Source organism: Pyrus communis, chromosome 2, assembly GCF_963583255.1.
Source record: "Pyrus communis chromosome 2, drPyrComm1.1, whole genome shotgun sequence".
Lineage (NCBI taxonomy): Eukaryota > Viridiplantae > Streptophyta > Magnoliopsida > Rosales > Rosaceae > Pyrus > Pyrus communis.
In genome coordinates, this window is record NC_084804.1 from 29,550,189 (window position 1) to 29,617,193 (window position 67,005).

Here is a 67,005-nt window from a genome sequence, read left to right on the forward strand (position 1 = left end):
TTTTAAGTTGTTTTAGAGTGTTTTAGTATGTTTTGTTTTTATAACTCCGAAAAGCACATAAAAATTTGAAAAACTGTTTTGAAAAGCCTAAAAAGAGTGTTTTGAGTCGTTTTTGTGAGTTTGTGTCTTAGGGTACCTTCCAACACAATGATAAGGATTTGGTTTGTAATTGCATGACTGTTAAAAAGAGTTATAAACATAGAGAAAAGTTTGATTTACTCTTGGTTTATGCTTAGTTATGGTTATAATGTATGACTTCACATGCAATCATAAAAGAAAAATTCGTTTTTGTAACATGCTTGAAGGAAGGAACTCAAACAAACGCTACAACCCTGTGAGACTCGAGCCATTACCTTCTTTGGAGAGTTATTTTCTGTGATTCTTTGTTTTCTAAAAGTTGTTGCATGATCTCATTATTCCTTGCTTGGCTGCTACTTAGAATGCAATTGTATCATGATAGAACTAAATGCTAGAACTTATATCCATTTCATTCAAAGCATGACATTGAATTGCATAACATATATCAAGATGAAGTTGTGTAGTTGCCACCATAGCCAAATAGCGTTACTTCCCATATTTCGTATATGTTGTAAGTTTTACCCCCGTTGAGCCTTGTTTAGCCTTTATTCTTTGTTTACCCACATTATCCTCACCTAGCCTAGTGTAGGACAGTCCACACCCTTGTTCTTAATTGATAGTGAGCATGACTAAAATGAATTCCTTTTGAGTACATTATGCAAGAAAATGAGTGTGGGGGAGTAAAAGTTTGTTCTTACGTTTATATGTATGTTTTGAGATTCAAAAGAAAAAGAAGAAAAAAAAAAAAAAAAAAAAAAAAAAAAAAAAAAAAAAAAAAAAAGAGTGAAAATAAGTAAGAATGAACTCACGAGCGTTGATGGTTGAAGAAAGGGTCCAAAAAAGTTGAATATGGCCCTAAGTTTTGTGTGACTTTCCCTTGGGTGTTCAAAGTTGACTTCTGCGTTCTTAAGGGAATTCTAAGTGCCTAATTCAATACTTTGCTCACTATTGCTTTAAGAATGTTTGTTTATCCTTCACCTTTCATTGTTAGCCAACACCTTTAGCCCCGTTACACCCCTTTGACTTCTATCTTGATCGTTATGTGTTCAATAATGTGGAGTTTGAAATTGATATGAGCTTATGGAATCACTGGTTCTCATTCTAAGTAGTAGCATTCCATTCATGAGATCATATTCATGTCATTATCGTAAATCCAGAAAATGCTTTCCTTGTTATAACATATGTGAGTGTTCGTCTACATGTTTACATCAATCTTCTCACATATAACTAGTGTAGGGTGTGTAGTCAGAAAATCTGTGTGAAAAACGAGTGCATATCTTGTAAGGATTTGAGCAATTTCTCTAAGGCATGTTACTGCATTCGAAATGTGTTTTAAATGTTTAATTGTGAACTAGTATGTGGTGACTATGATTAAGAATGTACTTAAGTGTAATGACGGCTAAAATCTGTGGGAATAATGATTTTTAACTTGTCATGTGCTTTGGAAATCCCTGAGACGTTTGTTGGAAGGTTTAGGTTGTGTTTTACTTGTTCGTTTTGTTTTGTTTCTGGTTTCTTTTGTTTTGTTTTGCTCGAGGACTAGCAAAAGATAAGTGTGGGGGTATTTGATAGGAGCATATTCATGCGACTTAAATGGCTTGTTCTCGTGCATTTACGTTATGTTTCTTTAGTTATTTTAGTATTTTAAGCTATTTTCGTGTGTTTGTAGGCCAAAATGGCTAAAGGAGCAAAAAGATGCATTTTGGAGACGTTTGGAGCACTTTTGGGCTAAGGATGGAAAGCTTATGCTTGGAGCCAAAGTGTTGGACGAAATTGAAAACCTAATTGAAGACCAAAGTGTTGGAACCTTGTTCCCTTTAGTTTTAGGATATTTAAACCTTTCCTATATCCTTAGTCGTGCATAACATTCAAACATTCCACTCCTTCATTCACCACTTATCATATCATACACTTATCTTATCATCACCACATATCATTCATTTATTACTTATCATATCATTCATTCATCTACATATCAATAACCACTTATCATTCATTTATTACTTATCATATCATTCATTCATCTACATATCAATAACCACTTATCATTCATTTATTACTTATCATATCATTCATTCATCTACATATCAATAACCACTTATCTTATCACTCAACATATCATTCATTTATCACTCAACATATCATTCACTTATCACTTATCTTATCATTCACTTACCACTCAACATATCACTCAACATATCATACACTTATCACTCATCACACTTCATCATTATACCACCATTCATTCTTTAAAACACATGCACATTCACACACACTTCACACAAACAACATTCACATGCAAACACAAGCTTTAACCAACAAACAAAACATACACACACATGCACTTACTCCTTCATCATTACACCACCTTCTCCATCTTTATTCCATATGCATTCATCATAATTCACCCTAGCTACCACCATTCACACACACATGCACTTATTCTTTCATCATTGCACCACCATTCACCATTCACACACACATGCACTTACTCTTTCATCATTGCACCACCATTCACACACACATGCACTTACTCTTTCATCATTGCACCACCAATTCAACACATGCATTCACACACCAACAACCTAGCTCTTTTTCCATCATTATTTCATCCACATGCACTCTCAATCATAACAACCACATTCACTCTTAAACAATCACCCACATATTCTCCCATTCCCCCTATAAAAACCCATGCATTCATACACAAAAATCACATCTCATTTCATACACAACACACCACAAACACTTCCATTCCTTCTCTTTGCCGTGAGTCCCCTTAGAATCCAAAACCATCTTTCCATTTCCATCACTCCTCACTCCATTCCACATTTCCATAATCCCCCAAACCTCACCTTAGACCTTGTGCTACAACAACGAGGAAGAGAAGAGGACCTAAACGTTCATACAATTCAAGTTTGAGTTGTTGGAATGTTTAGGTGATTCTTTGATTTCAATGTTTCATTTTAATTCTCTTTGTTTTGTACGTATAAGGAATGGAAGAGAAGAGTGCCTAAACGTTCATACAATTCAAGTTTGAGTTGTTGGAATGTTTAGGTGTTTCTTTGATTTCAACGTAATGAGGAACTAAAACCCCCTTTAGCTAGGGGGTGATTCGAAATAAATGTTTATGCTTGCATTTTGATTTGATTACTTCTAATTGCGTTTCATAAGTTGTGGTTCAATTTGTTTAACCGTTTGATTGATAACTTATTTATGTATGTTTATTGAGAGTGTACACTTAATTTTCATGCATGAATATGACGCTAGAATATAAGTGAGTTTCACCTAATAGTTACGAACTTATATTCACAAGTAGTGGAGGTTGCTTATAAACAATCGCGTTAAATGAATTCTTGGCATAAGTTTCATGCGTATTCCATAGTAACGAATGCCTCGTCAACACTTAAAGTTTTCATGATGCTTAATGATTTTTGATTGTATCTTTATTGTGCTTTTCACGTAAAGGACTTTTGGAGAATGTTGTGAATTGCGTTGCGCTAACCCATCCAATTCATTAACTTAAGGAAAACTTGACGGTTAATTTAAGCGGACCTAATTGACCCGGGGCGTTGAGAATTAATGATTTGTTGAAATGCAATTGGAAATCTTTTTATTATGCAAGTGTAACATGTATGGAGATGAACCCCTTAGCTATTCTATCATCCATTCATTCCATTTCATCAATTCCATATTTACATTCTGTTTTAATTTGTTCATTTAATTTAATTTCGTATAAACTTAAATCCCCCTTTACTTTAATGTCAATTTAGTTAGAAATCATTTTAGTTTGTGTTTTTTTTAAAGCATTTTGAGTTTTTGGTTTGTCTTAGTGTTTTAAACTTTAATTTTGCATTCTTTGAGTCTAGTTTAGTGTTTTAAACTTTATTTTACGTTTTTGAGTCAGTTTCCAAGAGATTTGCATTCCCTCCTAATCCCCGGTCCAGAACGATCCCTACTTATACATATACTACAATTGATAAAAAGAGGGTTTAATTTGTGTGCGTATAAATCTCGCATCACACATGCATCAATGATCTCAAGGCTATAGTATCCACACATATGTTTATGAAACCTTCAATCAAGCAACAACATTTTCATGTACTTAATGAAACCTTCTCTATACATGGCTAAGTCATAAAAAAACAGCCTGGACAAAGCCAACTTGGCTTTTCGTGATGGCAATGGTCAACCCGACGATCTGCAAGATGGCTATTTTACCCAGTAAGCACAACCTACTGAAGAATTGAGAAGGTCTCTATCTCAAAAGACTATCCAAATCGCATGGTGAAGATTGTCACCACCCCTTCAGTTGGCATTGATCTCTTTCTTGCAAGAGAACACATAAGTTTTCACTTGGTTAGAAGAAGACATGCCAGGCATCTCTCCCAATATCATCTATCATCACTTAAGTATCGACCCCAAAACCAAGCTGGTGAGACAAAAGTGAAGATCTTATGATGCTGAATGATACGAGGCAATGAAAGCAGAAGTTGAAAAACTCAAAGACATTGGCTTTATCCGTGAAGTCAACTATCCAACATGGGTAGCAAATGTTGTCCTTATTAAGAAAAATCTGACCAAGGAAAGTCTTATTCTTTAAAGGTTTTGTGGAGGATGTGTGTCGGCTACACTAACCTCGACCAAGGGTGGCCGAATGATAGTTTTCCCCTCTCTTTCATTGATAAACTTATTGACTCAACTGCAGAATGTGAACTTTTGAGTTTTATGAATGCTTACTCAGGGTACAACCAAATCCTCATGTACCTTCCAGACCAAGAGCACACAACCTTCATTAATGGTAAGGGGCTATATTACTATAAAGTCATGCCCTTCAACCTCAACAATACAAGCACGACTTATCAAATATTAGTCAATTCAATGTTCACTAAACAGATTGGCAAGAGCATGGAAGTTTATATTGATGATATGTTAGCTAAGAGCAAGCATGCTGACTAACACGTCACTAACCTGTCTGAAACCTTCACCATCATGAGAAGGTACTAAATGTGGTTGAAACTAAACAAATGTGCCTTCGGCATGGGCTTTGGCAAATTCTTAGGCTTCATGATTAGCTAACGAGGCATTGAAGCTAAAACCGAAAAGATCAAAGCAATCATTGACATGAAAGAGCCAATAACTTCAAAAGACGTCCAAAGCCTTACTAGTAAGGTGATAGCCTTGACCAGGTTCATCTTTATGGCCACAAACAGATGTGTTCTTTTTTTTCAAAGCACTTAAGGGAAGTAAAAAGTGTATTACATGGATTGATGAATATGCCGAGGCATTTAAAAACCTTAAGGAGTACATAAATAGAGCCCTCATATTCTCCAAACCTGAAATTGGTGACATTCTCATTATCTATTTATCTATTTCGGCTTCAGCAGTCAGTTTTTTTCTCATTTGAAGGGACGGTAATGTTGAACGACCCGTCTACTATGCTAGCAAGGCCTTATAAGATACAGAGACACGGTACTCTGACATTGAGAAATTAGCTCTAGTGTTAATCATGTCTACTTGAAAACTTTGCCTTCACTTCCATGCACACTCCATCATCGTGCTTACCAATCACCACCTTCGATAGATACTCTAGAATCCTGACACTTCAGGATGAATGATTAAGTGGGTAGTAGCATTAGGTGAGTTTGACATCTCTTACCTACCAAAGCCAACTGAGAATGATTAAGCAGCTGCAGATTTCATCGCTGAATTCACATATCATATTGACATTTCTCTTACACCTGTGGCATTGACTTCATTACCCTCGGAGCCTCGAAAACCAGAACCAACCATACCAATATGGACTTTGTATGTTGATGGCCCGTCCAACCAACAGGGTGTGGAGCATGATTGGTCTTTATTATGCCCGACAAAGTTGCAATAGAGTATGCTATTTGCTTTAAGTTCAAGGCGTCAAACAATAAGGCCAAGTATAAAGCCCTCCTAGTAGGCTTATGTTTGGCCAAACACCTTGAAGTTAGACAACTTGATATCTTTAGCGACTTTTAGTTGATGGTTAACCAAGTCACAAGCAATTTTGATGCTAAGGATAACTCCATGGCAGCATATCTTGTCTAAGCATAACTTTTGCTCAAGCATTTCCACTACTAGATTACTCAAGTCCCTTGAGCAGCAAACAGTCATGTAGACGCCTTAGCTTGCCTCACCTCGCCTTAGTATTGGAAGATGAAATTGGAAGGAACATTCATGTTAAGTTGTTGGCAGCACCAAGGACTATGGCCATAGAAGTGTGCAACTTACAACAGGGCGATAGCTGGATCACCCCAATTTATAAATTCCTTGCTCATAGCATCTTTCCAGATGATAAAGTCCAAGCTAAGAAAATTCGATACAAGTCTACTCGTTACCGGATCATCAATGACCAACTCTATAAACAAGGTCTTACCCTTCCATACTTGAGGTGTCTTACACCACTGAGGGGGAAATAATCATTCGAGAGATACATTAAGGAGTCTGCGAAGATCATGTTGGATCTAGGTCCCTAGCACACAAGGATTTTCACCAAGGATATTATTGGCCAACACTTCACCTAGATGCCATCAAAATATCTCACTCATGTGACAAGTGTCAATGTTATGCAACTATTCCTCACTCCTTTCTTGAACCTCTCACTCATATGATCAATTCGCTTAGTGGAAACTTGATTTAATTGGCCTAATGCTTGCGGGGAAGGGTAAACTCCGCTATATGATCGTTGCAATTGACTACTTCACAAAGTGAGCCGAAGTAGAACACTTGGCAACCATTTCTGAGGCAAAGATAGAAGATTTCGTATGGAAGAACATCATTTGCAGATTCAACATTCCCAGTGCAATTGTCACTGACAATGGGCGACAGTTTGACAACAAGAAGTTTAGGATTTTCTGCTCTAAGTTCAACATCAACTTATGTTTCACCTCTCTCCCCAGCTCTTCCTCAAGCTAACGGACAAGTTGAGGTCATCAACAAGATAATTAAGCACCTTGAAAACCAGCTTAGACAAGGCTAAAGGTTGTTGGCTGGAACTTGTACCCCAAGTTCTTTGGTCATACCAAACTTTGTATCGGACTTCAGCATGAGAAACTCCATTCTCACTTGTCTTCGATACAGAGGCAGTTGTCCTAGTTGAGCTTGAGCAAGCAACATACCGAGTTAAGAACTACATGCAAAGTGAAAATGACAAACAACTCACCCTTAACTTAGATCTAGTTAAGAAACATAAAGACCAGGCTCACTTAAGGAACATCGTTTACAAACAGCACGTCTCCAACTACTATGACTTTAGGGTTAAACCTCGCTCTTTGAAAGCGGGGGACTAGGTATTGAAGAAAATAATACTATGTGCCAGGGTCCCAAGCGATGGCACACTTAGTCCAAGCTTGGATAGACCATTTGAAGTTGTTAGCATCAGTTGCCTTGGCTTCTACAAACTCAAAAGTTTCAAGACCTTTGGCTATTTATGGAACGTTGATCACCTAAAGTACTATTACAAATAGACTCATGTTCTACAAGTGTTGAACTATAGCCGTTTAACATCTTTTGTAATGAAGGCCATTTGGCATAAACTTAATAAAATGTGATTCAGACAACTTCATCTAACTTTTTTATATTCCTAGCATTGAAACATTTGGTCTCACCCCGACCTAATAAAATCCTAACTTAGAGCCTCAACTTAAATGACACCGCATACTCGAGTTCGAAGCTTCAACATGAATGCTTTCAACAATTAATAAAGTCTAAGTATCTTGTCAACAAGACTAAGCAAATAAACAAACATCTTCAAGTGTATTCATTCAACTATACCTAAGTCATGGGTTATATCCAAACAAAGGATCCATTCAAACATAGCCAAACATTCGTAAATGATAGTGCAAACACTTAACACTTAACATCAAAATAAACGATGCAATGTCTAAACATTCATAAACAAAAAGCCTTCTGGTGCCTAACTTAACACACAACATATATATAACAAACTAGCACTATGAATCATCCTCAATTGAGGCTGAACTCTTAATACCATCATGCTGCGTCTCACCTCCATCACCATCATCGCCATCTTAGGCATCTCCGGACTATCCTCACCCTGCTGAGTCTGCCCATCGGCATTGGCACCATCCTCAGACTCCTCATCACTGCTGGGATCGAGTTCGAGGACGAAGGGTTCACCATTTCGTTGATGTTCCTCTATCTCCTCATGGTACTTGTCGATGATGCATCTGCCATGGTATCCCTCGAGAATGGCCATCCATTTTCTTTTCTTAAGCCTAATCTCTTAGGCACAATGAGGCTTGATGACCTGGCGGAAAGCCTGGGTGCCCAAGTACTTCTGCATGGCAACTTTCCTTTCAGCTCGAAGACTCTTCTTCAGCTCAGAAACCTCAACCAGGGCATTATCCCACTCTCCTCAGACCTTGGAATTCTTGAGGATAGTCACCTTCAACTGCTGTTTGAGCCATAAGTTCTCATCATTTCGCCTCTTTAACCTCTCTAATGTTTGGTCCTTGAGCTGGACGGCCTTAATCCAAGCTTTGCGCCCTTTCCTGATGTCATCCATAACCTGCTTTTTCTCTTCAAACTTCACCTTGTATCGCTCGACCTCTTGTAGTCTATTGTTGTACTAGGTCATGACCTACATGACAAGATGATCGTCAGTGTCAAAGGAAAATGAAGACAAAGGAAAATGAAGACAAAGGAAAAATAGGAGAAAGTAAGAAAATGACAAAGTAACACTTATATAAGTAGATAGCCTCATCATCCTGTCACGATATCGAACTCGTTAATAGGGACTCGGCGCCCTGCAAGGAAATTGTTGACGTACTTAAAGCTATTTGGCTGCATGGCAACCTTCAAGTCCTTCCAATGGATGCTATCAACCTCTTCTTTATACTTCCTCTTGCAACTAGAGCTAGGGCCACTTTCCTGGACAACATGCTCCATGACTGGAAGAAAGATATGATTGATGTTAGGAGGAAGATGCAGCAGTCGCCTCTTCTCCTTCGCAACTATGGCAGCAACACATCCGATGGCCTCAGCTTCAGCCTTCTTTGAGGCAGAAATCTTGAGGACCTCCTTTTCAGACTTAGGCCTAGGGATTGGCTTCACCCTGTGCTTGGAAGCCCTCTTGTGAAATAAAACGTCGTCTAAGGGAACTAACATGGTTACTTTCCCTTTCTTGGTGTTAGTCTCCCCTTTCTTACTCACCTTCTCAACTGAACAAGGAAAATCAAAGTAAGGAATACAACTTCGTTTAAAGAAATACAATTCCATCCCAAAAAAAAAAAAGGTAAACATAGGATATGACTTACTCACTTTTCTCTGCCACTAGAACAATAAGGGCTGGAAACCGTACTTATGAAACAAGGGTTGTAGCTTGCTCAAGTGTCTATCCTTTTTTGGCACCCTCAACACTTTCTCTACATCAGCAAGCTTTTGTCCAAACAATTTGATATCTTTCTTCGACATTACATAAGGCAAAGTGTTAGAAGCATGTAAAGAACACAACAAATAACAAAGTATGCAAACAATGGATACATTACGACCTGCGGTCTGGAACTAGGTAAAAATGCGTAGTTCGGCGTGCTACTTTTGTCATGCTCCCAACCCTTCTAAAGGAAGCACCGACAACTTTTCCAAGTAGAATACAATTTTTATCTTACCAAAGACTATAAGCTCTTTCTCACTTGAACATGCACACTCAATAAAGCCCTTGGACGACTTCACCGGATGCATCGTATAACAATGCCACCATTGAGGGAAGGAAGGTTCACCTAGACCATATTTCATCCAGATGATGTATGTCCCAATCAAAGTCTCTCATAAACCAGGATTAAGTTACCCAGACAAGTACCCTATGAAGGCAATCATCTTTTGCATACATGAACGCAACGACAACTTTACCCTCACGTGTTTAATATTTGGGTATAGAATATGACATGACCCTTAGGCGGATCAGTAGGAAATTCTTCATTATGCACCAAGCACATCCCTACGTTGTTGGGTGTACAATAAGACTCCCTTAAGGCCTCAAGCTGACGTCTACTATCTAGCAAGTTTTTATCTAAGTGCTCTGCCGTAAACTTGGAGTGAAATATGGGTACAACATCGAGGACACCTTCCTCAACTACCGACATGTGAGAAGTAAATGCAACAATATCTAAGGCTCTATCCCTAGACCTATACTCCTCACCCGCCTCTTCATCAGATGGAAGACACATTTGGTGATCATAAGAGTCACCCGACACTTCCTCTTCATAAGACTCTAAGGAAGACTTTGACGACTCAGACATCACAAACTCGAACCTAGAGCCAGAGCTAGGGGACCTCTTATCACTATAACCTTCAGACCCTGACATCTACAACAAACAGAAACACACCTCTATTACTACGTGAAGGATTGAAGTCTAAAATGCTTCTAAGTCATGATGGAAATTCAACTAGTTCATCATGTTCTTAGCCAAATGCATAGAAACTTAAACAGTTCAACAAGAATGGATACATATGATTTATAGAAAAAGGGCTACTAACTCGATAATGGTGTCAAGCACTGTCAAAACCCCTCTCAACCAGAGAGCATTCTTATCTTCAAAAATCACTACACAAGGAGCAAAATGAAAGCAAGGTAAGAAGTGGAAACTTATCCTTCTTCTATAGTCCAACATGGGCAAAGAAATTCAAACTTAACCTATGAGAAAACCTCACATGTAAAGCTTTGGGACTTCCACACAAGCTAGGAAAATTAGAAATTCAAAATTAAAAATAAATAAATAAAATAACAATAAAATGGCAAGTTAAAAGTGGTTACCCTTCATCAAAATCACACCATCTGCTTGGATTCCGTGAAACTGGTTAGACGTTAAGTGGTGCCACTTCTCTTTTTCTTTGTAGCTGCACCACTACATAACTAGCTCCTCAAGCTCACGGATTTAAAATCCAACCCACGGTTCACATCCTATAACCTTCAACCCAAAATCACAGTAAGTTTCAAACTTGTTGTAGCTGGAAGATGGGAACAGCAACGGCAGATTCATAAGTCACACGCCAGTCATGACCTCAGCCCACTCCAGAAGCTTCAGGCTCTATGAATTCATTGATAAACTTTATCAAATCTCAGGTTTGTGGATATAGTCAAGCAAAGATATGAACGTTTGGGGAAGGCACTGCAGAGGCGACCATAACACCTCTCTCTCTCTCATCGGTGTCTGTTTACTTACCCAGCTGCAAAATTGAAGTCCCGCAGGTTACTCTTTGCCTTAGTCTCAAAGTTGAAAACCACCATTACTTGAAGAACTTTTCAAATCCCATGGTGCTTGAAGAAATAAAACCTCAAATTCTAATTACAATTTCAAGGGTAATGATCCTACTAGAGCAGCAAGCTTTAATTCCACTTACCAATCATCAAATACGAAACCTCAGTCACCCATGGTGACTCCCTCTGCAACCTTTAACCCAAAATCACAGCAAGCCTTAAACTTGCTGCATCTTGACCTTCCCGGCTATTTTTGCAACAGCTTTCCCTACCCCTTTTAGGCTAGTATTCTTTGAACCTCAACACACTAGCTCTCTCCCCTTTTCCCCCCCAGCCCAAGCACCTCGTCCCGACCCTTTACTTTCTCTTTCTAAAACCCCTAAATGCGGAAAGGTTCTCTCTCTTTCTTTATTTGGATTGTTTAACGAAATGAGAGAAAATACGGTATATTTTTGTGGTGTGCGGATGCAATCGAACAACAGGGACAGAATGATGAAGCTAGGGTTAGAATTTTCAAAAACAAGTATAATAATGAAAGAAAGAGAAAGTGGTAATGGGAAAGAAGGGTCTGACAATTATGGAGAACACAGGCTAAGGAAAGAAGGGAGTCATGGGCCAAGGAAAAGAACGATGGAATGATAAACAAACAAACAAAAAACAAAACAAAAGATGAAAAAAAGGTGGCGTGAAAGCTAGGCCCAAGAAACAAATATGAAATGAGTGACTAAACTTTGCCCACATTCAATGGACTTGGGCCCAAGTGTTAGGCTACTTATTTTCAACCAACAACAAATGCATGTTGGCCTAATAACAAAGCTATTTGGGCTACAATGTACAAGAGGAGGAGAAAAGAATTTGCGAAATATTTTATTCAACAACTTGGGAAGATTGAGGCACCTCTTTCGGCAACTCTCCTCGGCCGGAAACTTGGGAAACTCTCACTATATGTTACTACACGTACTTAGAAATTTCGTGTTTACTTAGTGACTTGGATTTTGCAAATCCCCAGCCGAGAAGCTTTCCTCACTTGGGAACTTAGGGGAGCACTGTTTGTACCATACTTGACCAATCCCGAACTTACCAAGCACCAGTCAATTTCATAGGTACAAGGACCATTGATGGGTTCATGTTGAGGCACCCCAGCCAAAGCACAAGAGTTTCCTTTCAACCAGGAAGCCAATCACAGCACGACACATGTCAACGTCAAAATAAAGCTCATAGAGTCCCACATCGATTGCAGACAAAGGATAGAAACTCTCCTCAACTGTAAAAGAAGATCATTCTCCTACAATTAATCCTTAATGTCATTATTGTACTTAAGCTAGTCATTAGAACCTACTAATGATGATTATGCTTAAACATATGTATTTGTGTAAACCCTTCACTATTAATGAGAACTCCTCTATTATGTGGACGTAGCCAAACTTAGGGTGAACTATGTACATCTTGTGTTTGCTTCCCTATCTCTATCTCTTTATATATTATCATCACTGGGTTGCGGAAGCAATTGAGTGAAGGTCACAAACTTGACACTTTACATTGTTCCAAACTCTCATCGATTTTGACACTTTACATTGTTTATTATATTTAACACAATGTATTAGACCAGATATGGTTTTTTCAGTCAACTTATTAGCAAGATATAGCTATGCTCTAACAATTCAACATTGGAACGAAATCCAAGATGTTTTACGAAATCTTCGTAGGACATAGGCCTACTCCACTTCGAAAAATTCATACATAACCAGACTTTTGTTGGATTGCAGATCTTGGTTTTCTCTCTAATCCGCATAAACCCGGCTCACAAACTAGTTTTGTTCACTTATGAGAATACTGCAATCTCATGGCCCTGGTGCATTCCAGAAGCTGGTGCACTGAATCAGATTATGCCAACTTAGCAATCAATCAAATTTAATATTGTAGAAATCAGTGGGAGATACTCATCAAAATGAGCATCCATGACACATGCGTGTTTTTGTTTTTTCCATCGACTAGGATTTTTCCCATTGGATTTTTATTAGCAAGATTTTAATGAGACAACAAAAGTGCACTCAATACTATATCAATGATCCAAGCAAAGTTGTACCCTTTTTTCTTTGCTTCGATTTTCTCACTGGGTTTTTTTGTAACAAGGTTTTGAAGAGACAACCAATATTGATATGTGGGCATCTATGGAGGAGTGGTGAAATTTGATGTGAATGCCACATATAGAAATGCATGAAGAAGCAAAGAAGCATACAACCACAATTGACTTTGGCAGCATCAATTAAAGACTTTAGCTAGGATAGTTTTAGGAAGATGAAATAGTAAATTGGATGACAATTGTAACGCATACCATTTACTCCCTACAGGTGTAAGGCATCCCTATATAAAGGGACCTTTGCAAATGTGAAGACTCCCATTTTCTCTACCATCTCAGTAAACAATTTGTATTGAGAAATCCATGTTTTTGCACTCACTAAAATTCTCAGCAAAAGTTTCTCTCCTTTCTGCCTATTTATTACATGGATGGGAATTCTTTCCCCTCCCTTTTTCCCTCCCCTCCTCTCACATTTTTTTTTGCTTCTTTCTCTGTTTACAAGATGAATTCTTGAGTGTTCAAACAAGAAAGGGAGGGAATGAGAGAGAAAAAATTGAGGAGAGAGAACATTTTTCTTATTACGTTGGGTTATTATCCAAAATGGTCCCTAAGATTTGCATGATCAATAGAAATAGTCCTTGAGATTGAAAATCAATAGAAATGGTCCCTGAGATTGTCCACCATCCATGATTTTGGTCATTCCGTTAAAAACTCTTTGGGCAATTTCAAAGCTTCGTAACTCAATCGATTCTTAACCAAATTTAACCCATAATATATCAAAATGAAGATAAGAAAGTGTAGAACAAGATTATACCTATTTGGAAGTCTAACGATTGCTGGAGATGGCCGGAAAGTAGCCTGAAAGGTGATTGGTCCGCGGGAAAACTGGAAAACTCGCCGGAAACTAGGTAAATTTTAAATGTTCATAACTTCTTCAATACTCAACGAAATTGAGTGATTCAAAAATAAAAATCATACTTCTCAATGAGAGAAAAAGAATGGTATCTTTATTTACTGCTAACTCGCCGTGGTTTTACTGAAAACCGGCTCGAAAGTGGCTAACTCAAAAATGGTTAGCCACTTTCGAGCCGTTATCCTACCAAACCAAGGCGAGTTAGCCTTCGAAAAAGGTACCATTTTCTTCATCTCGTTAAGAAGTATTATTTTTGTTTTTGAATCACTCGATTTGGTTGAGTACTGAAGAAGTTATGAACGTTTAAAATTTACCCAGTTTTCGGCGAGTTTTACGGTTTTCCCGCGGACCAGTCACCTTTCAGGCTATTATCTGGCCATCTCCAGCAAGCACTGGACTTTCAAATAGGTATAATCTTATTCTACACTTTCCTATCTTCATTTTGATATATTATGAGTCAAATTTGGTTAAGAAACGATTGAGTTACAAAGCTTTGAAAATTGCTCAAAATCGTTTTTAACGGAAGGACCAAAATCATGGATGGTGGACAATCTCAGGGACTATTTCTATTGATCATGCAAATCTCAAGGACCATTTTGGATAATAACCCTATAACATTGCATCCAATGTGTATTAGTGACGTTTTTTCTTTGAATGATTGTTCTATGTGATAAGCTCATATTTATATAAATTTTACATCAAATTCACTTGTCTTTTCTTAGTTAGTTTCTTATATTTTTGAGCTATTTACTTTGTTTTTGTGTTTTGTAGGATTTGTCGAGTAAAGAAAAGAAAATTAGCACAAGTGGAATTTTAAGTAACGAATTCGTCAAAACTGCATGTGCAGGTCAGCTGACTTTGGAAGCAAGTTGCAGACAGCTCAAAATGAATTAGAGAATGAGCCTTATATGCTTGGAAAGCTACGGATGTCTATTTTCTGGATCATTTCACGGATTGTTAATATCATTTTTTTTAGAAGGAGTTATGGCCATTTTAACACTAAAAGGTTCCCAAGAGGCTGAACAGTTTGTAACTGACAAGAAAGCATTGAAAGCAATAAATCCAATAAAACTAGCAGCCAAAACTGATGCAGCAAGAACAAGCCAGCTGACATCTATTCAAATATCAGAGGAAATGGAAAATTAAGCGGGAGTAATGGGCATAAAGGCTGCCCAAAGAGTTACAATTGTTTTAGCATTTCCTCTCACTTATTGTCATCACTAAATGGCTGTTAGTGGGGTGAGTTATGGAGAACAAACTGTGGCAGCAGAAAAGAAGAAAAGGGTTGCAGGTTGCAGCGGCAAAGAGTGGAAAAAAGGTGGAAAAAAAGATAGAAAAAAAGGAAGGAAAGCAAGGAAAAAAGGCAAGGCTGCTGTGTTGGGGAAGGAAGGAAAAGAAGGAGGAAATCTTGGCATTCTCTTCTTTCAGTTTTATCTTCTCAAACTCATGTCTTTCTTTTGGTTTAATTTGAGAATTATGTGTAACTAATCTTTAGTAGTTAGGGGCTGTTTTGAAGCCCCGAATATGATTGCAAGTTTGTTATGACATTTCGTTTGAATTACTTTTATGAATGGATGAAAATTGGTTCACTACTTGTCTCACTGATGAATTCTTTATGTGTTTTCTACAGATGCATACTTAGTAAGCATATCTAGGATTCTAATGCTATGAATATGTGTGTGCCTGCCCTTGTCGAATGAGGACCTACATATGTTCTAGAGTAGTACTTGTTTATTACGATTAACATGTGAATCAATTTCTAGGATAAGTAGACAACGCTAGTACTTACGATGCCTTGTGATGACTCAAACTATTTTCATTCTTAATGATTTCTACTTGTTAAATCTATGAACACACCATTCTAGATTGCATGATAGGGACTAAGTTAAGTTGAAAACGACATTCTCTTAACATACTACATAAGAAAGAGTAATAGGTTGAGTTCTAACATTAAGCCAACTTGAGCATCTTCATCCAAAAATGAAAGGAATTTGAATGAAACATAACATGTTTGCATGATTATTTGGTGGTGGATAGCAATTCCCCTAACTCGTTTTTTTTTAATTTGCGAACTACTTAAAATCAGTTTTTGTCCTGTTTTTGTTCGATTTAATTTAAATAGCAAATCAACTCCAAAAATCCCAAAAATTTGTGTGAGTGTACTAGTATCTGCATATAAAATTTTGCAGACTTTAGATAAGTGTAAGTCGGTCTAATAATTATTTTTCGGTGGCTGCTCAGTAGGGACAACAGCCCAGTTTTGTGACATTTTAAGTAGTTAGATAAAACAATCTTTTGCGGGAAAGACTCTTATTTTCATATGCTACAATTGACAAATATTAGTGTTAATAAGGAAAATCAATAAGACATTTGTGTGCTACTTTGTGGTGTGCTTTTAATCCTATCAAAGTTTTGGCGTCGTTGTCGGGGATTGTTATTTCTAATTACTTATTTTTCTATTGTTTTCTTTTCTTGTCTAATTAGTGTTTTAGTTTTTGTTTTTATTTCAAGTTCTCTTCGTAGTATATGCATACTCGAAGGTCCAAGAGGGTTGATCTAGCTTCCTACGATCTTGAGGTTGAACGAACACTTCGAAAGCTTCGAGGAACAATCAAGCAGAAGCGTGCATCGGTCTCTTTACCACCATCTTCTCCACCACATTTGAGTTTGGAAGAGGAGGAAGAACCACAAGAAGGCATGGCTGATAACCATACTTTGAGGGAGTTGGCAATGCCTAATACAGATCAACAACCATTGTGCATCACATATCCAAATGCAGAATGAGGATTTGAGCTTAAGTCCAGCATGATTCACTACTTGCCTAAGTTCCATGGCTTCTCAATAGAGGATGCCAACAAGCATTTCATGGAGTTTCATGTGGTATGCTTGGGAATGAGACCAGCCAATGTGGATGAGGAGCAAGTCAAGTTGAGGGCATTCGCATTTACATTAGAAGCTAAGGCAAAAGAGTGGCTTTACAATTTACCTTTGGGATCAATGAACACATGGAACCAGGTGAAGCAAGCATTCTTGGAGCAATATTTTTCGGCCACAAAAGCTGCAAGCATAAGGAAAGGCATATGTGCAATCCGACAACATGGAGAGCCCTATGGAGATTACTATGAGCGATTCACACATTTGGTTGCATCTTGTCCTAATCATCAAATTTCAGAGCATCTTTTAATACAGTATTTTTATGAAGGATTGTGTGGTACTGATCGTGTAACGCTTGATGCAGCAAGTAGAGGAGCATTCATGGACAAGACACCAACAAATGCTAAGGCATTAGTAAAGAACATTGCTGGCAACACACGACAATTTGGAGGAAAAGATGAGCTACCTCTTAAGAAAGTTAATGAGGTAAGTGCTAACTCTAGTATTGAATTACAATTAGCTAACTTGACAAATTTTGTGCAACAGGTTATGGTGGCTCCAAAACAAGTGTGTGGTGTATGTTCAATAATGGGACATGCCACAGACATGTGCCCTTCGTTAATGGATCAAGGTGGTCTTGAGCAAGCTAATGCATTAGGAGGGTTTCAGGGGCAACAAAGACAAAAGTATGATCCATACTCCAACAACTATAACCCGGGGTGGCGTGATCACCCACACTTAAAGTGGAACAATCAAGACAACAGACAACAATCTGTTCCCAATAACTATAACCGTCTACCTGGCTTCTTTTAAGCAAGACCGCATGCACCATTTTAGCCTCAATAATAACAAGCTCCAAGTAAGTCTCTTGAGAATTTAATTGCTTCTTTAGCTAACTCTACTCAATCTCATCAACAAAAAACAGACGAAGCAATTGAAAACCTTGAGCGCCAAATGAGTCAATTAGCAAGTTTGATGGGGCAACAACACCAACCAAGAAGGTTGCCTAGCCAAACCATGGTGAATCCAAATGCGGAGCAGATGAATGTTGTGACTTTAAGGAGTGGAAAAGAAGTTTTTGAGCAGCCAATGATGCAAAAGAGGACTAGAAAAGATATAAATGAGCAAGGGGAGCAACAAACCAAAAATATTAAGCAAGATGAGGCTTCAACAGAAACTGAAAAGTCTCATAAAGATACAGAATTGAACAAAAAAGATTCTGATAAGGTAAGTAAAGAAGTTCAAAATTCATTTAACTCATGTGTCCCTATTCCTTTTCCTCGTAGGTTTATGAAGTCTAAGAAAGAGTAAACTGATAAGGAAATCTTGGATACTTTCCGAAAAGTCCAAGTGCACTTACCTCTTTTAGATGCCATAAAACAAGTGCCCAAGTATGCAAAGTTCCTTAAAGAGCTTTGTACAAACAAAAGGAGATTCAATGATCAAGAAACTGTGGCATTAAGTGAGGAAGTATCAGCTGTTTTGCAGAAAAAGCTACCATCGAAGTTGAAGGATGACGGTAGCTTTACCATTCCATGTGTAATTGGAGGGAAAGAGTTTGGGAGAGCATTGTGTGATTTGGGGGCATCCATCAATCTGATGCCATATTCAGTGTATGAATCACTAAACCTTGGAGACTTGAAGGAAACAAAGGTCATAATCCAGTTGGCAGATCGGTCAAATAGATATCCCAAAGGCCTATTAGAGGATGTACTTGTGCAAGTGAATGAGCTTATTTTTCCCACTGACTTTTTTGTTCTTGAGATAGAACATGACCCTATGCCTACTGCACTTCCTCTTATATTGGGAAAAACATTCCTTAAAATGGTGCGTACGAAGATTAATGTCTACGATGGTACTTTAACCATGGAAATTGATGGAGAAAGCATCAAGTTTAAAATCTTCAATGTTATGAGGTACCCTAGTGATTTTGAATCTTGTTTGTCTATTGATGCGTTTGACTATTTTGTGCAGGATTGTTTTAATGAAGGTGTGAGACAAGACAACTTAGAGAAGGTGTTAGTGCATAGAATTACACATGAAAAACTTAATTATTCCGAACACATTGAAGAAGAATTGATCCAGACAGTGGTAGCATTTGAGTCTCTTTCACCAATTCGTGGTAAGTCTTCTTCCTATTTTATTTCTCTTCCTACTTCTAATGAAAAAATTCTTCCTTCTGTGATTCAGGCACCCAAATTGGAGCTCAAACCGATTCCTGAACATTTGAAGTATGCATTTTTGGGAGAGAATGAAACATTACCGGTCATTATATCATCACAACTCACAGCAGAAGAGGGGGAGAAACTGATCCGGGTATTGAAAGATCATAAAACTACCATAGCTTGGAGCATTGTAGATAGCAAAGGTATAAATCCAACTACATGTATGCATAAGATTCTGCTGGAGCAAGGTGCAAAACCTACAAAGGAAGCTCAACGCCATTTGAACCCACTCATGATGGAGGTTATCAAGCTTCTTGATGTTGGTATCATATATCCTATCTCGGATAGCAAGTGGGTGAGCCCTATTCAAGTAGTTCCGAAGCGATTCGGAGTCACAGTTGTTAAGAATGAAGCTAGTGAGCTAGTACCTACACGTGTGCAAAATAGTTGGAGAGTTTGTACAGACTATCGAAAGATAGACAGCACCACACGAGGATCACTTTCCAGTTCCATTCATTGATCAAATGTTAGAAAGGTTAGCTGGTCATTCTCATTATTGCTTTCTTGATGGATATTCTGGATATAATCAGATTGCAATTACTCCGGAAGATCAAGAAAAGACAACTTTCACATGTCCATTTGGCACATTTGCATACCAGAGGATGCCGTCTGGACTTTGCAACGCCCCCGCCACATTTCAAAGGTGTATGGAAGTATATTTTCTGATATGATTGAGAAAATAATTGAAGTGTTCATGGATGATTTTTCAGTTTATGGTGATTCTTTTAATACATGTCCACATAATTTGTCCCTAGTTTTAAAATGTTGTCAAGAAACTAATCTAGTCTTAAATTGGGAAAAATGTTATTTCATGGTTTCGCATGGATTAGTTCTAGGGCATATGATATCTGAAAATGGAATTGAAGTTGATAAATCTAAAGTAGAACTTGTTAGTTCTTTACCCCTCTCTACTACTGTCAGGGAGGTTCATTCTTTTCTTGGACATGCAGGTTTCTACTGTAGGTTTATGAAGGACTTCTCAATTATTTCTAGACCCTTGTGCCGTTTGCTTCAAAAGGATATAACATTTGATATGAATGAAGAGTGTGTGGTAGCATTCAACAAACTTAAGGAGTTGTTATCCAAGACTCATGTGATCATGCCACCAAATTAGAGTTTACCTTTTGAGTTAATGTGCGATGCTTCAGACTATGTCATTAGTGCAGTTCTAGGACAACGTGTCAACAAAGTGCCACATGTCATCTATTATGCATCACGAACACTCAGTGATGCACAGTTGAATTATTCAACAACAGAGAATGCGCTTCTAGCTGTTGTATTTGCTTTAGAAAAATTTAGATCTTATCTGATTAGAACTAAAGTTATTGTGTTTTCTGACCATGCAGCTTTGAAGTATTTACTCAAAAAAAAAAAGATGCAAAATCGCGACTCATTCGATGGATACTTATGCTTCAAGAGTTTGACTTGGAGATCAAGGATAAGAAAGGGAATGAGAATGTTGTAGCAGATCATCTTAGCAGACTTGTGCACTCAAACACAGAGGAAGATCTCATCCCTTTACGTGAGAGTTTTCCAGATGAGCAATTGTTTTCATTAAAGGTTACTGACCCTTGGTATGCAGATATTATCAATTACAAGTTCACCAAAAAGATTCCGGATGATTTTACACGTGGTAAGAAAGATAAGCTTGTCAAAACCTCCAAATACTACGAGTGGGATGATCTTTATTTGTGGAAATATTGCCCTGATCAATTGATTAGAAGGTGTGTCCCCGAATCTGAGTTTAAATCTATTCTAACTTTTTGTAATTCTTATGCATGTGGCGGCCATTTGGAGCAAATAGGACAACCCTTAAGGTGTTAAAGTGTGGTTTTTATTGGTCTAGTTTGTTTAAGGACGCGTATGAGTTTTGTGCAACATGTGATCGTTGTCAACGAACAGGTAACTTGGGCCCAAGACATCAAATGCCACCAACCCCTATTTTGATTGTTGAGATCTTTGATGTGTGGGGAATTGATTTCATGGGACCTTTTCCATCTTCAAATGGTTTTCTTTACATTTTATTGGATGTGGATTATGTTTCTAAATGGGTGGAAGCGAAAGCCACGAAAACTAATGATTCAAAAGTTGTTTCAGATTTTATTAAGACTAACATCTTTGCAAGATTTGGGACACCTAGAGCAATCATTAGCGATGGAGGGAGTCACTTTTGCAATAGAACATTTGAAGCGTTGCTTAGGAAGTACAATGTCACACATAAGGTGTCTACACCTTATTATCCGCAAGCTAGTGGTCAAGCAGAAGTATCAAACCGTGAAGTGAAGCAAATTTTGGAGAAAACTGTGAGTCCTAGTAGGAAGGATTGGAGCATGCGCTTGAACGATGCATTGTGGGCTTATAGGACTACTTATAAGACTTCTATTGGAATGTCCCCATTTCGATTAGTTTATAGGAAACTATGTCGTCTTCCAGTAGAATTAGAACACAAAGCTTATTGGGCGATCAAAGCCTACAACATGGACATGAGTGTTGCCGGACAGCAGAGGAAGCTTCAATTGAATGAGTTAGATGAAATCTGGAATGATGCATACGAGTCTAGTCGAATATACAAGGAGAAATCAAAGGCATTTCATGACAAGATGATATCAAGGAAGAGCTTTGCCATTGGACAAAACGTTCTTCTATTTAATTCTCGCCTTCGGTTATTTCCAGGTAAGCTTCGTTCTCGATGGGTCGGTTCGTTTGTTATAACTAATATTTTTCCTCATGGTGCAATGGAAATCCAAAGTGCAAAGACTAGAAACGTGTTCAAAGTGAATGGACATAGACTCAAACCATATTACGAGTCTTTTGCGGAGCATGATGTGGACGTTGTACCCCTCCAAGAACCAGCTTCCCTTGAATGATCACTCTTGGTACCGTCCGGCTGCGAATGTAAAAGCAAGCGCTTATTGGGAGGCAATCCAATATTTCTATTCATTGTCTTTTTATGTCATTTTCAATTTTTCGTTTGTTTTTTCTGAGTTTTCTTGCATGCTAAATTGAATTATTTATTTTCTTTGTAGGAACATTTGGTTATGTCCACCCTTGGAGTTGATTGCAGAATTGAAGTTTGGGGGTCATCGTTTGTTTTTACTACAAATTGGGGAAGTTTTCAGTCCAAATGCTTTATTTTGTTTCTTACAATTTTTTTATTTATTATTTTATGCGTTATTGTGTTTTCTGACATTGAGGATAATGTCCAGTTGAAGTTTGGGGGTAAGGATTGAAAAAATGACTAAATTGAAAATTTTCGTCCCTTTGACTAAGAATTGATTTCATTTGTTTCCTTGTTGTTGTTTTTTGTTTTCTTAATTAGTTTTGTTGACGCTAAAAAAATAAAAAATAAAAACCCAAAAACAAAAGAGAGAGAAAATTCTGAAAATGAAAAAAAAAAAAAAAATAGTCTTATTTTCTTTATTGTTTTGAATTAGATTTTTGTTAGTTTCCCGACCCAATGATATAATTGGATTGAATTTGAACCACGGTGATCAAGAACATAGTAAGCATGTATTGTGTGAAATTCCTTATTCCCTTATTAGTTTTGTACATGTTTAATCATCTTTAAAAAACCAAAAGCACATAGCCTTGTTGATGTGAAACTAAAGCATGATTTAAAGCTTCATATGTGAACATAGTGACCATATACAACCTATGTGAGTTTTGAGCCTATTGAAAGTGTGTGCATTTTTCATACACTCCTATTCTTTCATGTGTAATGAACTTATGTGACTTACATCTCTAGAACTTGTGTAACGATCTTTCGAAATGTTTGTCATTGATTGCATGAACTTGAAAATGATAGAGGCATTAGGTTTATCACCATGGCCCAAATAAGCATGTTTCCTAAAGAAAAATGATATCATTAGATTGCCAATTTGAGCCGTATATGTTGAGCCTTTTATTTCTTATCACTATGCTCATGACACAAGTGCAAAGTTTAGTTTTCAACTTTGGTATGAGATGTAATAACGTATAGTTTGGATGACCTTCTAGTGTTCAGATTTACCCGTTTAATTCCTGGGCCCTTTAGTCAACATCCAACAACTATTTTCTACTATGACTAATGTTATTTATAGGGGTGTGCTATCCACACACCCCTTTTTACTTCTCACACATCCTTGTTACTTTATGTCCGTTGATCTTCTTCAATTCATCCGATCTGACAGCTAAAAACCAAAAGAGTGTGGGAGAAGTAAAAAAGGGTGTGTGGATATCACACTCCTATTCATAACATATTTTTGTACTACATTTTCATATTATCTTAGGTGGCATCAATGGCTGATCTAGGATTTCAAGTTCGGGGGGTCCGAACATAAAAGCTCAAAAAAAGAAAAAAAAATATTAGACTAAATTGGTTCCGTATCACTATTTTCTACTGAATTTGGTTCATTGAATAAATCAAGATTAATCTCAAAGGTAATAAAACCAACAAATTCTCCTCAGCAACATAACACAATTAGTGACTCTACAAAGATAAAATTTGTTAATGTAACATATATATTATTAATTGGGAGTTACGACTAGAGTCTAGGATTTAAAAACTTATATGAATTTGGAATAAATAAAATTAGGCAGCTAAAGGCGGTGGAAGGGCAAATGGTGGTGGGGAATAGGGTAACTTGGGTTTAAAGTTGGAAGGCCGCGACGACTGGAGTTGGGAGTTCTTAAATATAATTTGGAGATACTAGAAAAGACCAGGGTTCTCAGGCTCTATAGAGAAAACAAAGATATTTTAGTTTTTAAATTTTTTATAACAACCTGGCTAAAAAACGGTGTCGATTTGGCTAGGTCTTTTAAAACAAAAATTTAAAACCTATTATTCTTCTTTGTTATAAGCATTGTTGCCTGCATATCCATGGAGGCAACAAGCCTCTCCACTGCACTTGCCCAAATTGTTGGAAGGTCCTGAAGGTCGATCACAAGTTTTTCTTCGGGCTTCCAAAGGATCCCGGGACCCCCCGGGTCCCTATATGGAATCGCCAGTGGATGACATTTGATGTGGACAGCTACATCATTTGAACCCGGGTCCCTATATGGAATCGCCAGTGGGTGACATTTGATGTGAACAACTACATCATTTGAATTAATCAGATTTTTAAATTTAGTTCATTATTTGATAAACTAATAATTAAGAAAAACTAGTTAATTAAATGATAATTGTGGTATACAAGAAGTCTTTCTCCTTCTTTTCTTTTGATTTTGCAATTTTTTCAAATGATGTAACTATCCACATTAGATACTACCTAAATTTATATAAAAATATGATATATAAAAACATGATATAAATAGTGTTACTCTTCTATTATTTCCATCGTATAAACGGTAGTGTGCACATGACTCTACTTGTCCAGATTATTTTGTGTACTTGTTCGACAATGACAAAGAACTCGTCTCTGAAGTCAAGCACATGGTATTTTGTCTTTGTTTTTTACCTCCTCTCTTTTCTCTCTCCGGATTCTCACAAGTCAACATTTTACTTCCCCCAAAAATTGCTTTCCCTAAATTCCCAGAGCAACACGCATTTGCTAAAAGTGAAATCCAGGCAAAACCCTACTTGCCTTAAGCTTTCAACGGTTGACCTCCAATCTATATTATCCGCATAGAGCTATGGATATTCCCCTCATTTTATGATAATAATTTTTTCTATATTAGCATATAACTACTGAATTGTATATATATAGATCAAATATCGGACGTATGCTCAAAAGGGTACATGTGGGTTTGTGGGGTTTGAGGGTCCTCTGCTAATCTGAGCAAGATGGGTGTGCTGGATTTAGCTTCTTCAAGGGCAGCAGCGGCCACTGTTGTAGTGCTGGGTTTGGTCTTGAGCTTTGGAGTGGTGTGCAATGGAGGCAAAACAAGTAGTTTTGTGAGGAAAGTTGAGAAGACTGTGGACATGCCTCTTGACAGTGATGTCTTCAAAGTCCCTCCTGGCTATAATGCACCGCAACAAGTAATCTCTCTCTCTCTCTCTCTCTCTCTAGAATTATGAGGCTTTTAGTCAATGGTAGCTCAATTTAGAATACCTGCCATGGAAGAGCTTTGTTAAATTTAGTTATTTCTTTATGCCTTGCTTGTTTAATTTGTGTCTTTCATTAGTTTATACATTGTTTATGTACTTGGACTTACTAAATTTTAAGTAGTTGTATGAAACGTGTGCCCTTTTGACTTAAGGTTCATATTACACAAGGAGACCAACTGGGAAAGGGAGTGATCGTTTCATGGGTTACTGTGGATGAACCCGGTTCCAGTAGTGTGCTGTACTGGAGTGCAAACAGCAAGAAAAAGAAGGCCGAGGGCAAAATTACAACCTATAAATTCTACAATTACACTTCCGGTTACATTCACCACACCACTGTCAGAAATTTAATGGTAAGTTTTGATATGCCCTGAGGTTTCTTTTTACTTCAAATCTTGTAGGATGTGGACTCCATGTAAGATATAATTGGGTTTCGGAATTTGCCGATTGAATTGATAATTATAACTTGCAACTTGTATTATGATCTGATGAAATCTATTCTTGTGCAGTTCAATACCAAATACTACTATGTGGTTGGAATTGGCCATACCGAGCGGCAGTTCTGGTTTATAACTCCTCCTGAAGTTGGTCCCGACGCCTCTTACACATTTGGACTCATAGGTGAGTGTTTCGTATCAGAATAGGATGCATCAGAAAGTGACGTAGCTACTTAGGTTTGGTTCAGATTTTGGAAGTGGGATTGAAAGAAAATTGTATGCTATTAACTAGCTAGGGGTTGTTGCAATGAGCCACCATACATCTCGAAAGATAGGCAACCAAATTATAATTCTTTGTCTTATAAAACTTGTACTCCTGTTTATGTGCAACTTCGTAAATTGAAAGAGAGTGCCTTAACTCGGGAACTGAATAATGACGAGGCTCAACTGTCAGTGTTTCGCGATGTAAATTGCTGGGCTCTGGTCTATGTGCTTATATCTAATATCATTTGCAGGGGATCTGGGACAGAGCTATGATTCAAATAAGACACTTACTCATTACGAGTTAAACCCACAGAAAGGACAAGCAGTATTTTTTGTTGGGGACCTCTCTTATGCAGATAACTACCCAAATCATGACAATGTCAGGTGGGATACTTGGGGAAGATTCGTCGAGAGAAGTGTTGCTTACCAACCTTGGATATGGACTGCAGGAAACCATGAAATCGATTTTGCCCCAGAAATCGTAAGCCTCTCATAACTCATTAGGTTTCTCTGGAAATTGATTTTATTATTTGTCATTTCTCGCGCTTAGATAAGATCATCTGTTGTTACAAGTTTGTTATTTAGTGTATTGATCCTTTGCTGCTCGTGTTGTTTATAAATTATACAAGTCCCAAAAAGTCATCGCGTGAAGTAATTTTCTAAAGATGATTGGCACTTTTGTTGCAGGGTGAAACCAAACCTTTTAAGCCTTACAGTCACCGGTATCATGTTCCCTATAAAGCATCTGGGAGTACTTCCCCCTTTTGGTATTCGATCAAGAGAGCTTCAGCATACATCATAGTCTTGTCTTCTTATTCGGCATATGGTAAGAATGGGCATACACACACACACACATAGGTTTTTCCCTTAATATGTTTAAAAGACACTGCACATATGTAGCAGAAAAATGGAAAGCTTGAAAAGTGAGCTGTATAGTATTTATAATTGTCGTAATGAGATAAATAGATGAATTCATATGACTCTTTTGCACCATGTTATATGTCCCGTAAATCAAAGTTAATTCATCTCTAAAAAGGACACCACGTAAATCGTTTTGAATATCAGTACGGTTGCTCAAATTTGCAAATATAACCTAGTGATAAATTGTAGTGACTCACTGTATTTCAAACGATAGAATTATGCTTCCAAAACCATCCGTTACACTAAGTGGTTGATCTCCAGAGAGCGAGTGAGGCCATCTGTACGAAGTTTGTTAAATTGAGTTCTTGAACAATTTCATTTAACACATCATTCTCTTATTTTAAGGTAAATACACCCCTCAGTACAAATGGCTTGAGGAGGAACTACCGAAGGTTAATAGGAGGGAAACACCATGGTTGATTGTTTTAATGCATTCTCCATGGTATAACAGCTACAACTATCACTACATGGAAGGAGAAACCATGAGAGTGATGTATGAGCGATGGTTTGTGACGTACAAAGTCGACGTGGTATTTGCTGGTCATGTCCATGCGTATGAACGATCTGTAAGTTCTTGATATACATGTCTGTATTAACGAGTTTGGTTTCTCAATTACTTGACGTGGTGATATCTGCATAGAGGTGGACATTATACCTAAAACATTTGTCTCTACTCTCTATTTTTAGCTTGTACAACGAAGTTTTAAATTCAATGAAACATCAGCTTTATCAAACATTTCAATCTTTCGATAAAATATAGGAAATCAATTTAACGACGAGTATACTGCAGAAATTTCTGTCTCTAATACAACCTTCTACTAACCTCCGTTCACAGTAATGATTCAATATGTCAGTACTTGATAAGTGATTTCTGTACAACACAGGAACGTGTATCCAATGTTGCATACAACATCGTAAATGGCATTTGCAAACCTGTGAAAGATCAATATGCACCAGTGTACATTACGATTGGTGATGGAGGAAATCTTGAAGGCTTAGCGACAAAGTAAGTATATCAGTATGCTTGATATATTGGTGTTGCATGACAATCGTCTTTCTATTTGTTAACACTGCATGCTTAATCTGTGAACTTTTTCTTTTTGTGTTGCAGTATGACAGAACCACAGCCCGATTATTCAGCTTATAGAGAGGCCAGTTTTGGTCATGCTACTTTCGACATCAAGAATCGAACCCATGCCTACTATAGTTGGCACCGTAATCAAGATGGATATGCGGTAAAAGCTGATTCGATGTGGTTTTTCAATAGATTCTATCACCCTGTAGATGATTCCACAAGTGCTGAATAATAACAGAGAAGCAAATAAACGTTCTCTTATTGTTCTTTTGAATAAATTCCCAAATGTATTATCAAATAGAAGATTAAAGTTGAAATTTGAATTTCATAATTCTGTGTCATTTTGATAGGCTTTTGAATAATAACAGCATATAAATTTTGCTACATTAGTAGAAAGAGAAGGTTCTAAACCCATCAGAACAGCAAGACAAAAAGAAAGTAATTTGACAACTAAAAACCAAAAACTATTTTAGATTCTGTTTTCAATCGTTCTCTTAGTTTAATTCATCCCCTTACTCATTCCTCTTCCTCATAGTTTTCTCATATCTCAAACATGAATACTAAAAACTAAAAATGACATGATTGTTAAACGAACCTAAATATTTCAAACTCAACTAGTAAAGCTTTTTCCCTTAAAAAAATGTATTATTATATTGGGTAAACTACAAAAAATTACCTCAACTATTGATGTCAGGACACTTACATATCTTATCTTTTAAAATTGACGATGTCATACCTCATTTTTAGAATTTGGTACAATGTTATACATTCCGTTACTTGGCCGTTTCCTTTTTAATTAAATGTTGACGTGACTTGATTCGGGACTCACTTTTTACTAAAAAAATTATTAAAATATTATTAAAAACTAAAAAAAAATTTATTTAATATTTAAAAAATATTAAAATAATAATAAAAAGTAAAAAATAATAATAATAACCCTCAGTTTGTCCCTCCCCACTCCTCTCTCTTCTCCCCATCTTCATCTTCTTCCCCCAACTTGCAAACCACCAAAAAAAAAAAAAAAAAAAAAATTCCAATTTGTCTTCCCCCGCACCCACACTCAGTTTCCCCCCTCCCCACCCCCTCTTCTCCCTCCTGCAACCCAAAAATAAAAAAATAAAAAATATCCCAGATCTCGTCGATGGGAAGATGGGTGCGCAGAGAAGGTGAAGGATGGGTGCGGAAGAGGATGTGGAGAGTGGTGGATTTGGGGTTTTGGGGGGGGGGGGGGTGTGGGTGACAAAATGGATTCACTTTGGATTTGTTTTTTTTTTCTTTTTCTTCTCCTTCTTCTTCTTGGGGTTGGGGTGGGTGACAAAATGGGTTCACTTTGGATTTTTTTTTTTTTTTCTTTTTCTTCTCCTTCTTCTTCTTTCTGGGGTTGCAAGGGTACACGAACTGGGTTGGGTTGAGTTTTTTTTTTTTTCCTTTCTTCTTCTTTCTGGGTTGCAGGTGGTTGGGGGGGGGGGGTGCAGAACTGGGTTGTGTTGGATTAATTTTTTTTCTTTTCTTCCTCTTCTTCTTCTTCTTCCACATGGGGGTTTATGGTTTTCAATTTTATTTTTTTTCCTTCCTCCTCCTTTTTTTCCTTTTCTTCTTCTTCTTCTTCTTCTTCTCCTTCTCCTTCTCCTTCTTCCGTAGGGGGGGTTGATGGGTTTTCAAAATTTTTTTTTTTTTCTTCTTCTTCTTCTTCTTCTTCTCCTTCCTCCTTCTCCTTCTCCTTCTCCTTCTTCCGTAGGGGGGTTGATGGGTTTTCAAATTTTTTTTTTTTTTTTTTTTTTTGGGGTTTGCAGGTTGGGGTGGAGAAGATGAAGATGGGGAGAAGAGAGGGGAGGGGGATGGGAGGGACGAACTGAGGGTTATTTTCAATTTTGTTTTTTTTTTTTTTTACATTTTATTATTATTTTAATATTTAAAAAATATTAAATATATTTTTTTTAGTTTTTAATAGTTTTTTATTGATTTTTTTTTAATAGAAAGTGGACTCCAAATCAAGCTACGTCAGCATTTAACTGAAAAGTAAACGGCCAAGTAACAGAAGGTATAACATTGGACCAAATTCTAAAGATGAGGTATGACATTGTCAATTTTAAAAGATGAGGTATGAAAGTGTCGTGACACCAATAGTTGAGGTAGTTTTTTGTACTTTACCCTATTATATTTCAAACCCTTTTTACACCATTTACATATCGGTTGAAAGAGAAATTTTTTTATGTTACAACTTACAGGCCACATAAATACATGATGTTACTAATTTATATATTATACTACATTCTAATTACTCATATCAGTTTCAAACTATACTCTAATAGCTCTTGCTTGGCATAGGAAAAGATGCTAAATTACTAGCGGCAACAAGAACCCTTAATGTTTAGGCATGGAAGCAAATGTAAGCGATGAAATATAAATGAATTAATAACATCACGTGATGGTGTGATGTTCACACTATATAAGATTACATATGAAAAAAGTTGAGATAAATAAATGAACGAGATCATTCATATTCATGGAGAAAAAAAGACAACCATAAAAATAGTTTCCTATATCAAGTATGACAATATTTCTTAGATTTACCAAACTAGTATGGGAAACAAAAAAGGAATTGATCTCTGACAATGCCATACCTCTGTCAACATGATGAGCGTCATCCTGGCGAAGGTCATCAAGTACTATAGGAGGCAACGTGAAGACGAAGGGGCTGCTGCTGATGGAGATCGATGAGTTCATGATGAAGATCAACCAGAACACTCTCTTTGACCTAATATTGGTTGCAAACTATCTCAACATGAAGGGCCGGCTTGATCTGAGGTGTCAGACAGTGGCGGACATGATTAGGGGGAAGACACCTTAAAAGATCCCAAGACCTCCAACATCAAGAACAATTGCACTCTTGAGGAAGAAGAGGAGGTTTGTAGGGAAGAGAGCCAGTGGGATTTTGAGTTAACTGGAGAATTACAATCAAGGAGTTTTTCACCATGTTTTTTTGTTTCGTTTCAGCATGGTATATAATATGACCCAATCCAATACCTAGCTACAACCTTGACTGTATGACAATGGCGGATATTGGGTAAAGGAATTTCATAGCAAGAAGAAAGGAAATTTTGTTTGTTTTCATATATGCTTGCAAGACCACTAGCTGAGGCTTTTAAACCACCAACCAGCCATTACAATTGCGTGAGTGTCAACTGGCACAACAGACAACTCAATTAAACCTAAGACCCACAATTAAGAAGACTATTACAATCTAGTCCTTACTCTATTACAACTTGATCCCATTTATTTAACTACTACTCCCATAGTGATCTAGTAATTCCTAATAAGCCGGAAGCAAGATCATAACATTACTCCCCCCCTTCGAGAAAACCTTGTCCACAAGGTTAAAGAGAGAAAGCAGGGAATCGAGCTTGGAAGTCGTCAAAGTCCTCCCACATTGTAGAATTGGCATCTTGATCCTGCCACTGAACAAGCAACTGGACTCCTGCAGAATGACCCTTCTTATACATGCGCCTAGCGAGAATGGAGGCAAGAACCAATTGTTAAAGACCATCTTCTGTAACTTGGGGCAACAAGTTAGTGGCTACCACATTTGGACCCAAGTGCTTTTTGAGATTGTTGACATGGAAAACACGGTGGACTTTAAAAGTTGCAGGAAGTTCAAGTTTGTAAGCCACATCACCTACTCGGCTGAGAACCTTATGGGGACCCTAGAACCTGGGTAACAGTTTGTGATAACTGTGTGTAGCCAAGAATTGGAGTTGATAAGGAATAAGTTTCAGATAAACCATATTGCCAACTTCAAAACTTCGTTCAAGTCGCTTTTGATCAGCTTGTGACTTCATCCTTGCTTGAGCTAGTGCAAGGTTCTTTTTAAGAATCTCCAAAACCTTGTCTCATTCAACCAAGCATTGCTCCACAGAAGCCAACTTTGTAGAACCATGTTCATATGGTGTGATATGAGGTGGAGAATAGCCATACACTAATTCGATTTCGTTGCGTATTGCTTTACACTTTGTAGAACCAAGTATTATTTTTTCTTTTGAATCACTCGATTTCCTTGAGTATTGAAGAAGTTATGAACGTTTAAAGTTTACCCAGTTTCCAGCGAGTTTTCCAGTTTTCCTGCTGACCAGTCACCTTTCAGGCTATTTTCCGGCCATCTCCAGCAACCATTGGGCTTCCAAATAGGTATAATCTTATTCTACACTTTCCTATCTTCATTTTGATATATTATGGGTCGAATTTGGTTAAGAAACGATTGAGTTACAAAGCTTTGAAAATTGCCCAAAATTGTTTTTAACGAAATGACCAAAATCATGTATGGTGGACAATCTCAGGGACCATTTCTATTAATTTTCAATCGCATGAACCATTTCTATTGATCATGCAAATCTTAGGGACCATTTTGGATAATAACCCTATAACATTGCATCCAATGTGTATTAGTGACGTTTTTTCTTAGAATGATTGTTCTATATTCATGACACAAGTGCAAAGTTTAATTGTCAACTTTGGTATGAGATGTAATAACGTATAGTATGCATGACCTAGTGTTCAAATCTACCAGTTTAATTCCTGGGCCCTTTAGTCAACATCCAATAGCTATATTCTACAATCAGTAATGTTATTCATATAATATTTTTGTACTACATTTTCATACCATCTTAGGTGACATTTAATATGAACAGCTACATTATTTGAATTAATCAAAATTTTAAATTTAGTTCATTATTTAATAAACTAATAATTAAGAAAAACTAATTAATTAAATGATGATTGTGGTATACAAATAGTCTTTTCCCTTCTTCTTTTTTGGGTTTTGCAAATTTTTCAAATGATGTGGCTGTCTAGATGAGATACCACCTAAATTAATATAGAAATACGACATAAAAACATAATATAAACCGCATTACTCTTCTACTATTTCCGTCGTATGAACGGTCGTGTGCACACGACTCTACTTGTCCAGATTATTTTGCGTACTTGGTCAACAATGACAAAGAAGTCGTCTGTGAGTGTGAAGTCAAGCACATAGTATTTTATCTTTGTTTTTTACCTCCTCTCGTTTCTCTCTCCGGATTTCACAAGTCAACATTTTATTTCCCCCAAAAATTGTTTTTCCATAAATTCCCGGAGCAACACGCATTTGCTAAAAGTGAAATCCAGGCAAAATCCTACTTGCCTTAAGCTTTCAACAGTTGACCTCCAATCTATATTATTCGCATAGACCTATGGATATTCCCCTCATTTTATGATAATAATTTTTTCTATATTAGCATATAATTATTGAATTGTATATACATAGATCAAATGTCGGTTGTATGCTCAAAAGGGTACATGTGGGTTTGTGGGGTTTGAGGGTCCTCTGCTAATCTGAGCAAGATGGGTGTGCTGGATTTAGCTTCTTCAAGGGCAGCAGCGGCCACTGTTGTAGTGCTGGGTTTGGTCTTGAGCTTTGGAGTGGTGTGCAATGGAGGCAAAACAAGTAGTTTTGTGAGGAAAGTTGAGAAGACTGTGGACATGCCTCTTGACAGTGATGTCTTCAAAGTCCCTCCTGGCTATAATGCACCGCAACAAGTAATCTCTCTCTCTCTCTCTCTCTAGAATTATGAGGCTTTTAGTCAATGGTAGCTCAATTTAGAATACCTGCCATGGAAGAGCTTTGTTAAATTTAGTTATTTCTTTATGCCTTGCTTGTTTAATTTGTGTCTTTCATTAGTTTATACATTGTTTATGTACTTGGACTTACTAAATTTTAAGTAGTTGTATGAAACGTGTGCCCTTTTGACTTAAGGTTCATATTACACAAGGAGACCAACTGGGAAAGGGAGTGATCGTTTCATGGGTTACTGTGGATGAACCCGGTTCCAGTAGTGTGCTGTACTGGAGTGCAAACAGCAAGAAAAAGAAGGCCGAGGGCAAAATTACAACCTATAAATTCTACAATTACACTTCCGGTTACATTCACCACACCACTGTCAGAAATTTAATGGTAAGTTTTGATATGCCCTGAGGTTTCTTTTTACTTCAAATCTTGTAGGATGTGGACTCCATGTAAGATATAATTGGGTTTCGGAATTTGCCGATTGAATTGATAAGTATAACTTGCAACTTGTATTATGATCTGATGAAATCTATTCTTGTGCAGTTCAATACCAAATACTACTATGTGGTTGGAATTGGCCATACCGAGCGGCAGTTCTGGTTTATAACTCCTCCTGAAGTTGGTCCCGACGCCTCTTACACATTTGGACTCATAGGTGAGTGTTTCGTATCAGAATAGGATGCATCAGAAAGTGACGTAGCTACTTAGGTTTGGTTCAGATTTTGGAAGTGGGATTGAAAGAAAATTGTATGATATTAACTAGCTAGGGGTTGTTGCAATGAGCCACCATACATCTCGAAAGATAGGCAACCAAATTATAATTCTTTATCTTATAAAACTTGTACTCCTGTTTATGTGCAACTTCGTAAATTGAAAGAGAGTGCCTTAACTCGGGAACTGAATAATGACGAGGCTCAACTGTCAGTGTTTCGCGATGTAAATTGCTGGGCTCTGGTCTATGTGCTTATATCTAATATCATTTGCAGGGGATCTGGGACAGAGCTATGATTCAAATAAGACACTTACTCACTACGAGTTAAACCCACAGAAAGGACAAGCAGTATTGTTTGTTGGGGACCTCTCTTATGCAGATAACTACACAAATCATGACAATGTCAGGTGGGATACTTGGGGAAGATTCGTCGAGAGAAGTGTTGCTTATCAACCTTGGATATGGACTGCAGGAAACCATGAAATCGATTTTGCCCCAGAAATCGTAAGCCTCTCATAACTCATTAGGTTTCTCTGGAAATTGATTTTATTATTTGTCATTTCTCGCGCTTAGATAAGATCATCTATTGTTACAAGTTTGTTATTTAGTGTATTGATCCTTTGCTGCTCGTGTTGTTTATAAATTATACAAGTCCCAAAAATAGTCATCGCGTGAAGTAATTTTCTAAAGATGATTGGCGCTTTTGTTGCAGGGTGAAACCAAACCTTTTAAGCCTTACAGTCACCGGTATCATGTTCCCTATAAAGCATCTGGGAGTACTTCCCCCTTTTGGTATTCGATCAAGAGAGCTTCGGCATACATCATAGTCTTGTCTTCTTATTCGGCATATGGTAAGAATGGGCATACACACACACACACATAGGTTTTTCTCTTAATATATTTAAAAGACACTGCACATATGTAGCAGAAAAATGGAAAGCTTGAAAAGTGAGCTGTATAGTTTTTATAATTGTCGTAATGAGATAAATAGATGAATTCATATGACTCCTCTTTTGCACCATGTTATATGTCCCGTAAATCAAAGTTAATTCATCTCTAAAAAGGACACCACGTAAATCGTTTTGAATATCAGTACGGTTGCTCAAATTTGCAAATATAACCTAGTGATAAATTGTAGTGACTCACTGTATTTCAAACGATAGAATTATGCTTCCAAAACCATCCGTTACACTAAGTGGTTGATCTCCAGAGAGCGAGTGAGGCCATCTGTACGAAGTTTGTTAAATTGAGTTCTTGAACAATTTCATTTAACACATCATTCTCTTATTTTAAGGTAAATACACCCCTCAGTACAAATGGCTTGAGGAGGAACTACCGAAGGTTAATAGGAGGGAAACACCATGGTTGATTGTTTTAATGCATTCTCCATGGTATAACAGCTACAACTATCACTACATGGAAGGAGAAACCATGAGAGTGATGTATGAGCCATGGTTTGTGACGTACAAAGTCGACGTGGTATTTGCTGGTCATGTCCATGCGTATGAACGATCTGTAAGTTCTTGATATACATGTCTGTATTAACGAGTTTGGTTTCTCAATTACTTGACGTGGTGATATCTGCATAGAGGTGGACATTATACCTAAAACATTTGTCTCTACTCTCTATTTTTTGCTTGTACAACGAAGTTTTAAATTCAATGAAACATCAGCTTTATCAAACATTTCAATCTTTCGATAAAATATAGGAAATCCATACGACGAGTATACTGCAGAAATTTCTGTCTCTAATACAACCTTCTACTAACCTCCGTTCACAGTAATGATTCAATATGTCAGTACTTGATAAGTGATTTCTGTACAACACAGGAACGTGTATCCAATGTTGCATACAACATCGTAAATGGCATTTGCAAACCTGTGAAAGATCAATATGCACCAGTGTACATTACGATTGGTGATGGAGGAAATCTTGAAGGCTTAGCGACAAAGTAAGTATATCAGTACATTTGATATATTGGTGTTGCATGACAATCGTCTTTCTATTTGTTAACACTGCATGCTTAATCTGTGAACTTTTTCTTTTTGTGTTGCAGTATGACAGAACCACAGCCCGATTATTCAGCTTATAGAGAGGCCAGTTTTGGTCATGCTACTTTCGACATCAAGAATCGAACCCATGCCTACTATAGTTGGCACCGTAATCAAGATGGATATGCGGTAAAAGCTGATTCGATGTGGTTTTTCAATAGATTCTATCACCCTGTAGATGATTCCACAAGTGCTGAATAATAACAGAGAAGCAAATAAACGTTCTCTTATTGTTCTTTTGAATAAATTCCCAAATGTATTGTCAAATAGAAGATTCAATACTTTCTTCAACCTTATGTTTTGAATACATGCTTAAAGTTGAAATTTGAATCTCATAATTCTGTGTCATTTTGATAGGCTTTTGAATAATAACAGCATATAAATTTTGCTACATTATTAGAAGGAGAAAAAGGTTCTAAACCCATCAGAACCGCAAGACAAAAAGCTAGTGTGATTTACAACCTTAAATGAAAGAAAGTAATTTGACAACTAAAAACCAAAAACTATTTTAGATTCTGTTTTCAATCGTTCTCTTAGTTTAATTCATCCCCTTATTCATTCCTCTTTTTCCTCATAGTTTTCTCATATCTCAAACATGAAAACTAAAAACTAAAAATGACATGATTGTTAAACGAACCTAAATATTTCAAACTCCACTAGTAAAGCTTTTTCCCTTACAAAAACGTATTATTATATTGGGTAAACTAGAAAAAACTACTTCAACTATTGGTGTCATGACACTATCATACTTTATCTTTTAAAATTAACAATGACATACCTCATCTTTAGAATTTGGTCCAATGTTATACCTTCCGTTACTTGGCCGTTTACTTTTTAGTTAAATGTTGACGTAACTTGATTCGAGGCCCGCTTTCTATTAAAAAAATCATTAAAATATTATTAAAAACTAAAAAAAATATTTAATATTTTTTAAATATTAAAATAATAATAAAAAGTAAAAAATAAAAATAAAAATAAAAATAAAAAAATTCCAATTTGTCTTCCCCGCACCCACACTCAGTTTCCCCCTCCCCACCCCCTCTTCTCCCTCCTGCAACCCAGAAAAACAAAAAAAAAAAATCCCAGATCCCGTCGGTAGGAATATGGGTGCGCAAAGAAGGTGGAGGATGGGTGCGGAAGAGGATGTGGAGAGTGGTGGATTTGGGGTTGGTAGGGGGTTGGGTTAGGGGGGGGGGGGGGGGGGACGAAATGGTTCTGGATTTGGGGTTGGTAGGGGGTTGGGTTGGGGGGGGGGGGGGAGACGAAATGGTTCACTTTGGATTTGTTTTTTCTTTTTCCTTTTTCTTCTCCTTCTTTTCTTTCTGAGTTGCAGGGGGTACACGAACTGGGTTGGGTTGAGTTTTTTTTTTTTTTTTCTTTCTTCTTCTTTTTCTTCCTCTTCTTCTTCCTCCTCCTTCTTCTTCTTTCTGGGTTGCAGGGGGTTGGGGGGGGGGGGGGGGGCGAACTGGGTTGGGTTGGATTAATTTTTTTTTTTTTTCGTCCTCTTCTTCTTCTTCCTCCTTCTTCTCCTTCCTCCTTCTCCTTCTCCTTCTTCTGCAGGGGGTTGATGGTTTTCAAATTTTATTTTATTTTCTTCCTCCTCCTTTTTTTCCTCTTCTTCTTCTTCTTCCTCCTCCTTCTCCTTCTTCTTCTTCCCCCTTTTGGTATTCGATCAAGAGAGCTTCGGCATACATCATAGTCTTGTCTTCTTATTAGGCATATGGTAAGAATGGGCATACATAACACACACATAGGTTTTTCTCTTAATATATTTAAAAGACACTGCACGTATGTAGCAGAAAAATGAAAAGCTTGAAATGTTAGCTGTATAGTTTTTATAATTGTTGTAATGAGATAAATGGATGAATTCATATGACTCCTCTTTTGCACCATGTTTTATGTCCTGTAAATCAAGTTTAATTCATCTCTAAAAAGGACACCACGTAAATCGTTTTGAATATCAGTGCTGTTGTTCAAATTTGCAAATATAACCTAGTGATAAATTGTAGTGACTCACTGTATTTTAAACGATAGAATTATGCTTCCAAAACCATCCGTTACACTAAGTGGATGATCTCCAGAGAGCTAGTGAGGCCATCTGTACGAAGTTTGTTAAATTGAGTTCTAGAACAATTTCATTTAACACATCATTCTCTTATTTTAAGGTAAATACACCCCTCAGTACAGATGGCTCGAGGAGGAACTACCGAAGGTTAATAGGAGTGAAACACCATGGTTGATTGTTTTAATGCATTCTCCATGGTATAACAGCTACAACTATCACTATATGGAAGGAGAAACCATGAGAGTGATGTATGAGCCGTGGTTTGTGACGTACAAAGTCGACGTGGTATTTGCTGGTCATGTCCATGCGTATGAACGATCTGTAAGTTCTTGATATACATGTCTGTATTAACGAGTTTAGTTTCTCAATTACTTGACGTGGTGATATCTGCATAGAGCTGGACATTATATCTAAAACATTTGTCTCTACTCTCTATTTTTAGTTTGTACAACGAAGTTTTAAATTCAATGAAACATCAGCTTTATCAAACATTTTAATCTTTCGATAATATATAGGAAATCCATTTGATGACAAGTATACTGCAGAAATTTGTGTCTCTAATACAACCTTCTTCTAACCTCCGTACACAGTAATGATTCAATAAGTCAGTACTTGATAAGTGATTTCTGTACAACACAGGAACGTGTATCCAATGTTGCATACAACATCGTAAATGGCATTTGCAAACCTGTGAAAGATCAATATGCACCAGTGTACATTACGATTGGTGATGAAGGAAATCTTGAAGGCTTAGCGACAATGTATGTATATCAGTATGCTTTATATATTGGTGTTGGATGACAATCGTCCTTCTATTTGTTAACACTGCATGCTTAATCTGTGAACTTTTTCTTTTCGTGTTGCAGTATGACAGAACCACAGCCAGATTACTCAGCTTATAGAGAGGCCAGTTTTGGTCATGCTACTTTCGACATCAAGAATCGAACGCATGCCTACTATAGTTGGCACCGTAATCAAGATGGATATGCGGTAAAAGCCGATTCTATGTGGTTTTTCAATAGATTCTATCACCCTGTAGATGATTCCACAAGTGCTGAATAATAACAGAGAAGCAAATAAACGTTCTCTTATTGTTATTTTGTATAAATTCCGAAATGTAGAAGTTGCAAGAAGTTCCAGTTTGTAAGCCACATCACCTACTCGGTTGAGAACCTTATAGGGACCATAGAACCTAGGTAACAGTTTGTGATAACTATGTGTAGCCAAGGATTGGAGTTGATAAGGAATAAGTTTCAGATAAACCATATCGCCAACTTCAAAACTTCATTCAAGTTGCTTTTGATCAGCTTGTGACTTCATCCTTGCTTGAGCTAGTGCAACGTTCTTTTTAAGAATCTCCAAAACCTTGTCTCATTCAACCAAGCATTGCTCCACAGAAGCGAACTTTGTAGAACCAAGTTCATATGGTGTGATATGAGGTGGAGAATAGCCATATACTAATTCGAAGGGTGTGAACTTGGAAGAAGTGTGATACGAGGTATTGAAACGCCATTCAGTCCAAGGCAACCATTGCACCCATTTCTTTGGTTAGCCCCCAAAAAAACATCGCAGATAGGTTTCCAAACATTGGTTCATAACCTCAATTTGACCATCAGTTTGAGGATGGTAGCCCGAACTCATAAACAGCTTGGCATTTTGCAATTTGAACAATTCCTTCCAGAAAGCGCTGATGAAGATGGGATTGTTGTCACTTACAATAGAGTTGGGCATGCCATGAAGTTTGAAAATATGCTCAAGGAAGAGGTGAGCTACACCAGCCGCTGTATACGGAAGTGCCATAGGAACAAAATGGCTATATTTAGACAGCCGATCAACCATCACCATGATAACAGTCTTGCCCTTGCAGTTAGGAAGCCCGACAATGAAGTCCATGCTTATATCAGCCCAAATTCTTTCAGGAATTGGGAGAGGCAGCAATTTTCTAGGAGGTGCCACTATTTCATACTTATGTTGTTGGCAAATGTGACACTCAGAGACAAAAAGTTTGACATCATTTTTCATACCATGCCAATAAAAGTCCTCCTTAAGCTTGTGGTAGGTTTTAATCACACCTTGATAACCCGCTGCAGGTATGGAATGATAAGCTTCAACAAGCTTGGTTCGCCAATTGGAGGCAGGGCTTAACAAGATCCGTGACTTGTACCGTAAGAACCCATTCTGGAAAGAATATTTAAAAGATGTAGTGGTGGTGGTATTAGGCTCCTGTGCTTGGAAATACTCGTTAGCTTTACTCTGAAGCCATGAATCATGCTCATTATATCTTCGAAGTTCATCCAACCAAGCATAGTGAGGATATGAGAGTGCTGCACATTCCACTAAAGCTAGTGTGATATCAGAAATCAAAGTGTTTTCAGGAAGCATAGGAGAGTCGTTGACCAGAAAGAGAGCATCAGCTACATGATTGTCACTGCCACTACGATACTGGATCTCATAATCATATCCCAGGAGCTTAGAGACCTAATTGTTGAAAATGGGTATTGGCCTTCTGACTCAAGAAGTATTTGAGACTGCATTGATAAGTCTTAATAGTGAAGTGTTGGCCTTGTAAGTATGTATGCCATTTCTTCACGGCATAAACTATGGCGATAAGCTCCCGTTCATAGGTGGAGAGAGATTGATTTCTTGAATCAAGAGCTTGACTGGTAAAGGCAATAGGTTGTCCCCTTGTTGTAACACAGCTCCAATGCCGTTACTTGAGGCATCACACTCGAGTTCGAAGGGTTTGGACAAGTCAGGTAAGGCTAAAACTGGTGGGGATGACATAATATCCTTGAGCTGATTGAAAGTTTCCATAACTTCAGGAGTCCAATGAAAATTGTCCTTCTTGGTCAGTTTATATAATGGCTGATAAATCTTACCATATCCAGATACAAACTTCCAGTAATATCCCTGAGACCTAAGAAACCCTGAAATTCTTTAATAATCTTAGGAATCGGCCAATCTCGGATGGCTTGTAATTTGGAAGGATCAACAGCTACTCCTTCACGAGATATGATATGGCCTAAGTAGTCAACATAAGTTTGACCAAACGAGCACTTCGATGTCTTAAGGAACAAGCTTTGTTGCTATAAGATTTGGAAACTGCCAACAAATGAGACATATGATCCTCCCAAGAGTGGCTGTAGATAAGGAAATCATCAAAAAATATGAGCACACACTTCCTTAAGAAAGGTCAGAAAATGTCATTCATAAGTTGTTGGAATGTGGCAGAGGCGTTAGTAAGCCCAAAAAGCATTACCAAGAACTCATAATGGCCAGCATGAGTCTTGAATGCTGTTTTTTTCAACATCTTTAGGTTTCATCAAGATTTGATGATAACCGGATCGAAGATCTAACTTGGAAAAATACGTGGCACCACAAAGTTCATCTAAGAGATCATTAATCAGCGGAATTAGGTATTTGTCCTTGACAGTGAGAGCATTGAGCTCCCAATAGTCAATACACAAACGCTAAGTACCCTTTTTCTTGTGGACAAGAAGTACCGGAAAGGAAAAGGGACTATGACTATTTCATATAATGCCTGCATCCAATAATTCCTGGACAATTTTGTCAATCTTATTCTTTTGAAGAGGCCTATAGTGATAGGGTCGTATATTAGGAGGTTTTGAACCAGGCAGCAATGGAATGTGGTGATCATGGGATCTGGAGGGTGCAAGTAAAATCCTCCCAACATGGAGTAGTATTGGAACAATCCATCCAGCTATACCACTGAAGGATCTCCCCCTCGAGGTGGAAGGAAGCTGTAACCACTCGCTGAGAATCGGGAATGCCATAATAGACAAAAAATTGTTTAGCCTTATAGATCCAGGATAACAAATCCTCACCATCACCAAATCGGGGAAAATCGATGCGCGGAGACCACAATGTCCTAATTGGAGCACTACCGTAGTAAGAGGACTGTGAGGGGCCTGGATTTGTTCCATGTCGCGATTGGGAGGAAGATCGGTGAAAGGATTAGTCTTCGATGATTGTTCATACATATGCATATGTACATATATATATATATATATATATATATATATATATATATATGTATATGTATATGTATGTGGGATGTATGAAACCGATTACATAAATCTTGATTCATTATTGTAAGCTCCTCTCAGCCAACGATTAGAAAAAAGATAAAAGTAGCATCCATCCATCGAAGGATAACTAGTAATTATTTAAAATGCAAAACAAAACAAGACTCCTAATCTCTGCATTAATCTTGACTACTTTGTTCTCTTTTCAGCTGCTTTTGAAGGTCGGGACTTTTTTGGGGCTGGCGGGCATCGCACATTCTCTGGTCGCATTAATCTAGCCTCTTTAGCCGTGGGTGTTGTTGAAGTTGCTTCTTCCGATTTTTCTTCGCTTTTGGTTTTGATCGGCTTCACTGAAGTTAAATCCATCTTGATGACTAAAATCAGTTAAAACGTATACTACTATACAAAAAACAAATGCACTCGAAGACGTCCAACACAAAGCACGTAGCCAAGGGAATTTAAGGTGGTTTTGTTGAGATCAATATTAATTCCTATATTTATCTAGTGTGTTCATCGGCTAGGTTTTCCTTTCCCAAAACCAAAAAAGGAATATAGCTGAATAATATAATTACTCTCTTACACATATCACCTTAAAAATGGGAAATCGAGTAGGGAGCAATTTTTTGGATTAGGGGGATATTCTAAAAAAAAAATTTGTACAAAAGTATATTTACATTAAGAGGAGGGGGAAAATTGGGATCAAGTTCGCCATCCACGATATTGGAACCTAAGACTTGTCACTTACAAGTTAAGAGCAATATCACTAAACCGTTGTACTAAGCAAAATACTTTTAATTTTATATTGGGAGATTATATTCACACATCCCAAATTACTTTTTCCATACCTTTTAATTTTTTTAATATTTTTCTATCAAGTGTTAGTGGTGTGTAAAAAATATTAAAAAGATTAAAAAGGTGTGAGAGAAGTAATTTAGGATGTGTGAATATAATCTCTCTTTGTATATTAGTTGTTAGCTTCCTGCTCTTTCATCTTTACTTTCTTGAACCCATTTCAACATAATCCAATTTTAATCTGATCCGACCGTCAGATATTAGGTAAATATTCACATAAACTCCAACCGGACCATGTTATTACTTTGTTGATATATGAGTCGAATGGCATTCATTTGTGTGCTTGAGGTCGGTGGTTAAAAAATGTAAAGCAAACTTTTGATGTTATATTTTGTTTGTTATTACAAATAAAAAGTATTTATCTTTTTACACAAACAATCGCTCTTTAATCTTAACCGTTTGAAATATAATTTGCAATTTAGAATTGTGATTTCAGGTCTCAATTTGGACAAATTTTGTAGTGCAACTGAAATTATATCCTCTTGAACTTATCACTCTTCATGTGACTAAATGGCATATACAAGTATACAACTGATCGTATATAAGTTTCTCTCCTCAAGTTAAAACACCTTCTCCCATAATAACAGCAGGTGATATTTAAGATGGTTTGTGTCTGAACTTGTTCATACCGCCTTTTCAATTTGTAATGTGAACTTTTATTTCCTCCAGTTACCCTAAATTTTATAAATAATCAATTACTTTCCCAATATTAGATTACTAAGCATACATCCAAATTTCATTCAAATTAATATTAAAACTCACTACCGCGAATTCAATTCTCGATCAAACAAATTTAATATATCGACTTCTGTATAATAGCAACTCATCTTAGTGTCTCAAGTGCTTTCCATGGTAGAAGTATAGACGGAATATTTGATGAAAAACTAGAAAATTTGGTGGAGAGGCAGTTGGCTATTAATAAAAGTTCTGTAAGTATTTGATTAAAATGAAAGTTTATGATAAAAATTGAGAATGACTTATAAGTTCTAGGGTTGGGCACGATTCAGTTCGTCCCGGTTTTATCCTAAAAAATTGGAATCGGAACCGGAATCGGGAAATATCAATCGTTTGGTTTGGTGCGATTCCGTCTAAATTTATTTTTAAAATTGTATGGTTCGGTTCACAATGACTATTATTCAATTCATGCCAGTTCATGGTTCCGAATAATAAATCATTTGAATCTTGCAACATAAAAAAGGTAAAGGATTTTTATAGTAAACATTAGTAATTGGATCATACAACGATGAATATGCATGACCAATCATAAAGAATGATGAACAACAATAAAAGAAAATTAAAAATTCAATGGCACCAAAACTTTACAAAGTTAATGGATATTATTCATATCAACAATTCACAAAACAAAAACACATTACTAACAAACTTAGGTTACCAAACCCATTTTGGTTGTTAATTTAACAATCTAGAAACGAAACACTGAAGCGCTTTTATTAAGAAACATGATACAGTAGTTCTAATTCATGAAATTTTCAAAACCCAATTAATTATTTATATTCACGGTTCGGTTCGATTTTAAACGGTTCTGTCAACATGTAAACTAGAACCGGAACCGGTACGAACAGTACGATCCGATTCTTGAGCTTATGTTGACTCTTTTTTTTTTATATTTATTTTTTATTTTTTATTACAGCTTATTTTATCACAATTAGATTTGGTTTCACGGTTCCACGAATTTTATGTCCATTCATAACAAGTTCATCGTAAATCTCCCAAGTTTTTGGAAAATCCACTAAATCCGAGAATCCGAAAATGATCCTTTTCCAAGTTTTTTAACACGATAAAATAGAATTTAATTTTAAAACTCTACGAATTAAATGTTAACTGTGATTAACGAATAAACAAGAACTTAATTTGGTCTCTGTTTCTTTTGTTTTGTGATCCAGCAGCATAAACGCGGTAAGCTAAAAATCTCTCAAAAGTCAACGGTCCCTCCTTCCTCAGTTACCTAAGTTTTGAATCCAAACACTAAACCCAGATGGCGGAAAAAAGCGGCGACGGCGACGGCAGCGGTGGGGGTGATGGTGCTCCAGCAGAGGATGAGAAGAAGAATAATCATGCTGATGGTGGTGTTCCACCAGAGAAAGAAAAGAATGGAGATCCAGAACTGCTGATCTGCTTGCTTCAACCTGCTCCCGTCGACTCCGATCCTGACTACATCGGCATCCGTCGCCTTCTCCTGTCTCGCAAGCCCCAGTCCCCATTTCATCGCCGCCTGGTATTCTCCTCCTCCTCCATCTTCTCTACTCAACAATTTGCATAATTCAATTGTTCATTTCATTCATTCAATCACACTGTTATTGCTTCTGATTGTTGAAGGATTGGAGATGCAATGGAAAAGGGTACGTCGCGTTTCGAAATTACATCTGTCGGCCAAGGAATTGGGAGAGTACGCAGACTCCGAGCCTCCAGACCACTCCCGGAAACAGGTCGGCGATCAATTCATATCAAAGCTTTTGCTAATCTCTCGAAATGTGATGAAATTGAAAGTAATTTTCTGCTTAGTGAGTGTTTAGTTTGTTTTCTTAAATTCGTAATGTATGCTGACATCAGGGTAATTTACTGCTTCTTGCATCAGTGAGCGATGGATTCCACCTCCAAGTCCGCGGTCCCTTTTGTATGATGTCGAAAGCTGGAGTCCTGGCAGGGTATGCAATGCATTTCAAGTCCAATTTCCATTTCGTTATGGGTTTTTGTTAATCCTATGTAGTATGCATTTGTTGCACATTGTAACGGTTCCGTTAATTGAATGTGGACATGTAATTTTTTAACTTTTAAGCTGTAAAGCCAATGACCCTTGAACACATTGCGAAAATTTGTCATTTGTACGTTCTTTCCTGGATTTTTCCGTTTCCTTTTTGTTTTTGTTATGGGCTCATACTTTTATATTATTCATTTTATTTTAGGACGTCCAGAGTGGTAGTCAACCTTCACCTCGCAGAAGTTTTGGCTCCAGTATAAGTGATAGTGACCGCCCACGTCCTCAGCGGGCAGAACCTGCATACTCGTTCGTAGGAATGCAGTGCATCTTTGATCAGTGCAAAGCCTCTGGTAACTTGTTTCCTTCGAGAACTAGACTAGATGGACCCTCTTAATGTGTTATTAAGCTGAGAGTGAATGTGACTTTTAAAAAGGTTGAAAGTTGAAACCTAATTGGTTTTTATGTACAGTCACGGTTTTGAAGTTTGGACACATGAGTTCTGATCTGCTTGCCTACGGAGCATCAGATGGAACCTTGACAGTATGCACTGTTTCTGATCCACCTTCAATCCTCAAGCATCTGCATGGTCACTCCAAAGATGTTACAGGTTCGATTGACTGGTATTGTTACTGTTGTCTTTTCTTTTGTTTTTGCAATGATATATTATTAGCCACGTTGCCTAAATAATAAGTAAACTCTCACGGTCAAAGATTTCAATTTTATTATTCCATGACATTTAGAAAACAGAAGTGCTAGGTTGCAATTTGCTTCAAGTAAACACTTTGGTACCACCAAAATTCCTTTTTTGTTTAGTCAATCAGCTTCCGGTAGAAAATTAGTAGGTTATATTCTTAGTGGTTCTAATGATTAAAAATGTAAAAGAAACATGATATGCAACAGATGTGAACATCAAGTCCGTAATGTATACCAGATGCAAATCTCTTTAGCTTCTCTTTCTATGAAGCACTTTTCTGTCGGGAATCATCATGTTTCTGAAATTCTGGTTCATTTTTCAGACTTCGATTTTTCATCAAACAATCAATACATTTCATCCTCATCAATGGATAAAACTGTACGAGTGTGGGAGATTTCAAAAGGCCTTTGCATTCGAGTAATATATGGAGTGTCTCCACAACTATGTATTCGTTTCCACCCTGTAAGTGTGCATAGAGATTAAGAAAGTTCGGCCCCTCGAAATTGCTGACATCTTTTTCTTAAATTGGTTATCTTACTATAATTGCATGTTTAAAGTGGTTTTTTTCTCATCAGTGCAAGTCATTGATTCAAACAAGTACTAGTTTCAGCATAGGATACCTGTCAGGCTTTTTGGTTGCGCTTCTAGCAGATTCTCAAAGAAGATTATTTTCACTAGCCTTGAATGACCCCTCATTTGCAATAACGTTCCCTTTTAAACCTTCATAGATTAATTTAACATTGCCTTTCCCTTTAGCTATATGTGGATGACTAAAACTGTCTAATGGTCATCCTCAGATAGTCAGAGGAAAAGACATCATTAAATGAGTCTTTTACTGCATTTTGAGCTCTTAATAAAACATTATTCCCCATTAAAAAAAAATCTGTGGATGAAGTGCATAGTGAAAATTATTTACCCTTTTTTTATACATGATAATATAATGCCGTTTAAGGGTTTTTTGTTTTGTTTTTCTTTTCTGTTATCTTCTCTATGCAGGTAAATAACAACTTTCTTTCAGTTGGCAATGCAGACAAAGAAGTTACGGTAATGACTGCCTACCTGATGTTCATTATGTTTATTCACTGTTGAAATCCTGATACACATTCTATAACTCGTTCATTGATGTAAAGTGCATGAGGTACAGGTTTTTGAGTCATATTGTCATATATTATCTATTCATTTAGACTGAATTTTGGCACCATCACATGATACATGTTCTGTTAATCATCAGTTCATCTGAACGTAAGTAATCAGAAAAGAAGGCCCAACTGCGTGCCTATTTTCTTACTGGTGTATCTTGTGTAAGAAATGGTTGCTGGGGAAGGTGCCGACCATGTGTTCCTAATTTGTCCCGTTGCTTGAAATTTGTGACAGTTTATTCTCAGAGGTTGTGGTGAGATGGATTACTCCAAGAGATTACTCTTCCCTACTTTGTGAAGGATAAAGTATTGGGGACAGCCATACAGCAAGTGTCACGTGTTGTATGGTATTCTTATATGTTATGGTGTAGCTCTTTTTTGGGTTATTTGGTTGGAGAAAAATGAGAGGATATTTGAAATATAAGGGGGTTGGTGTGGAAGTGCTTCTGGAGCAAGTCAGATTTTGGGAATTAGGATAGAACTTGTGGAATTTTCTTTGCTATTTATTTAGATTGGAAGACAGTGTGTGGGTTCGTCTGAGCTAGGATGATTATGATATACATTAAAATTTGTGCCTTGTAACAGCATGTGGTCTTCTGGTTCAATGGTCCTGCAGCCATATATATAAATTGTATTTCTTTTAGCTTAAAAAATACCTTGGATCTCAAATTAATATGAATATGGATTCATACTTTATAACTAAAGATCTTACTGCTCTTGATAAGATGAACGCTGCGCCATTTATCATATGCATTGCATTAAAATCGTAATGGAACATCTCATTAGACATCCCCACACAAAAAGTTTTTATTGCAACTTTGATTTGTGTTTATCTATTTCCAAAACTTGAGGGAGCCAATCTTTGTATTCCAATAATGTTATAGGGTTGCAAAGATATCATCAATTTAATTGATTGTATTTGATTGGTGGAACATCTACATCTATATTTCAGGTTTTCAATTTCAGCACTGGGAGGATCATTCATAAAATATTCTTTGACAGTGAGGTTACCTCCATGGATTATGCTCACACTGGACAGCTCATTTTCTGTGGTGATGCGACGGTGTGTAATTGCGTATATTCATTTACAGTTCTCTTCCAATGAGCTGCATATCCTTTTACTCAAATACTTCGTTGGATAATTTTTTACAGGGGTGTATATATTCTGTAAGTATGAATTCTCACACGGGAATGTTGTCTCGTTCTCATCGTCATCGAAGTAGCACAAGGCGAAAATCTCCAGTCACAACTGTGCAGTACCGAAGTTTTTCATTGTTGGCTCGAGGCCCTGTCTTGCTTACGTGTACTCAAGATGGAAGTTTATCTTTCTTCAGGTTTGGCCACTGAACCTGCCTTGTACTTTTGTTGTATATTTAAACCACTGATAGTGAGGTTGGTATGTTGTAGTGTTGCTCTGGACATACAGGGTTATTTGACTCTTCGTTGCTCACTGAAACTAAATCCACGAATATACAGCATCCGGGCTTCCTTCTGTCCTCTGCTTTCCCTTGAAAAAGGAGAATATATAGGTTTGCATGCCAATATCAATGTTACCACATACTTCATTACTACTTTTCTCAAGTGTTTGCTGACAGTCATACTGTTACAATGCCTAGTTTCCGGAAGTGAGGATTCAAATGTCTACTTCTACGATTTAACTCGGCCAAAGCATACTTGTGTAAACAAGCTACAGGTTCCTCTTTATTTTTACACAAGACTTATACTCTTTCCTATGGTATGAAATTGGACCCTAAAGACCAAAATATATCTGACTGCAGGGTCATCGATTTCCGGTCATTGGTGTTGCTTGGAACCATGGAGAGAACTTGTTAGCATCATCTGATTTATACGGAACGGTTATTGTATGGAAGAGATCAAGGACAGGCTAAAACAAACATATACAGAGATTCAAGTTTCAACCTCACACGAGCGATTCCGGACTTTATAATTCTTCCATTTTCCCTCAAAAATGGTTTAAACGTTATGAAGTCTCGTTAATGTATCATTAACTGTATCAATCAGATAAGGGATAGAGTGGCATTACTTGTACAAGTGTTTGTATCCTTTTTGCCAATCTAATATGAAGCCACCAAATTGTTTTGAATCAAGAGACCTATGCAAATGACATGTACGTTTGTAGTTGAGAGAATAAAGCTTAGTTTTCGTCTTATAAACAAGATCTAAAGTTCTGATAGGAAAGTGATTTCTGCACGCTCTTCTCATCAAGCAAACTCTTATTTAGGGTTTAGGCTCTAGATTGAATAAATGAAAGGAGAATTATGAGACATATAAATATCGATGTCTGAAAATAATTTTTCTTATGATAAGCTTATGAATGTCCAGTGTGGTTCTTGCAATAGCCCTTTCTGGACTTGAGTCCTCACGGAGGCCGATCCTTAAATGCTTTTTTGATCCAAGTTTTGGCCTCCACAGTATCCATTAGTCCTAAGATGAAGTCCCTTAATTTGTGACAGTGATCCAAAATTTGTGAAGTATATGCGGTTTGATTTCTATTGTAAAAGGAAAAACATGTTTGCACACAAAAACATTTTTCCTTTAAACATTCCAAATATTAGAATATAGCCTCTGTGACTTGCAATAAACAATATAATTGTTGTAGGCATATTTTAGTTAGGGGAAATGAAGAAGGTGCGACACATGGAAAAAGAGAGAAAAGATAAAGAGGCACTTAATAGTACCTATAGTCGGCTTCCTTACCATACAAGTAATACAAGATTTAATAAGAAAGATCTAGAACATAATCCTAAACACAATATACTAAGATTACATAATCACACTCCTAACTAAATTAGAATTGCAACACTCCCCCTTGAGTATGTAAATACTCAAGTAGATGGAGCATTAGGTCTTCATGGATGATGTAGAAGTGATTGATGAAGTAGTCTCGTCTAGTCGGCAGAATGAGTAAACGCAAATCTCAAATAGGGAATGTATATAGCAAATAACTCTCACAAAACCTGGCTATGGTAAAACCCAAGGGGTGACAAAACACATAATCCAAGGAGAAAAGTGAGTTTACACAATATGTCAAACTTTAAATGCCTTTAGGATGCAAGTAGTATTAACAATATCAATGATATCTTAGTTCTGAAGAAAAATAGAGAATGAAGAAAAAGAAGGATAAAGAAAGCTTGAGTGAAAAGAAGAGAAAAGTTGAATATTATTTGATCATTCGATTCAATCTTTACAATCTCATACACTCTTCTTTCATACAAGAGTAACTACCTTTCTTACAACCTAAGCTAACTAGGACTAACCACCCAATCTTATCTCAACAAATTCTAACAATCCAACCGATTCTAACAATATTTGTGATAACAATCCAACCGATTCTAACAATATTTGTGATGACATGGCACTTCCTATTTTAGTCAATATAAGTCAACATCCCCCCTCAATCTCAACTAGGTAACCTAGCTTGAGATTGAAGCAATGTCGAACAAAAGTAGGATTGTGAAGGCCTTGGGTGAGCACATCAACTGTTTGTTCATTAGTAGGCAAATATTGAACCATCAGATTTCCCTTTTGAACTCTCTCTTGAACGAAATGATAATATGTATCTAAATGTTGAATTATGGAATGATAAACAGGATTTGCACTTAAAGCTATAATTGACATGTTATCACAATGAATGGTTGGTGGCATAGGTAGAACAACTCTTATATCTTTCAATAACAGCCTCATCCACACCACATCAGCTGATGTATGTGCAAGTGCTTTGTATTCAGCCTCAGTTGAACTCCTAGATATTGAGGTTTGTTTCTTAAACTACAAAGATATAGGGTTATTACCCAGATACACGATATATCCAGTCATTGACCTTCGTGTGTTTAAATCTGCAGCCCAATCAAAGTCTGAGTATGCATTTAAATGAATATCAGTATCAGATGTATATGTAATGCCACATTCTGAAGTCCCTTGAAGATACCTCAAGATTCTCTTCACACAATAGAAATGAACATCAGTTGGTGCTGTAATGAATTGGCACACAAAGTTGACATCAAATATTGAAGTGATCCAACCAAGCTTCTATATAATGTGGTATCCTGCAAAGGTTTACCCTTAGTGATTAACAATTGACTGTAAGGTTTACATGGAGTAGTTGCAGGTTTGCAAGACTTCATACCAGCTTTGTGAATGAGATTCTTGACATATTTTGGCAGGTTCACAAATATATCTCTATTATCTTTGTAGTGAATCTGCAATCCCAAAAAATATGTGAGTCTTCCCATGTCCTTTACATCAAACACTCTTGCCAAATCTTGAATAACAACTTGAATCTTTGTAACATTTGATCCAGTAAGGATGATATCATCCACATGCAATAACAGAACAATTACATCATGTCCATCAGTTTTCACAAAAAAACTTGTATCAGCGGAAGATGCAAGGAATCCCAATGTTGGAAAATAGCTGGTAAACTTCGAGTTCCAAGCCTTGGGGGCTTGTTTTAGACCATACAGAGACTTAACTAACTTGCAAACATAACTTGGATGAGAAGGATCAACAAAACCCTGAGGTTGTTTCATATAAACCTTCTCTTGCAGTTCTCCATGTCAAAAGGAACTTTTGATGTCTAATTGCCTCATTTGCCACTTGTTGATAACTGCCAAAGATAGAATAAGCCTAACAGTAGTGTGTCTCACCACTGGACTGAAGGTTTCAGAATAGTCAAGGCCTTGTTCTTGAGAGAATCCTTGAGCCACAAGTCTAGCTTTGTACCTAGACACACTGCTATCATGATTTTTCTTGATTTTGTAAACCCATTTGCTTCCAATAATAAAACTGTCACGTGGATGAGGTACTAATTGCCAAGTTCCCTGAGATTTAAGAGCATTATAGTCTTCTTGCATGACAGTTTGCCACTAAGGTATAGTAAAGGCTTTTCTAAAGTTAGATGGCTTATCTGAGTCATTAATTGAAGCCAAAAAAGAGAAACCTCTAGAGAATGTGCAATCATCATCAAGCATTAGAGAATGTAATTCAGGACAAGAGGCAATAAACCCAGTGTAAGACTTCTGATGTATAGCACCAGACTTCAACCTTGTAACCATTTGATGACCAGATGTTTCATGGGACATGGTATTAGATTTAGTTGAAGATAAAAAGCTAGAGATGGGAAGTTGTACCTTTAGTTGTGAAGGTATATGGACAGGCAACAATGAAATTGTATGTTGAGGTAGTGTTGGAGTAGAGGAGGAAGTAATTGTAAGAGTAGTAATGAGATCATGTGAAGTATTACTTGTCATACTCAAATTTTGTGAACTGTTCTTAGTACTATCTTCAATAACATGTGGACTTCCAAGTTGAACTGCAGCAGGTGACTGGGAAGTGTGATGATCTTGAGTTCTGAAATCATGTAATTGAATAACTACTGGAGATACATTAGAGTTCTTGAACCAACCATGAATAGAAAAATATTTTCGTCATGAATAACATGTTTTGACAATACTAACTTTCTTGTAGATAGATCATAGCATACCACACCTTTATATCCAGCAACAAATCCCAGAAAAACACATTGTTTAGTCCTTGGTTGTCACTTATTCTGATTATATGGTATCAAGAACGGATACACAGTAGTACCAAATATCCTCAGAGTATTAACTATAGGTTCTTGAGTAAACAGGACTTGATAAGGTGATTTCATGTTTAACCCTTATTTCATCATTGTTAATTTCTCCATAATTCGGCTGAGAGACTCGTCTAAATTATGGCGAATCAAAGACAGATTTAAACCCCCATTATAGAAATTATGAGCTTGTTGGTAAGTTTCTAGACTCTTAGATGAATTTTGAGTGAAATTTAAGTGGGAATCGAGTATTCTTAACCTCTGAATGCCTACGAGCATTTTTCTAGAAACCGGTCACGGACTCCAACTGAGTTTCGTCGAGTCCGAAGCCAATTTCAACCCAAATCTTCTTGGATTGAATGTAATAGAATATTTCCATCATTTCTGAAGGGTTTTGATTTAATTTGGTGAAGGAATAGAGCTGATTTTAACCCTGGACAATTTCTAGATCTTCTCTGCAGAATCCGGTAAGCTCCGGTGATGTCAAAGATCTGGAGGATGAGTAACAGAGCGAGTCTGGGAAGCGATCCAAATCGGAAAAAAAAAAAAAAAAAAAAACAAAAGAGGAGCCGTGGACTCGTCCCGAACTGGGTCGTTTCCTTTTTAAGTGGGTCCGATCCGGTCCTTCCAAATTGGGGCCCAACCCGGCCCTTGCCCACCCCTAATTTGCGGGGTAATTTGATTCATTCACCATTCCATAGGTCGAAAAGTAAAAATAAAGGAAAGGATAGATGGCGAACTATGGAGTCACGAGAAGAGGGGAAGTGGAATCAGGAGGGAGTGCATGGGGAGATGGGTCTACGTAGCACAGAGGGAAAGGGTAAGAAGGTGACAAGGAATGGTGGAAGTACATCAGGGAGGGATTTGGAGGACATTGCTTCATCCCTGATGAAACAAAATACATATGCTAAAAGGGATGAAGAGGGCAAAGAGACTAGGAATGATGATATAGTTCAATGTCAAGTAGCGGAAGAATTGGCTCGAAAGGCACATGAGAGAGCTTTTGAAGGGGAGCTTATTTGAAGGGGAAGGGTTATTCCGCCTGGGACCGAGAATGTGGTGTTATTTGATTTTGCAGAATCGGTAGGGCGACTGGAAAATGATGTGAAAGGGAGGAATAGGGGTTTGCAGGTGGATCTCAATGATCCAATCCGTATGGAAAATGATTAAGGCATGGTAGAGGTGCAGCAAGTGAGGTGGATGTCGGTGAGAATCAGAATATTGAGGTGAATGATAATGAGACCATAGGGAAAGTTATGGGCGGGTACCCAGGATTCAGATTCATTTAAATTGGGGCCTATTATTGCTGCAGTGAGCAGGGAGAATAGGAGATGGAAATGAAGGATTGAAGAAGTGGAAGAGGAAATGGCGAAGTAGAAAGAGGTGGATGGCAATATTCGGAATAAACAAGCGTTTATTTTCACTGAGGCGGAGGAGACCAGCCATGAAGGGTCTCCACGAGTGCCATGACAACATTATGTTGGAACTGTCAAGGAATTGAGGGGTCCTTGACAATGGACGCTCTAGTGGAGCAGGTACAGCTTCACAATCCTGAGGTAGTGATTCTACTTAAGACACAAAATAAGTGATCGCTATAAATATTTACTTAAAGTGTTATGGATGGACTTTATGCAACATGTTGAACCAAAGGGTATTGGAGGGGGTTTATGTGCTTTTTTGAGAGACGAGGTAGGTGAAGAATTTTTTTTTTTTTATAGAATTGGGTTTTGGTGGTGATCTAATTCATACGGATTGGAGGATGTTAGTAGTATATGCCAATACGGATGACAAGTGTAGAAGAACTCAATGGTAGGAACTTAATACGAGGATTAGTAACTCACAGGGAAAATGTATTGTGATTGGTGATTTTAGTGATATAGTGGATGACGAAGAGAAGGAAAGCAGTAATTATCGCTCTATGACTAGCACGAGGGACTTCCGTGATTTCCTGGCGGTAAATGAATTTCTAGATTTAGGTTTTGAAGGCTATCCTTTTATATGGAGGAATAAACGTGATGATGGGTTGACTCAACAACGGCTTGATAGAGGTGTGGCGACGTTGGGTTGGATAGATTTGTTTCCTAGGGTGAAAATTAACCATGTGGTGTTGGAGGGTTCAGACCATTCTGTTGGAGAGTTGACCTTTGTAATTAGCTTAGTTACCTGTTTGGGTCCTTGTAATCAGGATGTAATTAGGATAGATATTATTTGGTGTTTCTTTCCTTGTAAATCAATCTTGTACAATATATATTTCCCTCCTTGGTGAGAAGAATAATATCAGAAAATTAAACCCCAAATAAGCCCTAGTTAGCATGGTATCAGAGTGATAGGAGCATATTTATGCAACTTTGTTAGCTTGTTTCTTTGCATTTAGTAAATTAGTTTCTATTTATTATAATGTTTTAAGCTATTTTCGTGTTTTTGTAGGTTTAAATGACAAAGCTGGCAAGAAAGTGCAATTTGGTGCTATTTGGAGTAGTTTTGGGCTTGGAATGGATTGCACATGCATGGAGCAAGGTGGATGGACGAATTTGAAGATCAAGATAGGCTAGGAATGTGATTAACATCTGGAAGAATTAAATTGAAGACTTGGAAGATAAGGAATCAGCTACAAAGAAGGAATATTATCCAAATTTCCTTATCTTATGCAAACCTTATCTAACCTTATCTTATCTTATCATATCCTAATCTTTTCCTACCTTAATTCCAGCTTCAAAGAGGACTCATTTTCACATTAAAACACCTAAATATCATGTTCTAGAAGCCCTATTTTCGTGCCCTAAGTTTATGCTACAAGTAACCCTTCTAGAAGTCCTAGAATCTGCCACAAGGACCATTCCTTGTCCTCCTTGGAATCTGATTGAAAGTGTCCTTGTTCTTTGGTGATTTGGAGTCCTAATTCCTCTCCTTTTCAGCCCAATTTTATGCCTTCCCTTCACCCTATAAATACATTATGCCACAACACTCATAAACCACCACCCTCTACCCCAAATTCACACCACACCATCCACCACACCTCAAGAGCCTAAATTCACACAAATCCCCATTATGCGCAGCAAGGAATGAGGAGTCATCTGGAGTGTTTCTAGGTGTATTCTATCTTTGTTTTTAATGTTTAAGATTAATTATCTTTGTTTTGCGAACATGAGGAGCTAAACTTGTTTTAGCTAGAGGAGACTTTGAAACCATGATTATATTTGCAAAATGAATTGATTACTTCTAGTTGTGATTTCATAAATTGTGAATGCAATTTACTTAATTGTTTGATTAAGAACTTATTCTTGTGTGTTGATTAAGAGGGCCCGCTTAGTTTGCATGCATGAATTTGATGCTAGAATATAAGGGAGTTTCACCTAATCGTTATGAACTTATATTCATAAGTAGTGGAGGTTGCTAGTCACAATCGTGTTAAGTAAATTCCTGGCAAGAGTATCATGTTTTTCATAGTTACAAATGCCTTGTCAATGCTTATGATTTTCACAAAGCATAATGATCTTTGATTGTATCTCTATTATGCTGTTCATGTACGGAACTATTGAAGAATAATTTGGTTGCCGATGCGTATTCCATCCAATTCAATGACTTAAGGAAAAACTGAAGGTTAATTAGTGCTGTTCACGGTTAATCTGGGGTGTTGAGGTTCATGGTTTATTGGAAAAGCAACTGGAAATCAATTTGTATGCAAGTGTGTCATGTGTGGAGAAGGACCCTCTAGCTAGCTTATCACCCATATTTCACCCAATTTCATCCAAGTTGTTTAGAGTCTTTACAATCTATTTGTTTTTACTTTAATTTCGTCCAAAACCCAATCCCCTTTACTTTGTTGTGTCAAATTAGTTAGAATCTGTCCAAACTTGTGTTTTTAAGTGTTTTGAGTCAAGTTAAAAGTAATTTTCGTCCAAATCATCCTTTAGTGTCTAGTTTGAGTTTATTTGATTATTTTGTGCTGTTTTGAGTCTTTTAGTTTGTTTTGAGTTGTTAGAGTCTAGTTTTATATTTTTTAGTCTAGTTTAGTGTTTTAGAGTTTAATTTTAGTAGATTAACATCCCTTATAATCCCTGGCCTAGAATGATCCCTACTTACACATACTACAATCATAGGGTTTTAATTTGAGTGTTAGAATATTTCACATCACAGAGCAGAGATCCTAGGATTTCTGCTCTGCCTGTTCCCTCAAGCAAACTCAGCGCTCCCATGGAGAACCTACCACCACTTCATGGTGGAAACAATTTGATCCTAACCGATCCTACCCCTATACTAAACACTACTACCCTAACTGACCCTACCATGAATCCTCTTGTTTCGAGTTCTTCCGACATGCCTCCGGAGTCTTCAGGTAACTATGGTTATACTTTTAATATGAATAATTGTGATACTCAATCCAATTGGATTATTGACTCTGGTAACACATATCATATGACCTATGACCCTATTGATTTATCTTGTGATACTGTTCCACTTCGACGAAATATTACTAATGCTAATGGTGTCACCTCACCGGTAACTGGTGCTGGCACTGTACGCCTCATGCCTACCCTCTTTTTGACACATACACTACTTGTACCTTCACTAAATCATAAATTGATGTCTCCTGGCCAAGCTACTGAGCAATTGAATTGTTATGTACTATTGTATCTAAAGTTTTGTCTTATTCAGGATATTCTCACGAAGGAGATAATTGGTCGTGGTACTAAGAATAGAGATCTCTATTTTGTGGATGATGTCAGTACAGGATGGGTCAATCTCGCCCAAAGAGCCATTGATCACAAACGGCGTCAGATATGGTTATGGCATCACCGTTTGGGTCATCCGTCTTTTAGTTATTTACAGCATATGTTTCCAAATTTATTTGTTGGTTGTTCAGTTTCAGACTTTAAATGTGACACTTGTGTACTTGCCAAGAGTCATCATGTTTCTTATCCGTTGAATTCTAATAAAAGTGTTATTCCTTTTGATCTTGTTCATTTGGATGTTTGGGGATCATCTTCGATTAGTACTTCATCTGGTATTAGGTAGTTTGTAAAGTTTATAGATGATTGCACACGGATGACATGGTTATACCTTCTTAAGCATAAAAGTGATGTGTTGTTGGCATTTAAGACATTCCACACCATGCTTCAGACACAATTTTCTACTAAGATCCGAATTTTGCGTTCTAATAATGGTGGTGAATATGTTAATAATGATTTTACACATTATTTAACTAATAACGAAATCCTCCATGAGACTACTTGTCCTCAGACTACTCAACAGAATGGGGTGGCTGAGCGCAAAAATCGTCATCTATTAGAAACAGCTTGATCGCTATTGATTGGGGCGGATATTCCCTGCTCCTCTTGGGATGTTGCTCTTCAGACTGCCACTTACTTTATCAACCGTATGCCATCCAAAGTATTGAATTTTCTTACACCTTTGCAAGTTCTTGCTACATTCGTGCCTCTACCGTCTGTTTTGGTGCTCCCATCACGAGTTTTTGGATGTGTTGCCTTTGTTCATCTACATAAAAATCCACGTACAAAACTTGACCCATGTGTTATTCGTTGTGTTTTCATAGGGTATAGATTACATCAGAAAGGGTATTGTTGCTACCACCCTCATTCATGTCGGATGTATACTACCATGGATGTTACTTTTTTCGAGTCTAAGATGTTTTACTCTTCAACTTCTTCCAACCCTCCCTTTCAAGGGGAGACAATGCATGATGAGCAGGTTTGGACCATGGCTGCTACCACTGATCTTCCGCTGCCACTATTAGCCGAGCCCGCAATGGCTGCACTGCCAGCCCAGCCAACAGAAGCAGCATCGCTGTCCACAGAACTAGCGTCAGGCACGGCAATGCACTGCAACAGTGCTGCCACTTGCCAATCTTGAGACTTCTACTGATACTGCTCCTCCTCGTCTCAAATATAGTACCACTAGATGACCATCCTCCAGAGAATAGTCCTGAGGTAAGATCTACTATCCCTATTGATGTATCTGATGTTTTGAATTAGCAGTTACCTTTCAGGCACAACTAAGGAAAGCCATCCAATCGATATTCACCATAAACAACGAAAGGCTCTAAATATCCCATTGCCAACTATGTGTCATCGCATAAATTATCAGAACCCAGCAAAGCTTTTGTACAACAAATATCCAATGATAGCACACCAAGTTCATTGAAGGAGGCACTATCTGATGATCGATGGACCAAGGCAATGTAGGAAGAAATGGATGCACTTCAGAAAAATCAAACATGGGATTTAGTTCTGCTACCCCAATGAAAGAAGAGAGTGGGATGTCGATGGGTGTACATGATCAAGTACAAAGCTGAGGGGTCGATTGAACGATACAAAGCACGATTGATGGCCAAGGGATACACTCAGACGTATGGTGTTGATTATACAGAAACATTTGCTCCGGTAGCAAAGATTAATACCGTAAGAGTGTTACTTTCGTTGGCGGCTAACTTGGATTGGCCATTACAGCAATTTGATGTGAAAAATGCTTTCTTACATGGTAATCTTAAAGAAGTGTATATGGATATTCCACCTGGTTATGCATCGGTTTCACAACCCGAACTGGTGTGTAAGTTGAATAAGGCATTGTATGGATTGAAACAATCACCTCGGGCATGGTTTGGTAGGTTCCAAACGGCTATGAGGAAGTATGGGTTCAAGTAGAGCAATTCCGATCATACATTTTTTTTGAAACATCGAATGGGTAAATTGACGGCACTTATTATTTATGTGGATGATATGATTGTTACAGGTGATGACAAAGAGGAAATCTCAAGGCTGAAAGATTACTTAGACCAACTCCAATGGTGGGCTAAAAGCCAAATTACCCCCCAAACCCACTCCAACCCAAGGGGAAAATTTGGGCTAAATGCTAAATGCTAAACCAAGGCCAAATTCCCCCCAAAATTTAGCCCAGAAATCAGAGTGGACTCCATCCAATATTTATCGGAATTTAAAATTTTTTTAGATTAAAATGTTCACAAAATTAATTTACGATAGTCTACATATTTATTTTTTTAAAAAAAAATTAATTTAACAAAAAAAATAGCCTAAGTTCATTTTTTAATAATCCCGGGCTAAAATTTTAGGCTAGAACCGTTGGAGCAAAAAAGCTATTTCTGGGCTAAAAGCTAAATTTTTCGGGCTAAAATATTTGGCTTTTAGCCCAACCATTGGAAATGGTCTTAGTAACTAAGTTCGAGATGAAAGATCTTGGTGGATTGAAATATTTCTTGGGTATAAAAGTAGCTCGATCTAAACAGGGTATATTTCTATCTCAAAGAAAATATGTTCTTCACTTGTTAGGTGAAACCGGAATGCTTGATTGTAAACCGATTGACACCCTTATAGTCCAAAATCACCATCTTGCCATGCACCCTGATCAAGTTCCCACTAACCGAGATCGTTATCAAAGGTTAGTTGGGAGGTTAATTTATTTATCTCATACCAAGCTTGATATTGCATATGCAGTAAGTGTTATTAGTCAATTTATGCATTCCCCGAGTGATACACATATGGGTGTGGTTGAACGCATTCTACGATACCTAAAATCCTCCCCAGGTAGAGGCATCATGTTTTCTAAGAATGGTCATTGCCGGATAGAAGGTTATACTGATGCAGATTAGGCAGGGAATATTACCGATTGACGGTCCACATCGGGTTACTTTACATTTGTGAGGGGAAATTTAGTGACTTAGCGGAGTAAGAAATAGAAAGTGGTTGCTTTATCAAGTGCAGAGGCGGAATACAGGGGTATGGCAAAAGGAGTATGTGAATTATTATGGCTTCAGAGGTTACTAACAGAACTCGGGGTGTCCTTCATTGTCGACTTCAAATTTGTTTTGTGATAATAAAACGGCGATTGATATCTCACATGACCCAATCCAGCATGATCGCACGAAACATGTGGAAGTTGACAGACACTTCATTAAGGAGAAGTTGGATGGGAATATTATTCAATTCTTGTTCGTAAAGTCAGAGGATCAATTAGCAAACATCTTAACTAAAGATGTTGCCAGTCAGGCATTCTACAAATCTCTCGTCAAGTTGGGCATGAACGACATTTATGCATCAACTTGAGGGGGAATGTTTGAGAGTTGATCTTTGTAATTAGCTTAGTTACCTGTTTGGGTCCTTGTAATCAGGATGTAATTAGGATAGATATTATTTGGTGTTTCTTTCCTTGTAAATCGATCTTGCACAATATATATTTCCCTCCTTGGTGAGAAGAATAATATCAAAAAATTAAACCCCAAAATAAGCCCTAATTAGCACATTCTATGTTAATTTTTTCCTCGGATGGAACTATTATGAAAGGGCCAACTCGGTTTATCTATGATTCGAGATGGGGGAAGAGTCTGAAATGTCGGGATATTATTATGGAAGCGTGTAAGGAACCGATAGAAGGGTCTTTGGCGTTTAAGGTGAGCGAGAAATTGAAGGGTACTCAGCACCGACTAGTTACTTGGAAGAAGGCTATGAAGCTGAATTTGAAACGGAGAATAAAGGAACTTAAAGGTGAGATAAGGAGGGGGATTGTGAACCCATATATGCGACAAGAGGATATTAAGGAGAAGGAGAAAGAGCTTACATTGGCTATTAAGGAGGAAGAATACTATTGAAAGGTCAAATCACGGAATACATGGCTTTGTGAAGGTGACAAAAATACTAAATTTTTTCATGCTAAAATGGTACAACGAAGGAGGAGCAATAAGCTACAGGAGTTGGAAGATTATGTGGGAGAATAGCAGAAGGATCAGGCATGTATACAAGACATTGCGGTTAATTATTTTATGGCCTTGTTTCAGTCAGGGAGCCCATGGCAATGAGGGGAGGTGGTGGCATGTGTGAAGGCTAAGGTGAATAACCGAGATAATGAGGAGCTTATTAGGCCTTTCTCAGATGAGGAAATTCGGGAAGTTGTGTTTCAAATCCAGCAACAAAGTCACCTGGTTTGGATAGGTTTACGGCTGGATTTTTTCATGACCATTGGGAGGTGGTGAGTAGGGATATTATACTAATGGTGCATGCCTTTTATCATTCGGGACTGTTGCTTCAAAAGATTAATCATACACATATTGTATTAATCTCGATGGTGAAGGTTCTGCAGTGGATGACATAATTAAGGCCGATTTCTTTATGTAATGTCGTCTATAAGATTATTACCAAGGTGTTGACAAAGAGATTAATAAAAGTGATGGACCGGGTTATTAGTTTTAATCAATCAACATTTATACCGAGAAGGCAAGTTCATGATAATATTCTGGTGGTTCATGAAATATTGCATTCCCTAAAGCAAGGGGTGGACGGGGTGGATGGTTGGATGGCGATTAAATTGGATATGTCGAAAGTGTACGATGGGGTGAAATGGGGTTTTTTTATCGACGTTATAGGGAAGTTGGGGTTTCATCCCAAATTTTGTGATTGGATTCAAGAATGCATTTCTACGGTGTCATATATTGTCATGGTGAATGGGGTCCCATCAGGGTATTTCCGACTAGAGAGGGTTTCGGCAAGGAGACCCAATGTCGCCATTTTTGTTTCTCTTATGTGCGAAAGCCCTTTCGGCATATATTCATAAATATGAAGCGAAGGGACGGATTAGTGGGGTGCGAGTGGCAGCAAATGCAACGCCTATTAGTCATTTGTTTTTTGTGGATGATTCGGTGACCTTCTGTAAATCAAATGAGATGGAGGCAGGACAGATAGTTAAGATACTGGAGGATTACGGGAAGGCCTCCGGACAAATTATTAATTTGGAGAAAAGCTCTATCTTTTTTAGGAAGGGTTGTCCAAAGAAGCAAAAGAAAAACGAATTGTTACGAGAATGAACATCCAAGCCAAAGAAGGGTTCGGCAAATATTTGGGGATTCGGACGGATTTTGGGCATTCAAAGAAGGCGGTGTTTGAATCGGTTCACCATGACATTGAAAGTCGGATTGATGGGTGAGCTGAGCAATTTCTTTCTCCCACTGGGAAGGAAGTGTTAACTAAATTAGTTGCAATGGCAATGCTGAACTATGTTATGGCATGCTTCAAGTTGCCGGTGAGCACTTGTAAGGAAATAGAGCGAGTTTTAGCTTAATTCTGGTGGAGATGGCAGTCAAAGACTAGGGGGTGTCATTAGGTGGTGTGGGATAAAATGACAATGAGTAAGAGGGTTGAAGGGTTGGGTTTTCGTGATCTCATTGGTTTTAATTTAGCTATGCTCGCCAAAATCAACTGGAGGATTTTAAATAAGCCAGATTTGATGCTTGGGATGGTGCTTCGAGATAAATATTTTCCCAACTCTTCATTCCTTAAGGCAAACAAACAATCTAAATCGTCTTGGGGATGGAAAGGAATCCTATTGGGGTGGCAAGTTTTGAACCGAGGGCTTCGTTGGTTGGTGGGCGATGGTGAATCAATTCAGGTGGCGAGTGATCCGTGGATTCCGAAACCTCATTCCTTTAAACCAATGATGTTGCAGGGGGCCCCTAATGTGAAAGTGTGTGACTTAATTTCTCCAGACAAGCAGGGGTGGAAAATGGAGGTCGTTTGGGCGTTGGTGGAACGGGAAGACATGGAATTGATTCAGACTATTGTGATTAGTAGGCGAGGTTGTAAGGATAAACAAATCTGGCATTATATGAAGAATGGGATGTATTCGGTACATTCGGGATATTATGCGGCGATGAAGATGATGAAAACTGGTGAATTTGGGCGTAAAGGGGGGGAATGCCGAGTTTGACTGGAGGATTGGGGCGAATGTGGAAGAAAACATGGTCCCTATTGGTTCCAAATAAAATTCGGCTCTTTATTTGGAAGGCATGTCAGAAGGCGTTAGATGTAAGACATAATCTGGAGTAGAGATGGATTCGGGTGGTGAACAAGTGTGAACTTTGTAGGGCACAACATGAAACTGGGGCCCACCTATTCTTTGGGTGTGAGCTTAGTCATGCTTTCTGGTTTGGGATGTAAATGCAAATAAATTTGGCAGCCATAGAGGTAGTGGATTTTTTGGAAGGTTGGCAAAGATTAGTGGAGGGACTAGGGAAAGAGGAGGATGATGATTCTTTATTGCAACAGGTGGTGTTTGACTTTTGGGGGATTTGGAAGTGTAGGAATGAAGCTGTATTTAATGGGACCCGAATTTTACCACATACTGCAGTGGAGTTGTGGAGGAAGCAAGTGGAAGAATTTAGGAAGGTTATGGTGGTAGGGGACAACGGGGTAGGTGGTTATGGTGAGGATGAGAATGGTGGGGGGGGGGGGGGAGCGGGGAGGGGCTTCATTGGGTGAAACCTCCATTTGGAATATTGAAATCGAATTGCAATGCTGCCTGGCGGAAAGATTCAAAGATGGGTGGGGTATTACGTGACTTTGTGGGGATTCCTAAGCTTGCAGGATGGGTGGGAGGAGGGAGGTTCGTGGTTGCAATCATGGCGGAGGTGGAGTTAATTAAGTAGGGAATGGAGATGGTCCTAGGTAGTGCGGTGATGGATCCTGGAGTTCAATTGGTGGTGGAATCAGACTCAAAATGTTTGATTCAGATGCTCAACAAGAAGGTCAGGGCTGATGTGACTCTTAATGTCTATCTCCAAGATATTTGGAAGATGGCAAGCTTGTTCCAGTTGGTGAGGCTCTGTTTTACCTCTCGGCAATGCAATCATGTAGCTTACTCAGTGGCAGCGCAAGTTGTTAAGCATGGTGGATGATTTGGCTGGGATGAGTTTGGTCCAGAATTTATTTTTAATATTTTAGCAAAAGATGCAAATGTAACCGTTTGTATTTAATTCAATAAAGTTTCTACATTTCGACAAAAAAAATAAATTGAAAAAGTATACAAATGTTCTCTTTCAAACAATCTCACTATTTAATTCATCTGAAATTTTCGTAGTGTTGCAGTATTATCATTTAATTTTAATAAACTCTCTTATTCTCTCTTTAAAAAAAAATAAAAAATAAAAAATCAAGCAATCTCGTGTAAATAAGGTAATCTTTGAAAGTTGAAATTGAGTAAGTGTACTAATTTCCTGTTCCAAAATCAAAACTAGCTTAGAATCCAAGTTTCATATATCAAGCCCTTTAACAAGAGGGATTCCCTTTTTTTTTTTCTTTTTTTTTTTAATGGGGACACCCTCTTGACCGTTGAATTGGCTTTAATGAAATTGTGTGGTTCAGATTAAATCACAAGTCATACAATTTCATTAAAGTCAAATCTAATATAGGAATCCTTTAACAAGAGGGATCCCCATTTAAAAAAAATAAAATAAAATAAAATAGGAATCCCCTCTAAACCGTTAGATTGCCTTAATGAAATTGTGTGGTTGAGATTGTGTGGCCTGTGATTTAATATCAATCGCATAATTTTATTAAAGCGGATCCAACGGTCAAAATGGTGCTTCCTATTTTTTTTTTTTAAATGAAATTCCTCTTGTTAAAGGATCCGTGTGGTGTGTCTATATATATATATATATATTGTTGTAAAATTGATGGATTGATGGATGAATGAATGCCCACTCAAAAAGAACAAAACTTAGGAATAGTGTTTGATACTTTCAAAAGTATCATCATTGTTTTATGGATGGTTGTAGTTATGAGAGTCGCTGCATAAATAGAGCACTCCGTCTGTTATCAAATACACTACAAAAGAAAGCAAGAGAAATAATATCAGTATCCCTCCCTCTCTTTATCTACCATCATTTTTGTGTTATAGCTACTAAAGTTATAGTGTGATATTTTGCACCTGCTTCACTCATGTCCTTAGAAAGGTTATATCTCTAACTTTTGTCTATTTATAACATGTTATTAGCATGACTCTCTAACCTTAAATAGTTCACATCTCCCTTCACCGAAAGAAAAAAAAAAAAGCTTCCTTTAAGCTTTTTCCTGTTTTTCTTCTTCTTTTGCTTCATCTGCGTGATGCACCCTCGCGATGAACTGCTAGCATCATGCCTGCTTCTCTTTCTAAATTTAATAGTTACTTATATCTTTGATTTCTTGTTTGGTGCAGTTCCTGGTTTCTAACCCAGTGTTTATTTATGTTAATTTTACTGTAATCAAAGATGGTGCGGTACAATCACCCATCTTGAATTGCAAATTTAATTTTCACTGCGGTCAAAGGTGGTGTGGTACAATCGCCCATCTTGAGTTGCAGATTTAATTTTACTGCAATTTTAGGTGGTGTGGTATAATCGTCCACCTTGCTATGCATATTTAAATCAATTATATCTTGTTCTGCATAATTTTATCGCAATTTTAGGTGGTGTAGTATAATCGTCTACCCTGCCCTACATATTTAAATTTTCCTGCTGTTCAAGTGGTGCGGAATAATCGCCCATCCTATGCTGGTTTCGATGAGAATGGTGCGGTACAATAGCCCTTCTCATTAATCATGAAAATTTCGAGCCTGAA

At 37.5% G+C, this 67,005-nt stretch overlaps 4 protein-coding genes and 1 pseudogene across 4 annotated transcripts; all 5 read left to right on the top strand.

The window, feature by feature from the left end:
- The first annotated feature begins 17,124 nt into the window (after nucleotides 1-17,124).
- Nucleotides 17,125-18,006, top strand: LOC137725023 (uncharacterized). The gene is made up of 2 exons (XM_068463636.1): nucleotides 17,125-17,679; nucleotides 17,740-18,006. Exons 1-2 carry the CDS (start codon nucleotides 17,125-17,127, stop codon nucleotides 18,004-18,006), a joined length of 822 nt encoding a protein of 273 aa, XP_068319737.1.
- Nucleotides 18,007-24,939: 6,933 nt separating this feature from the next.
- Nucleotides 24,940-28,521, top strand: LOC137725359 (purple acid phosphatase-like). Its single transcript, XM_068464017.1, has 8 exons — nucleotides 24,940-25,374; nucleotides 25,596-25,793; nucleotides 25,950-26,061; nucleotides 26,393-26,622; nucleotides 26,829-26,967; nucleotides 27,408-27,628; nucleotides 27,947-28,068; nucleotides 28,174-28,521. The coding sequence occupies exons 1-8, from the start codon at nucleotides 25,180-25,182 to the stop codon at nucleotides 28,367-28,369; spliced, it is 1,413 nt and encodes a 470-aa protein (XP_068320118.1). The 5' UTR covers nucleotides 24,940-25,179; the 3' UTR covers nucleotides 28,370-28,521.
- A 4,773-nt stretch (nucleotides 28,522-33,294) lies between these two features.
- Nucleotides 33,295-36,827, top strand: LOC137725201 (purple acid phosphatase-like). The gene is made up of 8 exons (XM_068463803.1): nucleotides 33,295-33,711; nucleotides 33,929-34,126; nucleotides 34,283-34,394; nucleotides 34,726-34,955; nucleotides 35,164-35,302; nucleotides 35,746-35,966; nucleotides 36,282-36,403; nucleotides 36,509-36,827. The coding sequence occupies exons 1-8, from the start codon at nucleotides 33,517-33,519 to the stop codon at nucleotides 36,702-36,704; spliced, it is 1,413 nt and encodes a 470-aa protein (XP_068319904.1). The 5' UTR covers nucleotides 33,295-33,516; the 3' UTR covers nucleotides 36,705-36,827.
- A 1,302-nt stretch (nucleotides 36,828-38,129) lies between these two features.
- Nucleotides 38,130-40,020, top strand: LOC137725024 (purple acid phosphatase 2-like; annotated as a pseudogene).
- A 5,262-nt stretch (nucleotides 40,021-45,282) lies between these two features.
- Nucleotides 45,283-50,192, top strand: LOC137725697 (uncharacterized). The gene is made up of 12 exons (XM_068464466.1): nucleotides 45,283-45,702; nucleotides 45,804-45,913; nucleotides 46,063-46,132; nucleotides 46,391-46,535; nucleotides 46,655-46,792; nucleotides 47,202-47,341; nucleotides 47,876-47,923; nucleotides 48,971-49,081; nucleotides 49,171-49,352; nucleotides 49,426-49,547; nucleotides 49,635-49,711; nucleotides 49,797-50,192. The coding sequence occupies exons 1-12, from the start codon at nucleotides 45,463-45,465 to the stop codon at nucleotides 49,905-49,907; spliced, it is 1,494 nt and encodes a 497-aa protein (XP_068320567.1). The 5' UTR covers nucleotides 45,283-45,462; the 3' UTR covers nucleotides 49,908-50,192.
- The last annotated feature ends 16,813 nt before the right edge of the window (nucleotides 50,193-67,005 follow it).

Excerpts from the sequence above, each read along its gene's own strand:
- LOC137725023 (XM_068463636.1), top strand. The coding sequence starts at position 17,125 with ATGATTCACTACTTGCCTAAGTTCCATGGCTTCTCAATAGAGGATGCC. Across the intron at positions 17,680-17,739 it reads CTCTTAAGAAAGTTAATGAG|GTTATGGTGGCTCCAAAACA; the intron begins GTAAGTGCTAAC and ends TTTGTGCAACAG.
- LOC137725359 (XM_068464017.1), top strand. The coding sequence starts at position 25,180 with ATGGGTGTGCTGGATTTAGCTTCTTCAAGGGCAGCAGCGGCCACTGTT. Across the intron at positions 25,375-25,595 it reads GCTATAATGCACCGCAACAA|GTTCATATTACACAAGGAGA; the intron begins GTAATCTCTCTC and ends TTTTGACTTAAG. Across the intron at positions 27,629-27,946 it reads TCCATGCGTATGAACGATCT|GAACGTGTATCCAATGTTGC; the intron begins GTAAGTTCTTGA and ends TGTACAACACAG.
- LOC137725201 (XM_068463803.1), top strand. The coding sequence starts at position 33,517 with ATGGGTGTGCTGGATTTAGCTTCTTCAAGGGCAGCAGCGGCCACTGTT. Across the intron at positions 34,956-35,163 it reads TCGATTTTGCCCCAGAAATC|GGTGAAACCAAACCTTTTAA; the intron begins GTAAGCCTCTCA and ends CTTTTGTTGCAG. Across the intron at positions 35,303-35,745 it reads GTCTTCTTATTCGGCATATG|GTAAATACACCCCTCAGTAC; the intron begins GTAAGAATGGGC and ends TCTTATTTTAAG.
- LOC137725697 (XM_068464466.1), top strand. The coding sequence starts at position 45,463 with ATGGCGGAAAAAAGCGGCGACGGCGACGGCAGCGGTGGGGGTGATGGT. Across the intron at positions 45,914-46,062 it reads CAGACCACTCCCGGAAACAG|TGAGCGATGGATTCCACCTC; the intron begins GTCGGCGATCAA and ends TTCTTGCATCAG. Across the intron at positions 49,353-49,425 it reads GGAAGTTTATCTTTCTTCAG|TGTTGCTCTGGACATACAGG; the intron begins GTTTGGCCACTG and ends GGTATGTTGTAG.